We start from the raw sequence: 69591 nt of genomic DNA on the forward strand, positions 1-69591 counted from the left end.
TTATATATATTGAAATATCGTCCTGGTCTCACTGTTAATATTGATTCTGATTACTCTCATGTAACTGATCATCAAGCTATTATAAACTGATCAGGCATAACATTATGACCTACTATTGTGTTGCTCCCCCTTTTGCTGCCAAAACAGCCGTGACCCATCGAGGCATGGACTCCACTAGACCCCTGAAGGTGTGCTGTGGTATCTGGCACCAATATGTTAGCAGCAGATCCTTTAAGTCCTGTAAGTTGCGAGGTGGGGCCTTCATGAATCAGACTTGTTTGTTCGGCACATCCCACAGATGCTCGATTGGATTGAGATTTGGGGAATTTAGAGGTCAAGTCAACACCTCAAACTCGTGCTCCTCAAACCATTCCTGAACCATTTTTGCTTTGTGGCGGCGCATTATCTGCGGAAAGAGCCACAGCCACCAGGGAATACTGTTTCCATGAAAGGGTGTACATTGTCTGCAACAATGCTTAGGTAGGCGGTACATGTCAAAGTAACATCCACATGGATGGCAGGACCCAAGGTTTCCCAGCAGAACATTGCACAAAGTATCACTGCCTCTGCCGGTTTGCTTTCTTCCCATAGTGCATCCTGGTGCCATGTGTCCCCAAGTAAGCGACGCAAACGCACCCGGCCATCCACATGATGTAAAAGAAAACGTGATTCATCAGGCCAGGCCACCTTCTTACTTCTTACCTTCTTCATAAGTCTGCCTACACCTAGCGTGACCTTTACAATGTGATTTTGCAATCCTTGGCACGTCGCAGAGCAGTGCAAGGTTAAGCAATTTAGGTTAAAAAGTATAGCTTTGAAACCATTGATTTGGACCTTCAACGTTTTGGTTGCTATGAAAAGCTATGATAGGAGAAAAATGCTGGAATGTATTTTTCAAAAAACTTAATTTCTTGTCGAAAGACATGAACATCTTGGAGGAGATGAGGGTGAGTAAAATATCAGGAAGTCTTCATTTTGAAGTAAACTAACTAGGGGTGTAACAATTCACTCGTTTTCTCGATGCATCGATTACAAATCCTGACGATGCATATGCATCGATCTTGAAACGTGCATTTTGAATCGTGAATCGTTTATTTCGGCCGATAATTGATTTTAAAATGCTAAGAATTGAATGAATCGTGATTCAATAGAGTTTCAGTGCTTTAAAATTAACATTAGATTATATCTACTAAATGAGTGAATTAATAGAGACGCTGTGCTGCTGCTGCGTCATCCGCGCCCTCACAGCTCGCCTTCACAGACGCGCTTTACCGCATTCACTGGATTGCTCTCGCGCTCCGTCCGTCGCTCACTGACACATGTTTGAGCTCTCCTCAGGATGGCCACTGCGACCACATGAGCAGATGACCGTTCTCTATCGAGACAGGAATAGTCCCGAGTCAAACCGCGAGCCATTGTCAACTGCCAAGTCACCGCGGTCACTACTGTTGAAATAGGTCAAACGCTTTCATTGCGTGGGAACGTCACCGTTATTTTATATAAAATAAAATATTTAAGTTTTACGGAAATACAGTAGGCCTAAAAAAAACCCTGCTTATTCAAGGATGAACATTTATTGCATGGACGGAGCATTAACATTTGTGCAAGTGTCTAAAATGCATACGCACAGTTCTGATGAATGATACATTACATTTTACTTAATGTCGTTTAACTGAATATACGAAGGAAACTGCTAAAGTAACTACAACATTACCAACTCTGAAATAAAGAGCGTGCGGTTTATATATCAATCAGATGCGCATTAAAGTTTCATCCGTTATACTATAGCAGCAGTAGACACCGGTGCGTTTTCTTTCAGATTCATCATAAGGAAAATGATCAGTATAAAGAGAACAAAGAGGGTTTTTCTTTCTATTCTGTGAAGAAAAGTTAGTTTAGGATTAGTTGGAAAAGTGCATGATATAAGAGTCTCTCCATGCAGCATTGTGTGTTTAATGCCAGGAACACTTTAATAGGTTGTGTAGCCATTAACATTATCCTACGCAATAGTTAGCATTAACTAACAATACTTTTAAAGCCTTTTTAAATTCTGGCTTATGTAAATTTCTATAAATCCATTTTATATAGGAATTATAGTGTGTAATAATAATAAAACAATAAAGTAATATGAACTAACATGAACAATGGACTAAAGTTTTTATTTAGTTTTTTTTTTGGTAGCACTTTACAATAAGGATGTATTAGTTAACATTACTTAATGCATTAGTTAACTTGACCTAACCAACTAACCTGGTATTATGTTTTATTTTGCAACACCTCTGTTCAGCATTAGTTAACATGAACAACACCTCTGTTCAGCATTAGTTAATATTTGTTAAAGTCCCAGTGAACCGGAAGTTGCAACCGACTTTATTTCAGTGATTTGACGTATTTCAGAGAGAAACGGAATACTAAATGAGCAGAACAGAGGGCGTGGTCCCCCCCCCCCCCCATTACCTGATTGGATATAGAAACGTAGGCGTTTCATTCAGAAGTGGAGACAGATCTGAACGCAAGTTTGCAATCAGTTGTTGAGGATTACTCTCCACCTGATACACCGCCAGCTGTGTCGTTTACGCATGATATTAGTTTGGAGCAGGAAGATGGGGAAGAACAGGAGTACACGGTGGATCATTCTGTGGGAATCAGACCGTATATGTATGTGCCAACAGTGTACATTGACGGGACAGCCGTATCTGTTAATGACAGATATCGCACAAATCCCATCTCGTGTTGAGTTTCTGAAGGATTCTCGAGTGAACTGCTTAGAACACAACTGCGACCTATCTGATTTCCCTCCTTCCTCAAAATGCAAAAAATCGAGCCAGGGATTTTTCGGGATTGGAAAAAGCATTTCGGGAGAGCCACAACCTAAAACGCACCTCCTCGCCATCTCTGTTTATTAGCTCGCGGGCAGCAGACTGTCAGTTGGATGGGCGTGTTTAATGATGGCATGTCGAAGCCCAAGCCGTCAAACAGATGTCATCAAAAAAGGCCTACCAATGTAGAGGGGAGGAGCATTTTAAGATTTTGATTGAAGATTACGAAGCCAAATAATTTTTTGATGGGGATTCACTTGCACGGATGGATTGTTCACCACAAAACTAGCAATTTGTGCTAACAAAGTAAATATGTCAATTTTGATTTCATGAGGACTTTAATGTTAGTTAATAAAAAATCCAACTGTTCATGGTTTGTTCATGTTAGTTCACAGTGCATTAACTAATGTTAACAAGATTTTAACAATGCATCAGTAAATGTTGAAATTTACATGAACAAAGGTAAAATAAATGCTTTATAAGTGCAGTTCATTATTAGTTAATTTTAACTAATGTAATTAACAAATGTTAACTAATGAACCTTATTGTAAAGTGTTACTGTTTTTTTTGCCCACTCTCTGACCTCTGAAGGCCGCTGTGTTATTCACACCCTGACTAAGACACATTAGGGGAAGCATTTTAATAATCCTATGAATGCATATAAAACAATGCATAATCAAATCGAATCGCATCGAATTTTAATGTGAATCGGCTCGAATCGAATCGTTCTGAATTGTCAAAAAATCGTTCTTGAATTGAACCGATTCGAAAAACTATAAATCGTGAATAGAATCGATTCGCTTCCTACCCAAAGATTCACAGCCCTAGAACTAACCCTTTAAGAATATGCGGCCCCTTTAAGAAATATGACACCGCGCGCACTGAGCATGCGCAGAAGAGAGAAGCGCGAGAGACGAGACGAGAGCAGACACTCCAGTTGAAGCTGAAAGCGAAGCTGTTAAGGATCGTGAATGAAGGACAAAAGTGGAATATTTCATTCCAATACCGTATATTTCCAGTCTGCAGGTGAGAGATGTTTCTCAGATTTCAGAGTTTAACATTAATCAGCTCCAGAGTTTACATGTTTAAGGACCAATGTAATGAAATGCGTTGTCCTGGTTTATTATTAGAGTGTAATAATATGTTGGCAGAGAGTTTTTCACAGACTCTGACTCTATTACACCAGTAAAATGTGCTTAATGTGCCACTTTACAGAAGATCTCAGACATCAGCATAATGAATGAAGGGAAAACAGGGAACTTTTGGAGACAAAGAGGCTTTTCAGCAGCTCAGTTAAACATGATGGTCCTGTTGTTTCTCTCAGACTTTGGACAGGAGTTGAACAAATCTTGTTTTAATGCAATTAATATCTAAATTGCATCAAAATACTCCATATTCCTGACAGAAAACATGTGTTCACTTACAAGTGTAAGTGTAAATGAAATTAATGTAATCCAGTTTAAATTCAGTAACTTATATTTGATTTTTCCAGATCTGGTCCTTTGGCTGTCTGTACCACGACCACAACTTCCACAACAATTCACCAATAAATACTGGGAATATTCACAGCATCCTACAAGAGAAGGACAAACTCCAGGTGTAGCAGCTGAAATCTGTGTGACTGTTAAAGATGGAGTTTATTAAAGAGGAGATTGAAGACATGAGTTATCCAGAACCATCCAGAATAAAACATGAAGATACTGAGGAACAAATAGGTTGGTGTCCATTCTTGATTCTTCATTATTGACTGCTTTAGTAACTGTGAAATAATAATCAGTATATGGATGATAAATGATAGAGAAATGCATCTAAATGATCATATTCAATCAGTTTTAATTGTAGTGAATGACAAAACTGACCTTTACACATTAAAGATACTTTAACACTTTACAATAAGGTCTCAAAAAAAGAAATGCATCTAAATAATCATAAAGTGCATTCGGAAAGTATTTACAGTGCTTCACATTTTCCACATTTTGTTGTTACAGCCTTATTCCAAAAAGGATTGAATTAATTTGTTTCCTCAAAATTCTACTTTAGTAGCTGTGAAATAATAATCAGTATATGGATGATAAAACCCCCCAGTTTTTTAATTATATTAACAAGTGAGTGACAGAACGGATTTATAGTGTAACTTTCTGTAATTATAGTGTAACTGTACAGTGCCTGCGTGTTGGTATAAGAGAACAATACATAATGTTTGGGGATTAAAGGGGTAACTACCAGGAAAATAAAAAAATTATTTATACTGTTAGTATTTTTTAATTTAGGGGTAATTATTCTACTAACATGATAGGCAAAAATCTTACGTTTGGGAGCAATTTAGTGCGAACATGCACTGTACCTTTTTGTAGTAATAGTGTAAAGGTTTTTTTTTTAAATTACGGGGTACATATCAGTGTATTTATACAGTAATTTGTTTTGATAGCAAAAGTGCATCTTTTAATTTGGGCTTTCATGGTTTTTTTTTTAATACTGGGTATATATAAATGGTATTGCCTCATTCCTTATCGTTTCTAAAAAAAAATATTGATATATCGTACAAACTCGATATATCACTATTTACTGCTATAAAGTTATTAGTTTGTTGACTAGATACTGCATTAGTGGAGAACAGCAGTGTGTTTGCCGTCAAGGCTGAGAGGAATATTAGTAGTACCTCAAGCGGCTAAAAAAACACATGCAAATCTGACCCAACTGTTTAATGTCACGATTGTTACCATCTTTTTGCATGAATTTTTATCCATTTGTTGGATTTTATGTATTCGTTATCCAGCGAAATTGCATATTTAAACTGTATCCTCATGTAGCTTACAGAAACATAACATCAGAAATGCATTCGATTTCATTTTTTTATCGGCACTATAACATATTTTGATTAGATAAAAATTATCAAGTAAATAGAAGCAAATAACGTGTGAAAGTATACATATAATATATATATATATATATGTGTGTACAATTACAATGCTTTGCTTCAATTAATTCGTACTGAATATTTTGATGTCCATAAAAGTGCATCTATTCATCATATAACTGCTCCACACTCCTCTGAGGGGTTAATGAAGGCCTTCTGAAGCGAAGTGTGGCGTTTGTGATAGAAAAATATCCATATTTAAAACTTTATAGACTAAAATAACTAACTTCTGGTGGAACTTTTATGATGGATAGATGCACTTTTATGGACTTCAAAAACGAACCTGTCACTGCCATTATTAAAGGGTTAGTTCACCCAAAAATGAAAATTCTGTCAGTAATTACTCACCCTCATGTTGTTCCAACCATGTAAGACCTTCGTTCATCTTCGGAACATAATTTAGTATATTTTTGATGAAATCTGAGAGCTGTCTCACTCCTCCATAGGCTTTCAGAGGGACTGAAACTTGATGGCCCAGAATAGTAAGTAAAAACGTCATTTAAGGAGTCCAAATGACTACAGTGGCTCTGTATTAAGTCTATCATGCGACGAAAATACTTTTTGAGCGGAAAAACAACAAAAATAACGACTTTATCACACTATTATTGTTGTTCAATTTGAGCCTCTGACGAGAGTTTGCGGGAGTGCCACGACGCATGCGCGAGAACTGAGATTAACCCTACTCCGAAAGAGTGAGCAGCCAGTCAAGGGGTGCGTTCCATTCGACCGTAAGTGGACTGCGAAGTGGACTTCAGAGGGTATTCCGCCATCTTAAGTGAGATTCCAATCCAAAGGGAGCGAACATGTTCAGTCCGAAGGGCACTGCGAACGGCGCAGGGAAGAAGGGAACATCGATACATCACTTCACAGGAAGTAGAGAGTGAAAATCACCCAAATGTCTTTGCACGTCGCGTGCATCACCTGTCTGAACTAATGATGGTGCAGAGCCGTTGGTTGTTTTTAAACAGCTCTGCGATTAAGGAGTTTACATATGCATTTGCATATTCATAGTTATTATAAAAACTAGTATATTTTTGAATGGTTATGGCAATAACTGTTACTTTTGTATATTATATTTTATGAAAATGTAAACAAATTAAAAGTGTTGAGAAGCACCTGAGGGCTGTCATGTTTTATATTTTACTTTATTTACCTCAGGAATGTTTACTGTGCAGCTGCACTTGGGAAAGAAAGCGCACGAGATGAGACCAAGCCTGTAGTGCTCCAGTCAGAAATTGAAGCTTTCGCGCCTCGATCGCCCCCCGGTGGCCGGTCCCAGTATCGCTCCTAAACCCCACCTCTCCATGTATTTGAATGGGCGCGAGACACACTAAACAATTTAATTACACTTAAAATAATTGTTTCCTAAAGATGGTTTCTGTCATTTTAGGCAGTTTTTATTACAATAATTTAATTTCAAGTGTTCGTTTTTTAAATACGTTTAGTTTTAGTGAGTTATTTGATGCTATAAAAACGGGGGGTGTGACGTCATGATTGACAGCTGAGATTGACGGCTTCTCTGAGTGAACTTGTCACTGAGGCACTAACAGACTTTTTTCTGGATTTTTGGGAGGAGATTGGAGCTTTAGCTTTAATTTCTACTCTTCCATAACTGTTTATTTCACACCAACATAATTAATTGTTCTGCATCTGCGAGAGTGTGGGCGGGCTTTTGATAATCGCGCCTCTACTTCCTGTTCTCTACTGCGCAACTCCGGTCCCGAGATCGCTACTGCGCAGTCTCGGTCCCAAGATGTCAGCGCCGTGAGCGGGCCTATGAAAGCTTCAACTTTGGTCAGCGGAAGTCAACGAAGTCGCGTCGTCCATATTTTTTTACGGTCTATGGATGAGACGCTACAAAGACCATTAAGAATAGCCTACATACATAGTTAACCAAATCAAAGTATTTTCATATTGAATGACAGGTGCAGCTTCAAATCTGTTCAATGCAGGTTATAAGTAAACTAATAAAACTAATGGACAATGTTTTGATTATATGTTTTAGATAGCCTATACTGTGTGTTTTTGTAAATGTATATGCTTATTATATGGTTTTCAATTTGAAAGTAAAGTAAATTACACTATTAATTTATGTTAGGCTATATCATAATCTGCACCCATCGTTGCCTTTCTTTGATGACGTTGCAGGGCGTTCCAAATGAGCGATTATTGTCAGCGAAGTCCACTTCAGCTGATATACCGTGCTCAGGGAGTAGGGAGCAGTGAACAGTGCGTAGGGACCCTGTCGAATGGAATGCACCCAAGTAGTAGTAGTAGAAGAAGAACGGCGTAATCTCAGTTCTCGCGCATGCGTCGTGGCACTCCCGCGAACTCTCGTCAGAGGCTCAAATTGAACAACAATAATAGTGATAAAGTCGTTATTTTTGTTGTTTTTCCGCTCTAAAAGTATTTTTGTCGCATGATAGACTTAATACAAAGCCACTGTAGTCATTTGGACTCCTTAAATGACGTTTTTACTTACTATTCTGGGCCATCAAGTTTCAGTCCCTCTGAAAGCCTATGGAGGAGTGAGACAGCTGTAAATCTCCATCCATTAGCCCAAAAACCGAAAACTAATGACGTGGTCAAAAGGAATTCTGCGTGTAAGCCTTTTCAGCCTTTCGGTGAAGTTCTTTTAATTTATTGATATCTCATTTTAAATCTGACTCCATTAATAATTTTATCTGACTCCAATTCTAAGTGACTCCATAAAGTGTGCTACATTTAGAGTTTATCAGCTGATTTTAATATTAGTTGCGATTTAATTTAGATCGTTGATTTTCTTTATATCTTCCTAGTTTTTATATTCGTTCATCGAGAGACCCTAAATCGCACAGAGACATGACGCGTCCGGTTCGCGCGCTCACGGACACAAAACGGTTACTTCTGTGATTAGTCAGAGGATGTAGGGTGAATATTTTACCTTTAAGTGGTTGCACATGCTCACTCAACAAAAAGTGTAATTTTAGTAATATCTACGGACTACAACTTGCTAACCCAGCGATAGTCAGAAATCGGAATATCGCGCACGCTGCGCTCCATGCTTCAGTCGTGGCGTCATCGGTGTGATCTATCATAACCCTAGATTTTGCGGTAATAAAGGACTCTACATCGATCCATACTAGAATAACGATTTCGGAACCATACAAGAGAAATCAAGGTTAACATTTATTTTGGCCAGACAGGAAAAGTAAATACGTAAGCAAGAATCCATGGTACACAACTGATCAGCGTAAAAACATAAAACACAATTGCAAAGCAATATGAAAATAATTTAAAAGAGTCATCATGTCTGGCACATCTACATGCAGTTTGCACGGGGGGTCTGATTGCAGAATATTCCCCCAGAGAGTTAGAACATCCAGCCTTAAATACTCCAACTAGAACAAAAGGGCTGTAAATATTTGCAACACCCCCACCTGGTTTTGGGGGAGTGGATCAGATATCTTTGAAGAGACTACTCAAAGGAGAACTGAATTCTCATTAGTTTTCCAATCTTTCTAATACTACCAGTGACTGCAGTGAAACTGAGACCATTTTACCATTCGCACTGAGACCTTTAAAAAGACATCAAACATGAAAAGGATAAAACAATAAATTTACAAATAACATCATCACTGATATATCTGCATTTGGTGACTTGAAACCAGGACAAGGAGAGGGCAAAATGGGGAGGGGGGAGGAATGTTTGTCAGGGTGTTGTCACAGTTTCTGTGAGATCTTTTCCTCAAGATTAGTGACTTTTATTGTTCAATTGCTGAGGTATGTATCTCAGCTTTTGTCTTAGCACCAAAACCGACTCTTACACAGCTCTCAGATTTCATCAAAAATATACTAAATTATGTTCCGAAGATGAACGAAGGTCTTACATGGTTGGAACAACATGAGGGTGAGTAATTACTGACAGAATTTTCATTTTTGGGTCAACTAACCCTTTAAGCTTGGAAGAGCCAGGGCATTTTTTTTTCATATAACTTTGATTTTATTTTTCTGAAAGAAGAATGTCCTATGCACCTAGGATCATATACACATATACACCTAGGGCCACTTAGACAACACCATTTTAACCAAAACCGAAAACTCTCAGTGCGTTCTGGCCGCTCATCCGCACGGCAGCAGTGCCCGGCAGCTAAAGAAAGCAAACCTTGAAACAGGTTTTGAAATAGTTTTGAAACAATACCATTATAATCTTTGTTTTTGAGTACGTATGTGTGCAGGGGCATAGTTTTCTTTACAAAATTACTTGTCTGCATTGCATAATACAGTGTTTTTAGTGAAAGTGAAGTGAAGGAGGCCTTCACAGGGGAGAGTCTAGTTGACAGGATCTCTACTGACACTTCAGGGAAGCGTTGTGATCGTGTCTAAATGCAGGTCCACCATCTGATCTAGATACGGCCTGGATCCGGAAGACTAATGTAAACCTCGAGATAAACAGAGAGACTAACATTAGCGCCATTCTTTTTATGATATATTGAGTACATCAGGTTTTATGGGAAGTGTTGCCGGTTCAGGCTGACCTAGTTAATGCAGCCTAACAATCATTTAACTGATTTGAGTAATATAAATGGATGATGTTCTATGTGTATGCCACAGTAAAGATATATGTTTTTAGTCTAGATTCAAACTGACAGAGTCTGTCTGCTTCCCGAACAATTCTAGGAAGACTGTTCCAGAGTTTAGGTATTAAATAGGAAAAGGATTGACCGCCTGCAGTTGATTTTGATATTATCAACTGGCCAGAGTTTTAAGATCGCAATAAACGTAAAGGACTATAATGCATTAAGAGCCTGTTCAAGTACTACTGAGCTAAAACATTTAGTGCTTTGTAAATAATTAGCAATATTTTTAAATTGATGCGATGTTTAATAGGGAGCTAGTGCAGTGTTGACAGAACCAGGCTAATATGGTCATACTCCCTGGTTCTAGTAAGAACTCGAGCTGCTGCGTTTTGGACCAGCTGGAGTTTGTTTATTAAGCGTACAGGGCAACCACTGAGTAGAGCATTACAATAATCTAGCCTTGAGGTCATGAACGCATGAACTAACCACACTGCCCTCAGTGGTGGAAATGACAGCATGTGGTGGAAATTAGTGTTGTCACAAAACTGGAATTTCTAACTTCGATACGATACCTAAAAAAGTATTTTCGATACGATACCTAAAAAAGTATTGATACACTTCACATACTGTCCAATAGATATTTTTAATATTATTTCTTTTTTTGTCCGTCCATTGAAAGTCTAGGCAATTAAACATTTCTTCTGAAAAGATTACTTTATATCAGTGGTTCTCAAACTTTTTATAACAAGTACCACCTCAGAAAATATTTTGCTCTCCAAGTACCACCATAAAGACCAACATTAAAATACAGTAGCGTGGTAGGCCTAACTATTCAGCTACATCTTTGCACAGTTCAAAAACGAGGCAGTTTATTTCTAATAAGAATATTTATTGTTGTCAACCACTTTAAAATTGTAAATACACAGTTTGTATAGTAACAATGCACTTTGCTTACATACAGGTAAATGAAATAATTATTAAATTAAAACTGTACCTTACTTAAATGTAGAAATATATATATATATTGTGTTTTAACCATAGACTGTAGGTTTTTTAACATTACTTTATTTAGTAATTCCTCTGCGTACCACTAGAGGCAGCCTGAGTGCCACTAGTGGTACTCGTACCACACTTTGAGAACCACTGCTTTATATGATAAAGCTTTTACGTTTTTTTTTTCATATACAAACATTGATCAATTACCATTACAATGATCTCACAACATTTTCCTAATTGTGTTGCAATAGCTTACATACAGCACAATGAAGCTTGATTTCAAATTGAATTTAAAATGAATAGTAATACAATAAGAACAAATAAACAAATTACAAACAATAGCACAAATAAATACAATATAATAAAGATACAAATTAAATGGACTGCTTTATTTTTTCAGGTAGGTCTAACAGTACAGGTAAGAAACTGAATTAAAAACAAAGTAATCAAATTTAAAATAACATTGGATAATCCTCATTGTAAAAAATTTAATTTAGATTAATCAGATTAATCTATTAAAATTACACATTCTTCCTGAACTGGTTACGACTGTGTTTACATTAATACTCCAAGTAATACACCAATACTACCAAGATGGGCATTGAATATTTTTTGTATTTGTGTATTTGACCATTAATAAGCTGGAAAAAGGAGCTAATTTTTGCACTTGTATGTCAGAGCGGCTTTATTACGTTGTGTGCGCGCTCATTTATTGCTTTTATTTTTGCCAGTTGTGTCAGTTATTTACAGTATGCACGTTAACCGTTCATCTGTGAGAAAAATCAGGTTTATACATCAAACTCAGCACTAAACTAAAAACAGGTGTGGTTGTGTTTTATGACTTTGTGAAATGAGTGTGAGTTTAAGAATTTTTCTAATAAATATCTCTACTGTTTCTCTACATTCACGGTAATTCATTGTCATTTCCACAACACCTTGTCATTGCCATCACCGCACACATTTTTACAAAATATATTAAAAAGTTCTCATCACACATTAAAATGACTGTTACGTGACTTTTGAAAAAAAAAATGTATTGAACTTCTCAAGGCTAAAAGTGTCCCTAGTTTATTGTACTTACTCTGTATCTACATGAAACAATAGGGTAACAAACAGCATTTTAAATTACAGCAGATGTCACACTCTGTAACTACATGTAACGAGTATATTTCCCCAGTATTAAAAAAAAAAGTTGCAATAGTTTTAGTTTTACTTTCCTCTAATAAACTTAGTGGACTTTTGCTATGAAAAGCTTTTATATATTGGTACACTATTATTACAAAAGGTATGCAGTGTATGTTCTCGCTAAATTGCTCCCAAACGTTAGATAGTTGTCACATGGTGCTTGCAGGCACACTGACAAAGACAGATTAATAAAGTTCTTAATGATGTTTAATGTCAAGTAAACTCAAAGGCAGGTTGAGGATCAAGCCTCACATCCTTCGCACTTTCTAGATAGAATAGATAGGCTTGGACTTATGCCAAGAGAGTCTACTGCTGTTCCGCATGAACCATACAGTAAGAGACCACATCCTGCCTGTAGGGAGGTATTTGTGGCAAAATGGGAGGGAGACGACATCTGGCAGGGACGAAAGGGCGGACTCTGTCCAGGGAAAGACACGGGCTCGGCGAAGGGAGCCTTGCCATGGCAGAATATACATAAGGGGCCGCAACATATGGCACCCAGCCAACACAGCAGTATTCAGTGCTGGCCTAGCGACGGACACTCCGCAATGTCTGAAGCCGCAAGGGGTGGCAGAGTAGCTTAACAGTGTTCAACAGTGGGGAATGGCGCAGAAAGCTGACACAAGAAACGGGGCTCCAGGCGTTAATGGTCCCTGGGGGCGAGCACGTGGGAAGCAACCATTTCTACACGGAGGCTATAAAATCTAGCGAACATGTTCGGTGTTGCCCATCTCGCAGTTCTACATATATCTGCCAGCGGGGCGCCATGTGTCAGCGCCCAGGAAGAAGCTGCTACTCTTGTGGAGTGAGCCGTCAACCTTAGCGGGCAAGGCACGCCTTGGGTTTGGTACGCCATGGCAGTGGCATCCACTATCCAGTGGGCCATCCTCTGCTTGGAGACCGCCTTTCCCTTCTGCTGGCCTCCGTAACAGATGAAGAGCAGATCTGAGGTCCTGAAGCTTTGTGTTCTGTCCACGTATACCCGCAGAGCGCGGACGGGACAAAGCAAAGCTAGGGCTGGGTCTGCCTCCTCCAAGGGCAGCGCTTGCAAGTTCACCACCTGGTCCCGGTAGGGAGTGATGGGAACCTTGGGCACTTATCCGGGTGACGTGATCTCAGGATGATGCTAGAGTCAGCCGGCCCGAATTCCAGGCACGCTTCGTCGACCGAAAATGTGTGCAGGTCTCCTACCCTCTTAATGGAAGCCAATGCAACCAGGAGAACTGTTTTCATAGACAGAGTTTTTATGTCAGCTGATTGCAAGGGCTCAATTGTGGTCTCTGTGGTGCAGTAAGCACCAGAGGCAAATCCCAAGAGGGTATAGAGAGGACGAGGTGGATTTAGTCTCCTCGCACACCTCAGGAAACCCAAGGACTTACCATTAACTGCATCGTGATGTGAGGCAATAGCTGCAACATACACTTTAAGGGTGGAGGGAGACAGCCTTCGCTCCAACCCTTCTTGCAGGAAGGAAAGCACCGATCTAACCGAGCAAGTTTGGGGGGTTCTCTTGTTGAGAAGAACACCATTCAACGAATAGGTTCCACTTCAACGCATAGTGGTGCCTTGTAGAGCTCTCGCGGAAGGGATGGTGTCTACCACGTCCTGTGGTAGGTCATCTAGAACCTCCGCGTCCTGTCCAGGGACCAGACATGGAGTTTCCAGAGGTCTGTACACAGGTGCCAGAGGGTGCCCCGTCTCTGGCCTTCCTCAGAGGTATGGGCCAAGGAGGGGCTGTCATCAGTTCCGGGATCTTCAGTGGGGCCGCTGTCCTGCTGCTGAGCGTACTCAGGCAGTTCAACACCGACTGGACGCATTCCTCCGTGAGGCACGCTATCCGGTTGACCGAGTCCAACTGCATACAGAGATAATAGATCCTCTGCACAGGGGCGAGTTTGCCCTTGTCCAAGTTGACTCAAAGACCCAACCGGCTGAGGTGACTGAGCACCATGTACCTGTGTTCGCACAACTGCTCCCTCGACTGAGCAAGGATGAGCCAGTCATTGAGATAATTGAGAATGCGAACACCACACTCTCATGGGAGCAATGGCCACCTCCGCAACTTTCGTTAAGACGCGGGCAATGTCGCCAGCCGGAAGGGTAGGACCTTGTACTGATATGGCCGCCTCTCGAACGCAAACCGAAGAAAAGGTCTGTTTCGACAGAGGATTGAGACATAAAAGTATGCATCCTTCAGGTCGATCACTGCAAACCAATCTTGGAGATGGATGAAGAGCAATCTCCTGATCCTCCGGGTCATCCACCATTGCCACCTGGCTTGGCTGCGGCCTGAGTGGGCTGAGCACCACACCTGGCTCCCTGTTGTCTGCTGGGTGGAGGCTGCTGCTTTGCAGACTTGGCAGGGGTGGAGGACGAGGTGGGCGGGCGACGAGCAGGCAGAGGATCTGCGACCGGTGGCTGGGTGGAGGCAGCAGCAGACCACTTGGGCAGGATGTGCCGGATCACCTCCGTCTGCTTTTGTGCTGCCGAGAATTGTTGGGTGAAGTTCTCAACTGCGTCGCTGAATAGGCCCACCTGCGACACGGGGAAGTCCAGGAACCAATACAGGTTGGCCAGGTTGAGCCATAGGTGGTGCTCCTGGACCACAAGCGTGGCTGTGGCAAGCAGCGAGGCGAGGGACCGTTAAAACGGGCCGGTGGCGAGTGATAATGAGCGCCAGCTGCGTGCCACACCGATCTCGTCTCATGGTGGAGTGACGGGAGCATAAAAGGAGGAGCGACGACAGTGCAAGACAAGAGAGGACCAGGCCTGTACTTTAAGTTGTGTTTTGTTTATGTTTGTTTATATATGTGCGCGGCAGTAGTCCGAGAGTGGCTGCTGCTTTTACTAATTTGGGAGCTGCTTTTTTATACTTTTTCATTTTGTGTTTATTTTGGATTAAAGTTGTTAAACGTTCGCTGGTTCCCGCCTCCTTCTTCCCACACAAACAAACTTTACTACAGTGGCCATCGCCTGACCAACCGAGCGTGCCGTCACCTTAGTCGGCTGGTGGGCGAGGTCAGTGGCAGTGTGCAGCACGTCCATGAGCGGCAGATCAGGACCACCCTGGGCCATGTCCATGAGTGCCTTGGCCTGGTAGACCTGCAGCAACGGCATGGCATGGAGTGGGAAAGCGGCCTGTCCACAGGCTATGTAAGCCTTATCAGTTAAGTTGAACGAGAACTTACAGGCCTTTGATGGGTTACGCGGATTACCCCTCCAATTGGCGGTCGACGGACACCGCTGCATCGCGACGGCGCACTCAACCGGTGAGATACCCGTGTACCCCTTGGCCTCCCCGCCATCCAGGGATGTGAAGGCGGAGGAGGAACCGGGTTACCTCGTCATGCACTTCCGGGTAAGTGCAGGCTGCCCCTATAAACCAATCGTCCAACCGAGAGGGCTCTGGACACGTTGGAGGGTTCCATTCGAGCCCGGCCACTCGGCGGAAAGCATAGCTTCCAATTCGAGATCTGGCTTAGGCAATGATACTCTCCCAGAAGGAGGCAACGCAGCCGAGTCGTCATCTCCCAATGACAGCTCACCCTCAGATGCCACTATCGACATCTGATCATTGGCAGGTGCGCCGAAAGAGATGACTGGTCGCAAAGCCGAGGGACCACCACGCTCTGACTTCACCCTTGCTGATTCAGTGGTTAAGAGCGGACATTTTGGGTTGACATCATTGTTGTCCTTAGTTTGCAACACTTAAGTGCCACTTTAGTCAGCATTTAAGAATCAGTCTTAGACTTTGCTGAAAGTTGCTTTTAGCTTTTTTATAAAAGTATCCTACTCTTAGACAAGTCCTACTTTTTACCAAGAATTTTTTAACACTTAAAGGGTTAGTTCACCCAAACATGAAAATTCTGTCATTAATTACTCACCCTCATGTCGTTCGACACCCATAAGACCTCCGTTCATCTTCAGAACACAAATGAAGATATTTTAGTTGAAATCTGATGGCTCTGAAAGGCCTATATTGGCACAATGCACGGTACACTCTCAAGACCCTTAAAAGGTACTAAAGACGTCGTTACAAAGTCCATCTCACTACAGTGGTTCTACAATAACTTTATGGAGTGACGAGAATAGTTTTTGTGCGCAAAAAACCCTAAATAACGACTTATATAGTGATGACGATTTCAAAACACGGCATCATGAAGCTTCGAAGCGTTATGAATCAGTGAGATAAACACGTTTTTCACCATGTCTAATTACAAATTTTAAACTGGTGTGCTGTTAACTGACCTGCCTATATAGCCTAGATTTTATGATTATAATCTGCCACCATGGATTCCAAAAGAAAACCAAACTGGCAGGAGGAAGAAGCACTGACAAAGATGATGCCTGCTCTGTCCAAACGATAGTTTGATGTAACTTCTCATCGTCAAACATTTCAAAAACTTTCTTCTCCTGAAAGATTTGCGCACGTCTCTATCTCCTCAGTGCCATCACAAGCCCCTACTGGCAACTCCTAACCACTTGAGACCTCTCGAGCTGTCTTAAATAACTGGGAGAGTAAGAGTGATTCTTAGCATTAAGAAATTTGGAAGTAGGAGTGAATTTCACAAATTCTCCGCACTTAAGACTAAAATGGCACTTTGAGAAGCTTGATAAATATGGGCCCAAATGTCTTTTTTTGCTAAGTGTTTTTAGTTTTCACATTTAACCTCATTGAACTAATTCTAACTACTTTATATGTTTATTTTAGACCAGATGGAAGTGACGGAGCAGCTAAACAAACAAAATGACGTCAAGAAACTCTGTGACTTCAAAATTCAAGAAACTAAAGCCAAAAAGCTGCACACCTGCTCTCAGTGTGGAAAGAGTTTCACAAAAAAAGGAAACCTTAACACACACATGAAAATTCACACTGGAGAGAAACCGTATACATGCACTCAATGTGGAAAGAGTTTTTCTCAAGCATCAGGTCTCTGGAATCATCTGCGCATTCACTCTGGAGAAAAGCCATTTAACTGTGATCAGTGTGGTAAAGATTTTAATTCGTCATCAAATCTAAAACAACACCTGAAACTTCATTCAGGTGAGAAACCTTATTTGTGTTCTCTCTGTGGAAAGAGTTTTTCATGGCTGAACAGTTTTCAACAGCACCAGAAATCACATGATGGAGTGAGAGATCATTTGTGTTGTGACTGTGGGAAGAGCTTTACTACATCTAGTCATCTGAAACTGCACAAAAGAATTCATACTGGAGAAAGACCTCACAAGTGCTCATATTGTGAAAAGAGATTCAATCGGTCTGGACACCTGAAATTACATGAGCGACTTCATACTGGAGAGAAGCCGTACCACTGTACTCTGTGTCGGAAGAGTTTCAGAGAAGCATCAGGTTTAAAAAATCATCTGCTCCATCACTCTGGAGAAAAGCCATTTAAATGTGTTCAGTGTGGTAAAGATTTTATTTCATCATCAAATCTAAAAAAACACTTGAAAGTTCATTCAGAAGAGAGACCTCATGTGTGTTCTCTCTGTGGAAAGCGTTTTTTATGGCTGAAGAGTTTTAAACAGCACCAGAAAACACATGATGAAGTGAGAGATCATGTGTGTTCTGACTGTGGGAAGAGCTTTACTACATCTAGTCATCTGAAACTGCACAAAAGAATTCACACTGGAGAAAAACCTTTCAAGTGCTCATATTGTAACAAGAGTTTCAATCGGTCTGGAAACCTGAAAGTACATGAGCGAGTTCATACTGGAGAGAAGCCGTACCACTGCACTCAGTGTGAGAAGAGTTTCAGAGATGCAACCGGTTTAAAAAATCATCTGTTCATTCACTCTGAAAAAAATATCCCTTCAAATTCATAATGAAATATGTCACAAGTGAGCAACTTCTTTTGTTTTATTATGTCAAATAGTAAATACTCTGAGGAGGTTTTCCACTCAACAGTCAACAACTATTACAATGTAAATAAAGTCGTGTTTTTGTTTTCTTGTCACTTGATTGTGTGACTTAGACTTGGATGTATTCATGTCATTTTCATAATACTAACTGAAAAAGTAATTTAGACATTTGCAATTATTATTATTTTTACACAAAGGCTGGTTTTACGCAGGCAATTTGTTTTGCAGTTCCTGACTCTGTTGTTTTCATTTGCAAATCGATGTTCAGTCTTGCAATACTTCTGGCTGTATTTTGGCTTGAAAAAAACTTGTCAAAAGTGTAAGTGTGGAAAAATGGGAGTCAAAAGAAAATTTGTTTTGCATCAAAGGTAGGGTAGGTAAGAATGATCTAAAACACTTTTGTCCAAATTTGTTTAAACTTTCTTTATATGTCAATACATAATTAAAATGTAAGTACTCTGAAAAAGAGAGTATAAAAATCGAGTGACTCTAGACTTTTTAATCTGCAATAAACACCGCTCATTATTTTCGTCTGGGACGAAACAAGTGATTGGCTTGGGCGACTGTCACTCTCTCTCGCTACCATGGCTACCACCCCTTTTGCTACAGGATCTGCCCACATGCGTGCAGGCGCACACCCGTTTGATTTGAGGAGTTCTCTAGGCTGTATTTCTGCTGGACAGGTAATCTTTCATTTTGATTATAATTTTTTTTTTTAATGTTTTCATGAAGCACGTATCACTAGCACACGTAGCTGCCTAATATAGCTAACATAACATTTACTTAGCATAAAGTTACAATGTTATACACTTAGCGAGCCATTAGTAGAGATGATAAATACTCAATATGCTTAGCTCAAGTTGATCGCTGTCGTGTTGAATTTCGCAAAATGTAACTTTAGATAACAAAATGCATGTGTAAAAGCTAGTACACCGCATCCAGGAACTGTTTTTAGAACTAGGTTAGCTTTAGCTACTACCCTCTGTCTAAACTATTTTACCATGTTCACCGGGAACTTTACCTGCATGTTTATTTCAGCCTTTGGTGTGTTTTTATATTCTCTACCTATGTTTACTGATGTTTTTATCTTGTATCTGTGTGTCGTAGACACTGTGTTGTGTGTGTATTTTAAACTTTACCAGTATCGGTATTCTAGCTTGATAGTGAGAACTAAAAGACATCTTATTTGTTTATATTCATAATGATAAAGTTCAAATTTTTATTACATGTGATTCTGACATGATGTCACTACATGTACTTCTTCTCCGCTCGTCTCAGGTAAATAATGCGTCTTCCAGCTGAGCTGATCGCGGTCGGCGTAGCGCGTTCATGTGTTTTAGGGGCGTGAAAGAGCCCAGAAGGGAGAAGGTGAAGTGAATGGAAATAATGAGCTGTCTTTAAAACAGTCGTGAGAGGTCTACAGATGCTAAATTTTTATACTTTCTTTTTCAGAGTACTTACATTTTAATTATGTATTGATATCAGTGATGCGCGGGTCAATGTATAAACAACCCGCACCCGACCGACGTTTTCAATCAACCCGCCCGCAACTCGGACCGCAAAAAAAAAGAAGAAAATATTGTACCCGACCCGCTTCCTGACCGCATTTTTTAATAGTAATGCTCATCGTAGTGTCATTGGGCCATTGAGAAAATGTTTCAGGCCCTGACGTGGTCAGACTGCAGCAGCGAGAGCAGGCAGTTCTTGAGGCGGCCCATCATTTTCCATTTCAGCTTAGATGCATATTATTGATGAACGCGATGTTTATGTTTCGACCCTGCTTGAAGAATTCATCAGCAGGTCAACTGAGGGAAGGCAAACTGTTCTTTTTCTGAATGCTGTATGATATAGGCTAGCCTGGTGTTATGTAATACAGGCTTGATTTATTCATTTATTTTGTTTCATTTTCTTAACAATTAAGATGCTGCATGCATGTGTTTATCCAGTCTAATCGAAGTGTGCGTCTCTCCCCCGACTTTACCAACAAAAATCCCGCCCTCTCCCAGAAAATACATAAAACTGACTTTACTGAGCTATATGCGTTTAAAATTAGGCTAGCCTATTAAAATGGTACAATGGCAATGGCATTGCTCAGTTCAACGTGATGGGAAATCGGGCATTTTGTCCCGCGTCAGCATTTATTCAACAGTTAATAACGCTCAACATTCAAAAGGTAAATAAGGATTTATTGACGACCCGACTGACCGCGACCCGAATATCATTAAAAATATTTTTGGATGACTCGTAACCGCGGGTGACCGCAGGTACCCGCTCATTTTGGATCAACCCACGCGCATCACTGATTGATATATAAAGAAAGTTTAAACAAATTTGGAAAAAAAGTTTTTTAACCAATTCTTACCTACCCTACCTTTTAAGCTGCAGTTTCACAATACATGAATTACACTTACAAATAACAGTAAAATGCTGCAAAATATTTTTTTCATACAGTTGAAAGGCGATGTACAATTTTACAAATATTACCATGCACATGCGATTCTTTATGGCATCATTTTACATATGGGCGCTTTAAGAATATGCGGCCCCTTTAAGAAAAATGACGCGCACTGAGCATGCGCTGAAGAGAGAACCGCGAGACGAGACGAGAGCAGACACTTCAGTTGAAGATGAAAGCGACGCTGTTAACGATCATGAATGAAGGACAAAAGTGGAATATTTCTCTCGGATGCCTTATATTTCCAGTCTGCAGGTGAGAGATGTTTCTCAGATTACAGAGTTTAACATTAATCAGCTCCAGAGTTTACATGTTTAAGGACCAATGTAATGAAATGCGTTGTGTGTCCTGGTTTATTATTAGAGTATAATAATATGTTGGCAGAGAGTTTTTCACACACTCTGACTCTATTACACCAATAAAATGTGCCAATTTACAGAAGATCTCAGACATCAGCATAATGAATGAGGTGAAAACAGGGAACTTTTGGAGACAAAGAGGCTTTTCAGCAGCTCAGTTAAACATGATGGTCCTGTTGTTTCTCTCAGACTTTGGACAGGAGTTGAACAAACCTTGTTTTAAATGCAATTAATATCTAACTTGTACCAAACTACTCCATATTCCTGACAGAAAACGTGTTCACTGAATTTAAGTTGAAATGTAAATGTAATTAAAGTAATCCAACGTAAATTCAGTAACTTCTCTTTGATTTCTCCAGGTCTGGTCCTGTGGGCGTCAGTATCTCACAGTGATCACAGTTCACACCTGCAGTGAAGCCCCTCCCACAACAATTCACCAATAAATACTGGGAATATTCACATCATCCTACAAGAGAAGGACAAACTCCAGGTGTAGCAGCTGAAATCTGTGTGACTGTTAAAGATGGAGTTTATTAAAGAGGAGATTGAAGACATGAGTTATCCAGAACCATCCAGAATAAAACATGAAGATACTGAGGAACAAATAGGTTGGTGTCCATTCTTGATTCTTCATTTCTGACTGCTTTGGTGGCTGTAAAATAATAAGTAAATAATATCAGCAAAAGTGCATTTTTTTTTTGTTTCAAGTCATATACTGGGGAAATATACTCTTGTTACAGGGTAAGTGTGGCATCTGCTATTATGAAATGCTAATGAAAACTAATTTTGTTGAAGCATCAAACCACACATACAGCAATAACTACAGTAATCCACACAACCCCAGTGGATGAATCAATGTATTCTGAAGTGAAACGATACGTGTTTGTAAGAAAAATACCAATATTTTAAACTGTAGACTATCGTCTCTGACCCACAGTCACCAGCACGAACATGAGAGGGTTGCGTTCACGCTTGACGTAACTTGAAGCGTGACTTCAGCGCACTGAGAAACTCTGTGGATGTCGGAGGCTGTCAGTTTTAATTTTCTTTTCTTTTTAAACTATTGCTCACAACAATATACAAACAATGAAAGATAATCGCAATGAGAAACGCGTTACGTATTCAGAATACAAATTAGGATTAACTGTATTCCGCTACAGATAATACAATTTAAATAGTTGGTGTTTAGAATACAGTTACATTGTTGAAATCAGGGCTGCACGATTCGGGGAAAATATCTAATTACGATTATTCTGGTTAAAATTGCGATTGCGACTAAAAATGCGATTATTATTTTATTTTTTTTACAAAAAAGTAGAGTGTGTATATAACATTTTGTGTTTATATATTAAAGGGCATATTGTAGGTTACATTTTTTTTCGAGATTAATATATAACCTTGTATGAAAATACCATATGAAAAGGTAATGCAGGATTTAAAATGTATTAAAAAGACATAAGGGCACTAATTTAGTAGATAAAGTGGCCGTTTCGTTGGCCGCTTGTAAAAAGCTTTTTTTTTTTTCAACATCTTGTCATATTACGTCACGAGAGGGAGTGGTTCGCCGAGCTCTGCGTTGGCTCAGTGCAGAACAGGTCGGTATTTAGTACGAGTCTGTGATTTTCGGTAGTTTTTCTATTTCAATTTATCATTGTCATGGTAAATTATTGTGTCCAGCCTGTCAGGACATCGAGTCCACAGGTTTCCTAAAAAGAAACAGTTAGGAATTCTGCATGGTGGCGTTTTGTGGAGGTGAAGAAACAGGACTTCACTTCTGCATGTGCTTCGAAACACATCCCGGCGATATGATGGAGTCAAACATTGTTATACTCATGTAAGGCCGGCTACACACTGGCTGCGTGGCGTGAGCATGGCGTTTTCTATGTCTTTACACACCAGAAGCGTGTCTGACGCAACGCGACACTGCTGCTGCTAGGTGACGTACAGGGAGGGCTACACTTCATGTTAAACATAAATATATAGCCTACTGATACAGCAAAGACCACGGGTCTATACCTGTCTATACAGAACAAAATATTCTGTAGCCTATTTTGCCGTCAATACTGCCGACATTGGGTGCGTCTTAATCAGCTCCCTAGTTCAGTAGTCAGGGTACTGATCAGGGAGTCAGCCCATTGACTTATGTCCTTATCAGTGCCCTGACTACTGAACTAGGGAGCTGATTAAGACGCACCCAATGTCGGCAGTATTGACGGCAAAATAGGCTACAGAATATTTCGTTCTGTATAGACAGGTGCGCTATTTGAAAATCGAGAACATTTATGTCAAAACCTAGAGGCTTTCAAACATCAAAATGTCATTTATTAATATGCATTTGTGTCAAAATGACAAACAGCTTTTCCTATAGTATTCTATTCTGCCTGGAAACGCTTCCAACACGATTGCGTGTCGTGAAAAATATGCGTCGGTTCTATTTCTAGCATAGGCTTTTGGCGCGGCTCGAGCTGCGCGTGTCACGCAGGCAGTGTGTAGCTTGCCTATGATATTAAATTAATAAACATCCACATGCGATGCTTCTTTGCCGTCGTGTTTACATTGATGAATACAAAGTATGTACATTAACACAATTAAATACGGTCTCACACTTTTTCGAAAACATTTTTGGAATTATGTGCTGGTAATGTAAATATTTTATTCATGCCATGTATGTACATTCAAGTTCACTCATATACACCAAAAACCCCACCCAAATCCCTTGGTTTTTTATGATTCCAAATGTACTTTGAAATTGGAGAGTTAATCCTTTTTTTTAAAAATCTGTACTTAAGTAACATTGAATTTTTTGTTTCAAAATTTGCCATCTCGGAAGAATGTTCATTCTTATAACATTAATCCTGCCAAAAAAAGAATTTGGAAGAATCGACCAATCTGATAGGTCCTGATTAATTTTCGTAATTAACTGGGGATAGTTGGCTTTATATAAATCGGCCAAATTAGGCATGACATTGATTCCCAAATATTTAAATCCAGAAATTGCTAGATTAAAAGGCGATTTAATAATGGCTTCAGAGGGAACGTGCAAATACAGAGCTTGAGATTTGTCCAAGTTAATCTTATATCCTGAGAAATTACTATATTTTTCAATTACAGCAAGAATTGCATCAGTAGAGGTCTTGGGATATTTAAGATAGAGCAGAACATTGTCTGCATAAAGGGATATACGATGTTCCTCTAGGCCTATTTTAATACCATGTATATTAATGTTAGTTCTCACAGCAACAGCCAGTGGCTCGATAACCAAAGAGAATAACAATGGCGAGAGTGGGCAGCCTTGACGACAGCCTCTACATATTGAAAATCTGTAAGACAACACTCTGTTAGTGTTAACTTGAGCTATAGGGTTAGAATATAAAAGCTTAACCAAACCGATAAAGTTAGATCCTAGTTCAATTTTTTCTAATACCGCAAAAAGAAACGGCCATTCCACCCTATCAAACGCCTTTTCAGCATCGAGAGATACAATGAAGGCAGGTTCCTTAGTAGTATTTAAATGGTCAATAATATTCAACACTCTGCTAGAGTAAAGAGTTCTGTGTAAAAATCATAGAAAGCAGCGTTTATGTCCAAGGGGTCAAAAATCATTCTGCCTTCAGGCGTCTTAATTGCTTTTATGGTTCTATCGTTCTGCTCTTTTTTTAAATGATATGCCAAAAGGTGACTTGGTTTGTTGCCAAACTCGTAATAACGCTGTTTACTGAAAAATAATAATTTTTTAACATGTTCTGTGTGATCTAGATTGAGCTTGGCTCTGTCATTATTTAACAAAATCCAATTATCTTGATTTGGTAATCTTTTATGTTGTTTATCCCTAAAATTTACTTCAGCTTCTAATTCTTTCCTTTTTTGGGCTCTAAGTTTCTTCATCAGAGAAGCATAAGCAATAAGGTGGCCCCGCAGCGTGGCTTTGGCAGCGTCCCACTTCAATGCAGGGGAAACAGGCGATTATGATTGTCCTCCCAATATTGAATTATTTTCTGTTTAAAAAAAGAGTGAAAGTAATTAATGTTTAAAAATGAAGTATTAAATTTCCAGTAGGATGACTTCGGTATTGATATACTAATATCAATCTCTAAATAGACAGGACCATGATCAGATAACACAATAGGGCCAACATGACAAGAACTCACACGATGTATACATTCAGAAGGTATGAAAAAATAATTCAGTCTTGAGTACGAGTTGTGAGGGTGGGAGAAGAAAGTATAATCTCTGTCTCTAGGATGCAGCTCCCTCCAAATATCCACCAGGCCAAGGTTCTTACATGTATTGCGCAAAATATGTGAGGATTTACAACCAATTGAAACATGGGGTGAGGATTTATCTAAATTTCCATCGAGTACACAATTGAAGTCACCTCCCAAAAAAACAATGTTCTTGCAATGCTGATTAAATTTTAAGACAGCAAAAGACATAAAATTAGGACAGTCTATATTTGGAGCGTATACACTTCCAACAGTGATATGTCTTCCGAGAATGGAACCTGAAATCAACACAAATCTTCTTTCATTATCATATTCTGCATGCTCGAGAATTAATGGGATATTTTTATGAATAAGAATTGCAGTGCCCCTACTATTTGACGTGAATGAGGAAAAATAAATCTGACCAACCCAATCTCTTTTTAAGTTCATATGTTCTGTATCAGATAAATGAGTTTCCTGTAGTAGAGCAATAGATATATGTTCTTTTTTAAGGAATGTTAAAATTTTCTTCCTTTTATTTACATGACCTATGCCCTTCACGTTCCAAGTTACTAATTTAAGAACGTCCTGCACACAGAAAAGTGTAGAGTTATGAGTAACATGCAAATGATATTGTCAGTATGAGATTCCAAATACGAACAAATGAGTACCACATATAGAACGTGAAACAAACCTGAGAACCCCTCCCCCCAAGACCCCATCCCCAAACGATGAGGCACAGATGATATCAAAAAATCACAAAGTAACACAAGAAGCCTTGAAACAGCTAATAGCATAATACCACTAAGTTATACGGCCCCGTCACGGCTCGCTCCACAAATGAGTAATGTTATAATTCAAAACATAAAACAGTACTAGATGAAACCATTGGGATAATAACTATTAAATTAAACAAATAACTATTTGAAAATAGATAAATAAAATAAAAGATTACCCTTTCATACCAGCCGCGTACATATTTGAACCCTTACATGCCTACGTTGCGGACAGTAACAACATTTTGGGTTATCTTAAAGGGTATATCATATATGTCCAATGGAATCGACAGTTTTTCCTCCGACAAGTGCAGATCTCAAACTAAAGGCAATTTTAATCACCCAGAGAGTCCAGGAAATCCTTGGCTGACTTTTTTGTCGTTGAACAGTTTAATCTTTCCGTTGTGCAGACACCTGAGTCTGGCTGGATAAGCGAATCCCCGATAAAGACCGCGGGCGGCCAGAGCTTTACCCACGGTCGTGAACTCGCGGCGCTTCTGCAGCTGGTCAGCTGACAAATCAGAGTAGAATCGAAGCTCCGAACCATTGTAAGTAACGGTCTTCTTCAGCGCCACTTTCAGTATTTCTTCTTTATCAGTGAACCATAGAAACCAAACTAAAATACTTCTCGGAGCTGAACTCGGATTGTTGGATGCGAAGGTGGGAGATCTGTGGGCCCTCGCGATGTCCAGTGCAGGGAAGTCCGCAGGTAGATCTAACCACTTAGGGATCATATCTCGTAGAAACAGCGCTACAGGATTTTAATCCATGAAGGCGTAGTTAATGGTTTTCTTTGAGACTGTGGTCCCAGCTCTCTTCAGGTCAATGACCAGGTCCTGTCGTGTAGTTCTGGGCTGATCCCTCACCTTCCTCATGATCATTGATGCCCCACGAGGTGAGATCTTGCATGGTGCCCCTGACTGAGGGAGATTGACCGTCATCTTGAACTTCTTCCATTTTCTAATAATTGCGCCAACAGTTGTTGCCTTCTAACCAAGCTGCTTGCCTATTGTCCTGTAGCCCATCCCAGCCTTGTGCAGGTCTACAATTTTATCCCTGATGTACCTCTGATTTTACCCCAGCTCTCCGGTCTTGGCCATTGTGGAGAGGTTGGAATCTGTTTGATTGTGTGTGTGGACAGGTGTCCTTTATACAGGTAACGAGTTCAAACCGGGGCAGTTAATACAGGTAATGAGTGGAGAACAGGAGGGCTTCTTAAAGTAAGTTCTGTGAGAGCCGGAATTCTTACTGGTTGGTAGGTGATCAAATACTTATGTCATGCAATAAAATGCTAATTAGTTATTTAAAAATCATACAATGTGATTTTCTGGATTTTTAGATTCCGTCTGTCACAGTTGAAGTGTACCTCTGATAAATATTATAGATTTGTACATGCTTTGTAAGTAGGAAAATCTGCAAAATTGGCAGTTGGAAGAGAACTTGCAGGCCTTTGATGGGTTCCGCGAATTACTTGGCAGCCGTCGGACACAGCTGCATCGTGATGGCCCACTTAAGTGTTGCAAATTAAGGACAACAATGATGTCAAACCAAAATGGCCATCCTTAACCACTGAATCAGCAAGGGTGAAGTCACAGGGTGGTGGACCCTCGGCTGAGGGACCAGTCGTTTCTTTGGGTGCACCTGCCGACGATCAGATGTCAATCGCAGCATCGGAGGGTGAACTGTCATCAGGAGGTGAAGGCGGAGGAGGAACCGGTTACTTCGTCAAGGCAACGCAGCCAAGTCGTCATCTCCCGATGATAGCTCACCCTCTGATGCCACGATCGACATCTGATCATCGGCAGGTGCACCGAAAGAGACGACTGGTCGCTCCGCTGAGGGACCACCACGGTGTGACTTCACCTTTGCTGATTCAGTGGTTAAGGGCGGCCATTTCAGGTTGACATCATTGTTGTCCTTAGTTTTCAGCACTTGCCACTTTAGTCAGCATTTAAGAATCAGTCTTAGACTTTGCTGAAACTTGCTTTTAGCTTCTTTATAAAAGTCTCCTACTCTTAGACAAGCCCTACTTTTTTTACCAAGAATTTTTTAACACTTAAGTTAAAGCTTAAGAATATTCTTAAAAGCATTTCTGAAAGGTTTTATACATTGATATACACATTAGAAAATGAAAGATAAACACGTTTTTCACCATGTCTTAATTACAAATTTTAAACTGGTTGTCTGTTAACTGATCTGCCTATATATAGCCTAGATTTTATGAAATAATCTGCCACCATGGATTCCAAAAGAAAACCAAACTGGCAGGAGGAAGAAGCACTGACAAAGATGATGCCTGCTCTGTCCAAACGATACCATTTGATTAACTTCTCATCGTCAAACATTTCAAAAACGTTCTTCCTTTTCTGAAAGCTTTGCGCATGTCTCTGTCTCCTCAGTGCCATCACAAGCCCCTACTGGCAACTCCTAACCACTTGAGACCTCTCGAGCTGTCTTGGGAGAGTTAGAGTGATTTTTAGCTTTAAGAAATGTTATACTTAAGTTTGGAAGTAGGAGTGAATTTCACGAATTCTCAGCACTTAAGACTAAAATGGCATCTTGAGAAGCTTGATAAATATGGGCCCAAATGTGTTTTTTGCATAGAACCTCATTGAACTGATTCTGACTACTTTATATGTTTATTTTAGACCAGACGGAAGTGACGGAGCAACTACACAAACTAAATGACGTAAAGAAACTCTGTGACTTCAAAACTCAAGAAACAAAAGCCAAAAAGCTGCACACCTGCTCTCAGTGTGGAAAGAGTTTCACAAAAAAAGGAAACCTTAACACACACATGAAAATTCACACTGGAGAGAAACCGTATACATGCTCTCAGTGTGGAAAGAGTTTTTCTCAAGCATCAGGTCTCTGGAATCATCTGCGCATTCACTCTGGAGAAAAGCCATTTAACTGTGATCAGTGTGGTAAAGATTTTAATTCGTCATCAAATCTAAAACAACACCTGAAACTTCATTCAGGTGAGAAACCTTATTTGTGTTCTCTCTGTGGAAAGAGTTTTTCATGGCTGAACAGTTTTCAACAGCACCAGAAATCACATGATGGAGTGAGAGATCATTTGTGTTGTGACTGTGGGAAGAGCTTTACTACATCTAGTCATCTGAAAGAGCACCAAAGAATTCATACTGGAGAAAGACCTCACAAGTGCTCATATTGTGACAAGAGTTTCTATCAGCCTGGAAACCTGAAATCACATGAGCGACTTCATACTGGAGAGAAGCCGTACCACTGTACTCTCTGTCGGAAGAGTTTCAAAGAAGCATCCAGTTTAAAAAATCATCTGCTCCATCACTCTGGAGAAAAGCCATTTAAATGTGTTCAGTGTGGTAAAGATTTTATTTCATCATCAAATCTAAAAAAACACTTGAAAGTTCATTCAGATGAGAGACCTCATGTGTGTTCTCTCTGTGGAAGGAGATTTTTATGGCTGAAGATTTTTAATCAGCACCAGAGAACACATGAAGTGAGCGATCATGTGTGTTGTGACTGTGGGAAGAGCTTTACTACATCTAGTCATCTGAAACGGCACCAAAGAATTCACACTGGAGAAAAACCTCACAAGTGCTCATATTGTGACAAGAGATTCTATCGGTCTGGACACCTGAAACTACATGAGCGAGTTCATACTGGAGAGAAGCCGTACCACTGCACTCAGTGTGAGAAGAGATTCAGAGATGCAACCGGTTTAAAAAATCATCTGTTTATTCACTCTGAAGAAATAACCGTTCAAATTCATAATGAAATATGTCACAAGTGAGCAACATTTTTTAATGTCAAATGGTAAATAGTTTGAGGAGTTTTTCCACTCAACAGTCAACAACTATTACAATGTAAATAAAGTCGTGCTTTTTGTTTTCTTGTGACTTGATTGTGTGACTTAGACTTGGATATATTCATGTAATTTTCATATTTACTACATGTAAGTGTTTTCTGAAAGATCAAACAGTTATGATCACATTGTGTTTATTTTTTTTAAATCAATCTACATTAGTGGTCAGAATGATTGCCCCCCCCCCCCCCCTGGTAAATATGAACAAAGAAACCTGTAAAAATAAATATGCATTGTTAATCCTTTTGATATTTTATTCACTACTGCTGTCTTATGTTTCTGATTCTGATCACTGTATAAGTTATTTCAAACACTTGCTGCTGTCTGAAAGTGAGTTTTGCCAATAAACATGGCTATAGGTGGTCAAATAACTAAAATCTCTATTAATTATTAAAATAAATATGATCTGTATTATTCTGACTTCCATTTTTCCACACTTACACTTTTGAAAAGTTTTTTTTTTCCTGCCAAAGTACGGCCAAAAGTATTGCAGGTAATGCCTAAATGTACAAATATTACCCTGCCCATGCAATTCTTTATGGCATCATTTTACCTTCATAACAAACCAAACTCTTCCAGTCTCAGCTACAGCTAGGGTGACCAGACGTCCTGAAATCTTAACTGTTGTCCCGAATCCCGAATTTGGCCCTAATTGTCCGGAAATTTATACTAAAGTAAAATCTTGTTATCTTGTTATTGTCTGATAAACATTAAAAACTGTCTGTGGAGGTTGAGTCGTCCTGCAACCAGCCCCCGCTGGCTGCAGCATCTTTTTTCTAAATAAAAAAAAAAATACTGGCTAGGCGCGAATTTAGATTTTGATAAGCTAATTTTCATTCGTTCTGTTGGCATGGTTGGTGTAGCTTACCGGAACCCCAACACGCTGCTAAAAAGCAAAAATGCCTCTGCAGGTTCTGGGAGGAGTGGGTGGGGAAGTATCCATGGATTGCCACAGGCTTAAGCGATGAAACTAGTAAAGACAATACGACCTTTTAGTCCCCTTTTTGTTTTAAGCCTTGATGAAGAGAGCGCAAGTTTCTGCAGCCGCGAGGAGGACAGTGATGCACGCGTAAAGAAGTGATTGATTGTTCGTGGCACAGTGTACAAAAAAATACTTCAGTACACAATTATTCCGTTATTTTCGTTTAAGCTTATTAGCGTTAGGCTATACAGAAAGGTCTGATTTATGCACTTTTACTTACAACAGTCATTGTTTTTTTTTGTTATTTTTCACAATGACATTTGAGTTCATGATTTTAATGTTGTTTTTTTGTGGCAGACTAAAGACTAATGACAGACTGTTGATCATTGAATAAAAATATGTTTGGTTCAGGAAATTCATTATCTTTTATTATAGGTTACGCAGTCTAATATCATTGAAGCCCCCCGTCCCGTCCCGAATTTCAGCCAATCTCATCTGGTCTTCGAGTCTCAGCTACAACTCCAGTGTTTGAGGGCAGGTCAAAGTACACATTGTTCACAGACAGCCAATAAAGACAATGTTCCCGTCGATCTTTAAAACTTTGCAGACCTACTAGATTCACAACTATAACACATTGCCTGAAAGGTAATATTCGAAAAAGCATAACAGGGGCGCTTTAAGAATATGCGGCCCCTTTAAGAAAAATGACGCGCACTGAGCATGCGCAGAAGAGAGAAGCACGAGACGAGAGCAGACATTCCAGTTGAAGCTGAAAGCGACTCTGTTAACGATCGTGAATGAAGGACAAAATTTGTATATTTTCTCCGGATGCCTTATATTTCCAGTCTGCAGGTGAGAGATGTTTCTCAGATTACAGAGTTTAACATTAATCAGCTCCAGAGTTTACATGTTTAAGGACCAATGTAATGAAATGTGTGTCCTGGTTTATTATTAGAGTGTATAGAGAGTTTTTCACAGACTCTGAGTCTATTACACCAATAAAATGTGCTTAATGTGCCACTTTACAGAAGATCTCAGACATCAGCATAATGAATGAGGTGAAAACAGGGAACTTTTGGAGACAAAGAGGCTTTTCAGCAGCTCAGTTAAACACGATGGTCCTGTTGTTTCTCTCAGACTTTGGACAGGAAACTTATTTTAAATGCAATGAATATCTAACTTGTATCAAAATACTCCATATTCCTGACAGCAAAAACACAAGTTCACTTAATTTAAGTGTAAATGTAATTAAAGTACTCCCGTTTAAATTCAGTAACTTATCTTTGATTTTTCCAGGTCTGGTCCTGTGGGCGTCAGTATCTCACAGTGATCACAGTTCACACCTGCAGTGAAGCCCCTCCCACAACAATTCACCAATAAATACTGGGAATATCCACATCATCCTACAAGAGAAGGACAAACTCCAGGTGTAGCAGCTGAAATCTGTGTGACTGTTAAAGATGGAGTTTATTAAAGAGGAGATTGAAGACATGAGTTATCCAGAACCATCCAGAATAAAACATGAAGATACTGAGCAACAAATAGGTTGGTGTCCATTCTTGATTTTTTAAATATTTTAAATGACAATTTCAAATAAGAGGGCAAGTGACAAATATCGGTATCGGCCAATAATTGTTTGTTAAAATCGGTATCGGTATCGGCCCCAAAAAATCATATCGGTGCATCCCTAAAAAATACCAATATTTTAAACTGTAGACTATCGTTTCTGACCAACAGTCACCAGCACGAACATGAGAGGGTTGAGTACACGCTTATCGTAACTTGAAGCATGACTTCAGCGCGCTGAGAAACTCTGTGGATGTCGGAGGCTGTCAGTTTTAATTCTTTAAATATTTTAATTAATGCTCACAACAATATATAAACAATAAAAGATAATAGCAATGTGAAACAAACAAGACAGGAAGACAGAGACGCCAGTTCTCGCGTGAAATTGGCACGAGGACATCAAGAAAGCTTGAGGCTTCCGCATGTGGAATTTGCGGATTGGATTAAAATATCTGGATTAAATCATCCAAGATTACTGCGCGTTCTTGTTCCCTGAAGAGGGCAGATGCATCCATACTCAGCAATGCAGCAATTGGCTGGCGGCAAGACAACGTAATGACATCATATAATTAAAAAAGCCACCTGGCAAAAAACGTGACAAATTACACCAAAAAAACCTCCCCCACGAGTTTCTGGACCTTTTATAGGGAAACAGCTAGACGACCATACCAACATAAAAGTTATAATAAATAAATTTTATATATATAAAAAAATGTAAAGGGTGTACAAATACTGTATAAAATTGTGAATATAAATAATTGGCAATCATGTAAAAAAAAAAAAAAAAAAAAAAAAAAAAAATATATATATATATATATATATATATATATATATATATATATATATATATATATATATATATATATATATATATATATATATATTTTTTTTTTTTACATGATTACCAATTATTTATATTCACAATTTTATACAGTATTTGTACACCCTTTACATTTTTATTTCAAAGTTGTAATTTAATTTTTAATTAAATTTGAAGCAGATTTGTAACGTGACAGTAATAAAGTTTCTTAAGGGTCAAGATCAAATTATCTGCATCTAGCCATCCCATAATATCCGTGATCACTTAAATTATCACAAGTTAATGCACGGCTCAGATTAACTGTACAACATGTGTGTAAATCTCCAATAAAATGATAAAGTAATTATTCCATCACAAATCACTCAATCAAGTGGCTGTGTCTATAGTATTATACACAACATTATAATATTATATATACATTCTCATATACAATATAACATTTTTATATTATTATTATTTAAAATGATTAATATTGCCCCTGGTTCAGTAATGAACTCTTGTAATAAAGTAGCAGTGGCTGGGACAGATTTTAAGTATCACCTCAAGATGCAATCGAATCCTGTTTACATGAAATGAGCTGCTCGCGAGCAGGTGTAAGTTTACGGACCTGTAGCTATGACAGCAAGTCCAGGATGAGCGTCGAAGAACCAAACAATCCAAGATCATGCCAAATCAACAACAATCAAATCCAGCTAACAGAGTTCGTGACTTACGAAGAACGGACCCCATGTATCGGAATAGTATCGGTATCAGCCGATATCCAAATTCAGGTATTGAATCGGAAGTGAAAAAATGTGGATCAGTGCATCCTTAAATGCAATTTATATTATAATCTAATCTCATAATTTTAATCTTTTCAGTGTTCCTAACGTAATTGAGTTTGTGTGTAAATTGTCAAGGTTTTTGTCCAGGTGGCTTTTTTAATTATTTGATGTCATTACGTTGCTGTCTTGCCGCCAGCCAATCGCTGCATTGCTGATCGTGGTTTCGAGTATTGATGCATCTGCCCTCTTCAGGGAACACAAGAACGCGCAGTAATCTTAGATAATTTAATCCAGATATTTTAATCCAATCCGCAAATTCGTTTGTAGAACCAAATTAGCCAGACATCAATTATCAAGATTAACAGATCTGGGAGCTGTCAAACCATCTCCGATGTATTAAGAACAGACAGACCCCAGGTTTAAAATTCTTGGTTCTATTTGTTGACATGTTAGATGAGAGGGCTTTCACCGAGGGGATTCTGGATATCTTATTTTGTGCATTAGTACATTAGCGAATACTGACAATAGCCTTAAAAAAAACAATTTTCGCCATGTTTTTTGGAGTAAAAGGACCTATAACTCAGGATAAGAATGATATATCAACAAATCCCTCTGTAAAAGCCTTCAGAATATAGTTCAGGATAAGACTGGAAAAAAACTAATTTCGAGAAAACGGCCTTTAAAGTTTTATATTGTATAATTGCATACATTTCTATGACACCCCCAACCTAGAAACAAAATATATATTCAGTTCATTAATATTAGTAGTGTATAATTTTTATAACTCATGGAAATTGATAAATTAATAAATTATTAATAGCAAAAGCCTTAAGCTGAAGAGAACTACCTTAACAAATACACAACAACAGTAACAAAAACTGCAAACGAACTGTCCCTGTTTGTTGTATCCATCTATAACTATTTGAATCTATTTCTGATGAGGTGTCGTTGTCTAATCTGTTGTTGTTTACTTTCTTTTTACTAGCTCTTGCTACTTGGTCTTTTCTGTGAACGTTTATGTGCTGTTTTCGGCGTTGTCTGCACTTTCTCTCAGGCAGAGAATACACAAGCCACAATTCACAGACCAATCAGATGGGGTTTTTGGGTGCAAACGTTTCCGGTTGGTTAGTTCTTCAAAGGAAATGCCCATTTTTGGATTAGACAGCGCTGTGTATGAGACCTGAGAGCTTTATAATGATTCCAGGCATGGCATGTTTCTGTGAATGGAGACGGCATGGGAGCTCGCGTTAGAATAACTTTTGATGATTTCGGGTAGAAATCTAAAGGCGCAAGTTGACAAAATATAATGAAATAACCACCTTAATGTGTAATGTTGAAATTTTTTTAATGTATTTTTTTACATGAAAGCTTACTTGTCAATAAGGGAGCAAACTGGCCCAAAATATCAAAATTGACCACTGCATGAAAAAACGATGTTCTCACCTGCCGTGTCTCGCTTTAAGTGCCACTTTAGGCAGCATTTAAGAATCAGTCTTAAGGCCTGTTCACACCGGGACGATTTTCGCGCGCGTTTTTCGCCGACGTTTAACGCCTCGTGACTAAACAATGGGCGCCAATGTGAGTGTTCACACCAACGCGTAAAACGCCATGCGTAAAAGCGTCTTTTAAAAAAAAAACGCCTCGGGTTCGTTTTTTTATTTTGACGCGACGCGTTAAAAAACTTGCCGACCAATGAGATCAGCGCTTTTGTTCACGTGCCTGGAGCTGCTGAAGTGACAGTAAAACACGACTTGGTGGCGCTCAAGCACAAAATCGGTCTTGCCGAGCATACATTGATACGACGAAGAAGTACTAAGTAGACAAAGAAGAAGATGGGCTGCTAATGCTGCCTGCCAGTTAGCAAAAAGTGTGTGAATGGTTTTTCCATAGACATAATATATCTGTGGTTTTGGTGAGCACGTAAATACTGTCTCTCCTTTTCTTCTGTGTGACAAGCGAGTGTCAGAAGCGTAAGTGCCGCAGCACCACCTTGTGTACCGGGAGCGCATCTACTGAATGTGCACGTTCACTCGGCGCATTGCCAGTGGAAATCGCTTGGGTGTGAACACTCAAGACGCGCCGAAAAACGTCACAAAAAACACTGGCGATAAGCGCGTGCGATATTCGTCCCGGTGTGTACAGGCCTTTAAGGTGTGTTCACACCGGACTCGAATGATTTACATGTTAAGTCAATGCAATGATGCGAATAGACATTCTGCGATGCGATTCGTGCGAATGAGGCGCCGCGAATTGAGCGTTTCACGCAAATTAAAAAATCTGAACTTTGGCGGATATTCGCGTCTCGTTAACCAATCAGGAGCTTGCTCTAGTAGTGACAACAATGAGGACAAAATCTGTATATTAATATCTGGTTCAGACAATATGATTATCACTGTGATAACATTAAATGACATGAAACACAACCTAGTCTCTTTTTGTTAAATGCAAGTTTATGTATGATCATTAATAAGGGTTGGGCGATGTCTCCTAAATTGGCAGTTGACGATGTTTACTGTAAAACATCTTTTTTTATTTTTTATTAATACAAATATATAATTAACTATATCTGTATTTTATTATCTCTTTACATAAATACTGTTTTGTACTTAAAAACTATATCATTTCGTTATTTTATTAACCCAAATAATGACTTATTCGCGCTAGGTTGCATGTGAGGGAAAAAGTAGCTTCCTTCTACTAGTGAAGAGTTGTGCACTTTTTAATATATCTCTTTACATAAATACTATCCCAGTGTTTTGAATGTTAATGCTGTTTTACGTAAATAATACCGAGTGAAGCACAAAGCTTTGTTTACAAAGGAAATAAATTTGCAGCCATGAATGGATTCATGATGAATGAGAGCCTAATGTTAGTCAATTTTATCCCACATGGACATCTCGTTTCTTTTCTCACATCTTCACTCGCGTCGCACCCATTTTCGCAGAGAATTATAAACGTTTCTTCCTTTCGTTTGTTTATAATTAAGTCTATTATACCCATTCACGTCCTTTACTGTGGGGAAGTAGAAAAACACTGTAGGACGAATAGGCTACCTTTTTACTTAATTTTATTTAACACATTTTGTGCTTGTTATTAGACTTGGTAAGGCGCGTCAAGTTTATTTGAATAGCGCATTTCACACACAGGCCATTTTACTTTCGTTTTCTCTGGCAGTGAATAATCAAGCATAGCTTAAATGTCTTGACCCTGTGGAAAATAAAATTCGTTCTTCAGAACTTTTACAACAACTGTTGCTTTGCAACATCTGGAGAAAACATGAAGACAAAGATATTCGAGAAGGTGTCTACAGCTTGTGTTTCATCTTGCGCAGAGCGGTATATGACACATCTTTGAGGGGAAATGAAACAATTTTTTTAAACTAATATTTAATTTTCTTATATTCTTTAGGTTACCATTATTTACTGATAATTGTTTAAATGTTTTACAGGCTGTGGTGTGTTGTCTCACTGACGGAAGTGCTGAAATAAACACGCATGCTTATGAAATGGATGTTTGAGCCTCGTTTATTATTTCAAAATGTAGGCTATATCTGGCATAGACTACAGTATTTAAAATAGAATATATGCATTAGTTATATTTTCAATTTAATTTACAGAGCAATCCCTGCAAAGTTTTTAGTTCAACTATAGAAGATGATTTAGTGTGCGAAGCACTCACAAGACTCGCAATGGAGGGTGTGGCATCACGATGGACGATGATATCGTCCATTGGCACAACCCTATCATCAATACAAAAGTATAAGTATAAGGTATAATAAGCTATACATGAAATAAAGCAAACAAGTCAGTCAAACAATCAAAGTCAGTGCTAGTCGGCTACAACTGCAATGTAAAGTTATAGCCTAAAAATTAAAAAGTAGTGAAACTTCACTTTGCCCTCTGCCTAAACGATTTGCCAGGGAACAAATTATAGATCCATGAGACCAAAGATCGGCCATTACATATACACACGACGAATTATAGCTTGAGACACCACAGAGACATCAGAGCCAGCGGCAGAAGGACTAGCCGAGGAAAGGCTGCTCTCACCGGGGTTGACGAGCGCTGAGCGCCGCTGATCCACTGGAGCTCAAAACTCCACACACACCAGAAAAAATGTTCAAATAGGCACTCTTTTTATAAATAAACCACAGATTTGGGCTTTAAACAACTACATTATCGTCTGAAAAAGTCTTAAAACTATGCTTTGTCACACATTAACAGTAGAATTTTAACAAAAAAGACGCGTAAACACAGCCCATGTCAGCCATTTCTCAACGAGACGAGCCGGCCGGCAGAAGCCCCTCCAATGACGCAAATTTGCGTCTGTTGTGAAGCGAATTTCACGCACGAATGAAGCTAGTAAACTCGAAATGTTCAAGCGTCCAACTTTGCGCGAATTGCATGAATTATTCGCGTCCGGTGTAAACGCTACATTAGACTTTGCTGAAGGTTGCTTTTAGCTTCTTTATAAAAGTCTCCTGCTCTTAGACAACTTTTACTAAGAATCTTTTGACACTTAAATTAAAGCTTAAGACTATTCTTAAGAGCTTTTCTGAAAGGTTTTATAAATACAGGCCCAGATGTCTTTTTTTCTGCTGAGTGTTTTTAATTTTCACATTTATCCTCATTGAACTGATTCTGACTACTTTATTTGTTTATTTTAGACCAGATGGAAGAGACGGAGCAACAACACAAACTAAATGACATAAAGGAACTCTGTGACTTCAAAACTCAAGAAACAGAAGCCAAAAAGCTGCACACCTGCTCTCAGTGTGGAAAAAGCTTCTCAAAAAAACGAGACCTTAACAGACATATAAGAATTCACACTGGAGAGAAACCGTATACATGCACTCAGTGTGGAAAGAGTTTTAATCAAACATCAAGTCTCAGTCTTCATCTGCTCCATCACTCTGGAGAAAAACCATTCAAGTGTGATCAGTGTGGGAAAGACTTTATTTCATCCTCAAATCTTAAAAAACATCTGATGGTTCATTCAGGTGAGAGACCTCTTGTGTGTTCTCTCTGTGGAAAGAGTTATTCACGGCTGTACAGTTTTAAACTGCATCAGAAAACACACACAGGTGTGAAAGATCATGTGTGTTGTTACTGTGGGATGAGCTTTACTACATCTAGTCATCTGAAAGAGCACCAAAGAATTCACACTGGTGAGAGACCTTACAAGTGCTCATATTGTGACAAGAGTTTCACTCGGTCTGGACACCTGAAATTACATGAGCAAGTTCATACTGGAGAGAAGCCGTACCACTGCACTCAGTGTGAGAAGAGTTTCAGGGATGCAACAGTTTTCAGAAATCATCTGCGCATTCACTCTGGAGAAAAGTTGTTTAACTGTGATCAGTGTGGGAAAGATTTTATTTCATCATCAAATCTAAAAGAACACATGATGGTTCATTCAGAAGAGAAGCCTCATGTGTGTTCTCTCTGTGGAAAGAGTTTTTCATGGCTGAAGAGTTTTAAACAGCACCAAAAAACACATGATGGAGTGAGAGATCATGTGTGTTCTGACTGTGGGAAAAGCTTTACTAGACCTAGTCATCTGAAACTGCACCAAAGAATTCACACTGGAGAAAAACCTCACAAGTGCTCATATTGTGGCAAGAGTTTCAATCGGTCTGGAAACCTGAAAGCACATGAGCGACTTCATACTTGAGAGAAGCCGTACCACTGCACTCAGTGTGAGAAGAGTTTCAGAGATGCAACAGGTTTTAAAAGTCATCTGTTTATTCACTCTAAAGAAATAATCACCAATCAGGCATAACATTATGAATATTCTGTTGGCCCCCTTTTGACCTGTAGAGGCATGGACTCCACTTGACCCCTGAAGGTGTGCTGTGGTATCTGGCACCAAGATGTTTGCAGCAGATCCTTTAAGCCCTGTATGTAGCGAGGTGGGGCCTCCATGGATTGGATTTGTTTGTTCCACCTTCTTCAATTGCTCTGTGCTCCAGTTCTAATGCTTACATGCCCACAGGACCATTATTTAGCCCCTTACGCATCAAACTGTGATGCACTGTGTATTCTGACACCTTTCTATCAGAACCAGCATTAACTTCTTGAGCAATCTGAGCTACAGTAGCTTGTCTGTTTGATCGGACCACACGTGCCAGCCTTCGCTCCCCACATCCATTAATGAGCCTTGGCCGTCCATGACCCTGTCTCCGGTTCACCTCTGTTCCTTCCTTGGATCACTTTTGATAGATACTGACCACTGCTGACCGGGAACACCCCACAAGAGCTGCAGTTTTGCAGATGCTCTGACCCAGTCGTCTAGCCATCACAATTTGTCCCTTGACAAACTCACTCAAATCCTTACACTTGCCCATTTTTCCTGCTTCTAACACATAATTTTTGAGGACAAAATGTTCACTTGCAGCCTAATATATCCCACCCACTAACAGGTTCCGCGATAAAGAGATAATCAGTGTTATTCACTTTACCTCTCAGTGGTCATACTTTTATGCCTGATCTGTGTATGTAGCTAGTGTGAATAACAAAATGCTTTCTGTGTCCAGATTTGACTGTAATGCAAAACTGATGCTTCAAATAAAAATAAACTTTGACTAAAAGTATTCTTTAATAATGTGTAAATTTACATATTCAAATCAAATGCAGTTACTAATTATGTCCGAATCAAAACACCACGTTGATATGTTTATATACAGTGAAGAGAAGAAGTATTTAATACACTGTCGGTTTTGCAGGTTTGCCCAATTACAAATGATGTAGAAGTCTGTCATTTTTATCATAGGTGCACCTCAACTGTGTGAGACGGAATCTAAAACAAAAATCCATAAAATCACATTGTATGAATTTTAAGTAATTAATTTGCATTTTATTGCATGACATAAGTATTTGATACAGCAGAAAAGCATAACTTAATATTTGGTACAGAAACCTTTGTTTGCAATTACAGAGATCATACGTTTCCTGTAGTTCTGGACCAGGTTTGCTCTCACTGCAGCAGGGATTTTAGCCCACTCCATACAGACCTTCTCCAGATCCTTCAGGTTTCGGGGCTGTCGCTGGGCAATACAGATTTTCAGCTCCCTCCAAAGATTTTCTATTGGGTTCAGGTCTCGAGACTGGCTAGGCCACTCCAGGACCTTGAGATGTTTCTTAGGGAGCCACTCCTTAGTTACCCTGGCTGTGTGTTTTGGGTCGTTTTCATGCTGGAAGACCCAGCCATGACCCATCTTCAATGCTCTTACTGAGGGAAGGAGGTTGTTGGCCAAGATCTCACGATACATGGCCTCATCCATCCTCCCCTCAATACGGTGCAGTTGTCCTGTCCCCTTTGCAGAAAAGCATCCCCAAAGAATGATGTTTCCACCTCCATGAGCTGGAAACCTTCCACCTTCACGGTTGGGATGGTGTTCTTGGGGTTGTACTCATCCTTCTTCTTCCTCCAAACACAGCGAGTGGAGTTTTTTGTCTCATCAGACCATATGACCGTCTCCCATTCCTCCTGTACGATTAATCGGAAAAACCGAAACCGACATTCAGAACCTCTAACCGACGTATTTTTCCCATGTTGGTTATTTCGGTTTTCACGTGACTCCGCCCCGTCAGTCACATCAAGTGCAGTTTGCAGGCACACAAGAGATGCAGGAGCGGTTATCTGTGTTTATAGATGCCCAGAATCACTATAGTAACTGCATGTTTTACACCGTTTATATACAGGTCAGTTAATCGCCCAGCTTCTTTCTGGGACACAGAGAGCCGAGCTGTGTCGCGTCTCAACGCGCGTGCCCTGAAGGCAGACCTCTTTCACCTGCGTCCTCACAAAAAGCTTTGTCATTTGTACGTGTTTTAAGCCCTGCCAGTTTGAACATTAAAGCGAGTTTAGACCATCAGATGTGTATTATGTTGAACTAATGCCTGATATATTGTGACAAACGAACAGTCATAGCTCTCATTAATGCATTCAAATTAATGTAATGTAGTTCTACTGTGTTAATTTATCTGTATCTGATATAAAACAAGCTGAAATCTGCCCCATAGACAATAACTGCTGAAAGAGAACTGTTTCCTTCAAGTGTTTTAAAATCACAAAGAAATGCACTTTTTCATTAGAAAAAAAAAATTCCACCTTTTAATAGTAGAACATATTTACAGTACAAACCTTATCAGGAACTTACTCAAAAACCTTACGAGGGCAAAAAAATAAATAAATAAAGCTAAATAATCGTTCATTAATCGTAATCGAGGTAAAATGTTCAATTAATCGAGGTTTTTATTTTTGGTCAAATCGTTACAGCCCTAGTAAAGAATATGTAAAAATGCACGTCCTGGTGATTATTCGGGTTAACGCAGTCGGAACTGCAGGGGAGGCACATGCTGGCCAAGTGAGTTTTTCATTTTGATAAAACAATGAATAGTAAGTTCTGTCATATTTAATACTTTTACTGTTTTTTGCTATGGTATCAATTCAGTCTGGTATCGTACTGAAGTCATAATTTTGGTATAGTGACAACACTATACTATATAAAAAGTATTTGCTGATATTTCTCTTTTTTTGTTATGTTGGTTTACAAATTTGTACCTTTTTACACTTAGTTTTACATTTTGTCGAGGGCTTGTTTACATTTATATTAATCGATATAAAAATAGTCGTTAGTGGCAGCCCTAGTTTTTTTTTTTATACAGGTAACGAGTTCAAACGGGTGCAGTTAATACATGTAATGAGTGGAGAACAGGAGGGCTTCTTAAAGGGGGGGGGGTGAAATGCTGTTTCATGCATACTGATCTTTTTGCACTGTTAAAGACTTGGATTCCCATGCTAAACATGGACACAGTTTCAAAAGCTAAGGTGGACGTTTGATGGGAGTATTTCTTTGCCAAAATTAGTACTTCCTGTTAGTCATAAGTTTCGGAAAGTTTTTTTCGATCATGGGTCCGCTTGACGTCAACAGGGCGGAATTTCCTTGAGAGAGAGAGAGAGAGAGAGAGAGAGAGAGAGAGAGAGAGAGAGAGAGAGAGAGAGAGAGAGAATTTTTAACAAACCTTTATTACAAATAACCTAAACTAATACATTCAGTTCCTACCTACCAGAGTACAAAAATACACACATTCAATATATCAAATACCCAAATAAATACCAATAAAAATCATTCCAAAACATGTGCAAACTGTAAACTCTCATCAATAATTTCACACAGATCCCCCTTGTAACACCAAATCAATTCAAAAGACAGAAGATCTCCCATAGCCTTATAATACCGAAAGTCAATTAAAACTCTAGATTTTACTAGGTTAATAAACACCAGTTGCAAATTAACACTTGAATTGCGTTCAATTATTATTTTTCTAGTGTCATATATCGCCTTCTTCGCTTGACCCAGTAAAAAATTCAGTAATTGACAACAAAATCGACGTCTCCGGATGTATTTAAATCCACAAATAAATATTTCCAGAGAAAAAATCTCATCAAAACGACCAAATAACCTCTTTAAAACCTGAAACAATGGTAAAAGTCTGTTACAATACATAAAAGCATGAAATATATTCTCCTTCTGAAAGCAAAAAGGACATTCATCGTTAATATCATGGTTTATGACTGAAACAAGTGCATTCACAGCAATCGCACCATGGAGGATCCTCCATTGTAAGTCACCCACTTTTTTTTGCAGCGGTGACTTATGTAATGCTCGCCATCCTGGCTTGACGTCCTCCCCTAAATGGAGGGCAGAACGCCAAGGAGTGTCAACTCTTTTATGTAAAGCCATCTTATTCAGTGTTTTAACACAGTTTTTGTACAACATCTTTCCAGACACAGGATTAGGACCCATTAATGTCACCAAATTGGGCTGTAAAAAAACACCTTCACACTCTTTAAAATCAGTCAATAAAAACAAATCAGGAAAAGGGTCATTACAATCTGGAGTAATTAACCCTTGAGTGTAATCTTCCAGCAATTTGACTTCTTCCGACGTAAGTGCTGACTTCCATTTTTGAAGTAGTTTGGCTGTTATGCGTTTCGAATTTAACCCCAAATGTCTGGCGACCGCATCAACATTCTCAAAGTCCAGTCCAGCCAGTTTAAATAATTGTCCAAGCGTTAATACTCCAGCATTCAGAAGAAGATCACAAATAGCAGGGAGTGTTTTTTCCTTCGATAGGTCCAAACGCGATCCATAAACCAGAGGTTCTTGTAGCAACCAATGCAGAGAGGTCATAGAGCTGGGTCTCTGCACCTTGAACAATGACCAAACTTTAAATAAGTTCTGATAAAAAGTGGGCAGCTTAGACAAGTCCATCTTTTGCGGATTCAACCAAAACAAAGATCTCTCAAAGTCTAGACCTCTGAAATCTCGCAAAATAATACAAGCAGCATATTTCCAGCTTGAATCCACTGGTCCAGTCAACAGCCTTTGAGCAAACTGAAGCCTAAAGGCTGCTATTCTGCTCTGTATATGCATTAAGCCATGCCCTCCTTCTTCTTTGGGTAAATACAGAACAGCTTTCAACACCCAATGCATCCTATCCCAAAAAAAGTCAACTAAAATAGATTGTAACCTTGGCAGTAAATCTCGTGGAGGATCCACACAATTAAGTCGATGCCATAAAGCAGATGAAACTAAATTGTTTATGATCAATACTCGACCTTTATACGACATTTTAGGGAGCAAAAACTTCCATTTATTAAGGCGACCTTTAAACTTCTCCACAATCCCTTCAAAATTCTTTTTCATAAACATTTCATCCCCTAAAAACACTCCCAAATAGTGTATGCCTTCCTTGGTCCAGGATAAACCTTCTGGAAGTTTTGGTTCCATATTGGCCCAGCTTCCAACCAATATTGCTTCACTCTTGGACCAGTTTACTTTTGTGGCAGATATTTTTTTGAAATTTTCCAGGATCTCCAACAGGATATTTACATCTCTCTGTCCATTAATTAAAATAACAACGTCGTCAGCATATGCTGATAACTTAAAAACATTCGTACAACATGGGACATGTAATCCAGACACTTGTGCTCTTAATTTATGTAAGAGGGGCTCTATAGCCAAAGTATACAGCATTCCAGACAAAGCACAGCCTTGTCTGATACCTCTAAAAACTTTAAAAGGGGCACACAAATTTCCATTAATTTTTAAAATACTTTCGACATCATTGTACAACACTTTTATCAAGGAAATAAAATCATTGCAAAAACCAAAAGCTGTTAAAACATTCCATAAATACACGTGTTCCACTCTGTCGAAAGCTTTTTCTTGGTCGATGGACATAAGGCCAAAGTCCAGTTTTAAGTTTTTACCTATATCTAAAATATCCCTAATAAAGGAAATATTATGAAAAATGTGTCTCCCTGGAACACAATACGTCTGATCGGGATGAATAATTTGACTTATAACTTCACTCAATCTACTAGCCAAAACTTTAGAGAGTAATTTGTAATCCGTACACAGCAAGCTCACAGGTCTCCAATTTTTTATCTCATTTAGATCACCTTTCTTTGGCAATAATGTGAGAATGCTCCTTCTACAACTTAGAGGTAGTTGCCCATCGACCAAACTTTCATTTATTACCTGCAATAAATCTGGGCTCACTTCCGCCCAAAACGTCTTTATAGAATTCAACTGGTAGCCCGTCTATTCCAGGTGCTTTACTACCTTCCATACTTTGAAGTGCCTTTTCTAATTCCTCTAAAGTGACAGCTGTACTAAGTTCAACATTTACTTCTTCAGGTACTTGAGGCAGATTTTCAAAAAAACTCTCATCCTGCATATCATCATGTATTAATTCACTCTCATATAATTTTCCATAAAAACTAACTGCCCTGTTTCTAATTTCAGAAGGATCTGACAACACATCTCCAGTCTCAGAACGTAAAGTGTGTATAAGTCTTTTTTGCCCATTCTTCTTCTCTAAATTAAAGAAGAATTTAGAAGGTGCATCCATCAACTCTATGTTCTGAAATCTTGACCTGACGAGAGCTCCTTGTGCAGTTACATCTAACAAGTCATTTAAAAAATTATTTTTCTCTTTAAAACTCTTGATAGCAGTCAAGTCTCCAGCGACATCAGCAATTTCTTGCAATTCTTTTAATTCTTTTTCTAACATTTCAATTGCACCTTTTCTTTCTCGTGTAGCATTAAAGGTATAATGTTGGCACAGCTGTCTAACTTGTGCCTTTGCAAAGTCCCACCACTGCTGTACAGACTGAAAGGAAGATTTTTTAGATCTAAAATCAATCCAAAACTCTTTAAAAATACCTTTAAAAGAAAGATCACATAACAAATTGTTATTCAAGTGCCAATAAGCACTTTTCGGCTTAATTGAACCCACGGTCACATTACATTTTACTAGACGAGAGAGAGAGAGAGAGAGAGAGAGAGAGAGAGAGAGAGAGAGAGAGAGAGAGAGACAGACAGACAGACAGACAGACAGACCCAGAAGCGATTTGTTTACGAGCAGAGGAAGACGCGCGTGTCTAAGCTGTTGAATTCTACATTGATCATGCTTTAGGTCTCGGCGTAGTTCTCAAAATGGGGCTTAAGTGTGCATTTCATGGATTCCCGAACCCCGGCGCTACGTCATATTCTCGCGCATGCGTCGTGGAGGCACACATGGAAGAAAATAACAAGTTGGATAAAGGTGTTATTTTGATTTTTTTTTCGCACAAAAACTATTTTCGTCGCATCGTAAAATTATTGTAGAGCCACTGTGTTGAGATGGACTTTGTAACGATGTTTTAAGTGCCTTTCATTTCCTTGGAAGTGTGAATGTACTGAATGCCAATGGAGGCCTATCTGAAGCCTTTCTCTGCCATCAGCTTTCAACAAAAATATCTTCATTTGTGTTCCGAATATGAACGGAGGTCTTACGGGTGTCGAACGACATGAGGGTGAGTAATTAATGACAGAATTTTCATTTTTGGGTGAACTAACCCTTTAATATTGTAGTGATGGGCCAATTTCAAATGTGATTCGGATCTCCAGTCAAGCGGCTTAACTGCTGAAATCACGTGACTTTGGCGGTCTGATTTACTGATTCGATTTGTAAGGCTTCAAGAAGCAGTGTTTTAAAGGTCCCATGGCATGGCATTTTTCTGTTATTTTATAATGTTTCCTGAGGTGTACTTATATTGTTAGTATAATTTTTACATCATAAAATGTCATAATTTAGAAATAAAAGGCATTTTTTTCTATATTGATGTTTCCCCTGTGGCTGAATGCCCTGTTTCAAGGGGCGTGTCTGCTGCGAGACTTCAGGGAAAAACACCCACTGTTGTGATTGGCTGACGTCTTTGCATTTGAAATGAGTATCAGATCTTGTAGCGGAGGGGGCGTGGTTTAACGAGGTCTACGAGCAGGCACGAGCCTGCTGCCAGAGAGACGGATGGACCGGAGTTCACTTCTCATCAGTTCTCAGCACATCTCAGTTCATTGAACTGTTGTAGTTACTAGCATATACTTCAGGTTATTAGTTTATTTCTAGTCGGAGGGACTGTCACTCATGTCAGAAAGTTAGTAACTTTAGTAAATTATGGATCTGTAACACTAATGGCGTTGGCAGTTCTGTCGAATGACCAAAGCCTGAACCCCTCACACATCCCGTAATGCCAGAGATTGCAAGCGTTGAATTTTATGGCTCCCCAAGATCTGCGCGTGACTTTACACCCGCACCCAAACTACCCTTTTCCGACCTCTGACACACACACATAGCAGCCATATATGGACCATAGCTGTCAACCCTCCCGTTTTTTCCGGGTTTCTCACGTATTTTAGCTCTTTTCCCGTTGTCTTCCCGGTTTAGTATTTCCCCGTAAAATATCCCGTATTTTTACGTTCTGATTGTGTTAACTCAGAACACGCAACTATCTGGTTTAGTGCCAGAAGACGCGAATGAGAAGTGGTGCGCGCTGTGAGAAAATTTGTCTGTGCCCTCATCCGAGAGCGCGCACACGTCTCTCAGCGCGCAAATATTGAGTTCTCTTTCAAGTCTTGCTCTTGAACGGACAAACTCACGCAAAAAGTATGTCAACATGTCCATATTGATGAGTATTCTAGCAGACATAGTCTGTATATGGCTTAAGTAAACTTTATACAGTCCAGAAAAGACGACGCATATCCGAGGTCTTAAAGGGGCAGGAGCCTTTACAGCTGTCTGTTTAATGTCAAACAAAAGACAAGGGCATCACTCACTGCTCTTGATTGAATAGCTTTTGTAAGTTTAATAGGATTAATCTTTAATTTATACAGTCAAATATGCAATGCTATTTTACATTTGATAAATTTCTGTACCTGAAAACTAATGTTAGACGTACCTGAAAAACCTGAAAAGCATAGTTTATTTTATTAGTATCTTTGCTCGATAGTATTTATTTGAGCTGCTGCCTGTATTTAAATGATTTGTTCTTATTATTTTCTTTTTTTTAATTTGACAGTAGTCCTTTTTTCCCTGAACATAGCAAATACTGAACAGTACCGAAACCGTGAACCTAAAACCGTGATACAAACCGAACTGTGAGCAATCTGTACCGTTATACCCCTAGCGTAACGTATGATAAAATGACTGAAAAAAGGTTGGGAATCACTGGCTTAGGCTACTATCGAAGAAGAAGACAGTTGCAGCCGCGGGTGGGAGGAAGAGGGAAAAAGTAGCGGGAAGTAAACTTCAAGGAGAGTAGAGTAGATGAGTGTGATGTGCGATGATGGATCAGGATGCTGACGGCCAAAATCGAAATATTTTGTGTAGTTATAAACTCTTTAGACTTTTTTTTAAGTTTGTGGGTAAGAATCATGTAAAAAAAATCCCTTATTTTGTGGATGGATTCCGGGAAATCTCCCTTATTTTCAATGTTCAATGTTGACAGCTATGATATGGACCGATTGGAAAAAACTACCTCTACAACATATTAAATATATATATTTTGTTGATTTAATGTCTTTATACGATGTATTAAAATAGCTAGGATGTTTACTGTATGTTAAATCAAACTCTGAATGCTAGTAACTGTGGAAATCCTGTATCTCTGTACTCTCAACTCTCAGAATTATAGTTAATGGTATCTCTCCAATCGCAGAAACCCGACTGTACCGAATCTTGTTTACAAATTACAACAAGATACATTATTACAAAAGTACCAGCTTTCTGAGAATAGATGCTTAAACATATCACCCCTTTTTGATTAGCCAAGAGGGGGAAGTTCAACAGACAAAGGAAGGTTCGCGCCTCAGGTCTCCCGTACGTGATTGGGTCATCTCAAGATAGGGCGTCAGCCCATCTCATCTATAAGAACAAAGGATGACCGTTAACTCTTCGCATTCCGCCAGAGAAAAAGATCACCGGCATTCCGCCAGAGAGAAAGACCACCGACATTCCGCCAGAGAGAAAGATAACCGGCATTCCGCCAGAGAGAAAGACCGCCAGCTTCCTGAAACAACTATTCCAGCTCCAGAAAACTCTTCCAAGAACCGAGATCCGCGCCTCACTGCCCTGTAAAGACTCAGAGGACAATTGAACTCAGACACACACACACGAGAAGCCAGATCAAAAGCAAGTATTTTATTTCACAATCAAACTGCGGTTAAAAGGTTGTCTAAATTATTCCTGTTTACGGGATTATTAATTACTTGAGGTCTCTTGCAAAGGACTGCGTGATAAAGTTGCCTCTCTCTCTCTCTCTCTTTCCTTCATTATCTCCACCTTTATATTATTCGATAAGTTTGATTTTCCCTGTTTGTACCATATTGTTTGTTTTACTACCTACATATATGCATATTTACCTTGTGCGAATCGTAGTTCTGTATACTTTAGTTGTTTTATTAAAACCCAATAATTTCCTTGAATTGAATCCGTATTATTTTGCTCACAAAGATCGAAGTCAATGAGACGTAATATCTTAGCTACCAATCAAGCTTGATTTTCTTGTTACTATTTCCGAAATACAAATTGTACAAACACAGGAAATATTATGTCCTGATCAGCAGATTAATGTTTCTTAAAGTTTGTAAGATTGATATGTGGTGAAGAAATCTAATTTTCAACTCGCAGGACGAAAAGAAATTATGGATAACTGAAATCAATTTGGTTAAAGGTTACTTTTACATGATTAAAGGTTCCGTTATAAGTTAATATTTTTGTGTACAACAAGCAAATCATATTCATAGACTCATGAATATTCACCCCATTTAAATTAATTATTACCCGAAACTCATTGTTGCTACAGATCAGCGCTGACTTGAGACGTGAACCATTTAGAATGATTCAGTCCGATTTGGTGAAAAGGTACAACCGGTTCACTAAAAAGAACCGGTTCAAAAGAAAGATTTGTTCGCGAACGGGACATCACGGACCAGAGAGTAACTGCTGAGTTATGAGAGCGCTGTCAGTGCAAGTTTATTTTGTTTGTATCTGAGAGTTCTGAAGAGCCCGTCTCCTCAACTCGCCCATATCCCAGGCTGCGCCCAACAGTTCTCTATTGCCCAGAAGCAGACTGAGGCTGTAACACATATTGCCCCGCCAGCCAGCTGCTGCCCCCAGACGCCGACTCAGTCGCCTCAGCCTGGTCACTGCCGAGGGCGCCCTCCCCCCTCCCGCCAGGCCCCAGCAGCCTTCACCTGGGCCAGGCGGAGGTGGTTGCAGGATGACGCCCAGTCCGCTCCGCAGCCTGCCTAAATGCCAGGCTGGATGTGGACAACTCAAAGATGGGTTCCAGTTCTTTCCAGGGGATGGTAGCAGGGTCTCTCCTTCCCCTGGGGGAAAATCCTTCCGCTGCTGGCCCCCGGGCTAGCAGCGCCAGGGAAGAACTCATGTCCCCATCTCTGAGCCCCCAGAGACCGCGCCGCTCTCGTCCCTCTCTCTCGCCAGCCTTCTCTCAGAGCAGACCTCAGTGGAATGCACGTCCTTCCCTGGTCTCCTCTGTCAGAACGCAGCTGCTGACTGTGCCCCCACACCGGGACGCTATGCCTCCCACGTCTGGGCCAGTCTGATACCTTCTCAGGCTTCCGTTCAGGATGTTGACAGCGAAATGCCTTTTCGAATGCGTTCGTCCAGCCAATTGGTTTGCAGCGATTGACCTGAAGGACGCCTACTTCCATGTCTCCATCCTACCTCGACACAGACCGTTCCTACAGTTTGCTTTCAAGAGGCGGGCATATCAGTACGCGGTCTTCCCATTCGGGCTAGCTCTGTCCCCTCGCGTCTTGACAAAGATTGTCGAGGAAGCCCTTGTGCCACTCAGGCAGGACAGGGTTTGCATCCTGAACTACATCAACGACTGGCTCATACTCAGTCACTCTCGAGAGTAGGTGTGTAAGCACAGAGACCTAGTGCTCCAGCACTTAGCCCGTCTGGGCCTTCGGGTCAACTGGGAGAAGAGCAAACTCTGCCCTGTGCAGAGGATCTCTTTTCCCGGTATAGATATCGATTCTGTCGCCATGTGACTGCTGACTTGCCTCCGTCAACTCGAGAACAAGAGTGCGGTTCCACAGAAATTATTTCAGAGGCATCTGCAGCCGCGGTAACGCCGCTCAGATTGTTTCATAATTATGAGACCGCTTCAGCACTGGCTTCGCGATCGAGTCCCGAGATGGGCATGGCAGTTGGGTACGCTCCGGGTCCCAGTGACTCGGGCCTGCCTCCAGACTCTCACCCTGTGTTCGAACCTCAGCTTTCTACGGACAGGTGTGCCCTGAGAACAAGTTTCCAGGCATGTTGTTGTATCAACAGATGCCTCCACCATGGGCTGGGGTGCCATGTGCAATGGACATGCTGCCGTGGGCTCCTGGACAGGACCCCAGTGCCTCCTGCATGTCAATTGCCTCGAGTTGGTGGCAGTACGGTTCGCTCTGCACCACTTCCGAGCATTGCTGAAGGGTCAACATGAACTAGTCCGGTGAACTAACCCTAACCCACAGATAGATCTGTTTGCCTCCCACGACTCTTCCCACTACAGCCTGTTCTTTTTCCTGACCGAGGGCACGCTTGGCACTGATGCACTGGCGCATAGCTGGCCGTGGGGCCTACGCAAGTATGCGTCTCCCCCAGTGAGCCTTCATCTCATCGCTTCTGTGCAAGATCAGGGAGGACAAGGAGCAGGTCATTTTGTTCGCCCCGTACTGGCACGGGCGGACCTGGTTTTCAGAACTCCTACTCCTTGTGACAGCCCCTCCCTGGCCGATTCCTCTGAGGAAGAACCTTCTCTCTCACAGACGGGGCACCCTTTGGCGCCCGCGTCCCGAGCTCTGGAACCTCGACGTGTGGCTCCTGGATGGGACGCAGTAGGTTTGAGTACCCTACCACCTCCGGTGGTGGCTACCATCACTTCCGCTAGGGCAGAGTCTACACGACACGCCTATGCGTTGAAGTGGAACCTCCTCGTCACCTGGTGTTCTTCTCACCAAGAAGACCCCTGGAAATGCCCGGTCAGGTCTGTGCTCGGGTCGGTTGAATCGAAGGCTGTCTCCTTCCACCCTCATGTTTACGTGGCTGCTATATCAGCCTCCTCTTGGGCTTCAGCGCATGGCGCTTCGCTGACAGACATTTGCAGAGCTGCAGGCTTGGCGACACCTAACACATTTACAAGATTCTATAATCTCCGAGTGGAGCCTGTGTCCAACTATGTACTCGCCTCTACTAGTGGCCGGTAATGGACTAGGCTCAGGTGTCTTCGCTCGATTTCCATTCCACTCCACGGACTGTATACGTGCAATATTTTCCTCAGGTGAGCTTCCCGGAAGCCCTGAGCTCCTCCAGCACTGTCGACGCCGACACCTGTAAGTCTGCCCTATCTAGCCCAGACCCTTGTGTCAGGCCAGGTGCCTCCGTGTGCATGGTTCCCCTCCGGGCGACCCTCACACGTGTATCTCCACCGTAAGCCTCCTTGAGCAGGTGTCTTTCCCTTGGCAAGCCTTTGCCACCCTGGGGTTAAAAATCCACCTTCGGCTGGTTCCCCAGAGTTTTCCATATGCAGCCCTCAGCAGGTCATATGTGTACTCCCTAAGTCCTCCCTACGGGTAGGCATTTTTGTGCATATTTTCCACCTGGAATATGCTTCCCAGTGTACCTTGGTATTCCTGTGATAAGTGGGAGTCCTTCGTCCATACTAGTCTTACGACAGGGCACTCGCACTTACGCAGGGCACTGGATGACAGCTGAGTGGCGTGATTATATTGGGACCCCCATTCGTCAGTCACTGACGTTGCTCGGAGTGACTGAACGAAAGGGAACGTCTCGGTTACGTATGTAACCCTCGTTCCCTGACCTCTGCCACATCCGCTGTACCGCTGGAATGGCCGGGAGTTCAGACTTGCCTCCTCAGCAGGTAAACATAATGCGATGTTGCCAGTGTACTACCTCATATACCCACACGGTGGGGCGGAGTTACACATGCAATTTCTGCATGCCCATGGCATTGGCACTGCCATTGGGCGTTTTCTAAGATCTCGAAGATGATTGGCTTCTAAGCGAAATCCCCATCCCTCTTTGCATTGGAATTCTCTATTTTAACCTTAATTACTACACTAATTGTAAAATAAATAAGAAAAATATTAGAGAAAAAATATTTTGATTCATTAAATGGTCATTAATGGACCATAATTATTGAACAAATAGTAGGCCTATTTAGTACCAAATGATCTCCTCAACATTTTTAATAAATGTAATTAAACTAAAATATAGAACATTTACTTAATTGAAAAATAGTTGAGGTGTATGGTCAGTGTGAGTGGCGCAACAAAAATAAACGGCGCCAAAACGATCGCAAGCACTTTGAACAATCCACCTTGCATAACTTTAACAGCTGTAGCATATTTCACTCAGAATTACGGAATACACATTATTTGACAGTGAGGTAAATTCTTAACAACAAAAACAAAACAAAAAACGAATACTTACCAATAAGAATACGCCGTAACAGTCCTCGAAGCACCAGATGAGAAAATGGTGGCCACACCGTGAGCTTGATCTGTTCTGTTCTTTGAGCTTGTTATGCGCATGCTCAAATGGCGTGCTCCAAAGCCCAAATTAATTTAATCGAGTTAATCAAATTAAAATAAATCTCATAGATGAAGCTGTTTATATATTTTATGTTAGGCTTATTAAATATATATAAGTATTCATCCTAATTAGATATGCAGTATGTATATAAAGTGAACACAATATAAATGTGTCATATCTAAGAAGGGCTTGAATAATTGTTTTGAGTGTAGGGCTATACAGCCATCTAGAGGTTACACAATGGCTTTATATTTGATAAATGGTGTATCATTTAGAGATGCCTTTAAAATACATGTTAAAGGGGTAAACAAAAAACATTATTATAAATAATTTTAGTAAAATAATAAATCTAATAATTTAGGAATCACCCCTGATCAGGTGAAATTATGCATGCATAGTTCACATACAAGGCCTACTCTCAGCAGAATCAAGATTACAAACTAATATAATGGCCTGCTGAGGAGGATAATGTTGAGCAGGAGACATGCACTGAATACACAGACATTTTCTTTCTTAACACACCAGCTCGAAATTCAGTATGAACACATATAGTCCATGCTTTATTTATTTATTTGTTTATTTATTAACATGTCTGGAGTGTTTATTTAACCAATCAGATAAGAGTATATCGAGAGTCAGCAAGAAGCTCATTTGATTGGCTACAGAAGAAGTTGGAACCGCCTTCCTCTTTGTGCTTGCAAAACTCAGTGAGTGAGAGAATCGTACCAAAACTATAATGCTGCGTTCACACCAAACACGAATAGAGCGTCAAATTCGCGTCTATCACGTCTAGTTGGACACTTGAAAATGTTTTATCCACTTGCGCATCCACAGCGAATTGGACGCGCGTATAAATCGGGCGTTTGAAGCGAAATGTCATAAAACACCACTCTGCCTCTTCATTTTCTTTAAAAAAAATTAACCATTAATAGCCACACAAATGTGGTTCAGGCAACCCACTACCTACATTATGTTCACTGCATGTACATTAAATTGACGCCAAAGTTTTGATTTTTAAACTCGGGCATCAGACGCAAATTCGCGTCAAACGCGTGAATGCACAAAAAGCACCACTTGCGCGTTTTGCGCAAAACCCTCAATTCGCGAACTGGAGCGTGAATCAAGGTTATTATAGTTTTGCATTTTTAAATTAGTTTTTATTTTATTATCGTTTTCAATTTTGCTACAAATTTCGGTTTAGTTTTAGTTAGTTTTATAAATTGTTTTGCTAGTTTTAGTTTAGTTTTTATTTTGTAAACACATTTCTATTTAGTTTTTATATATTTCGTTTCAGTTTTAGTAATTATAGTTTAGCAGAGTTACCAGAACGAAGTGTAGAGACCAAATCAAGATTTTTAATTTCAACAAGTTTATTATTTGCACAGATTAGAGTTTACTCTTATGTAGACATCTTAAAGGGGCACTTCAGCGCTGGTAAGATGAATGTGTATTTAAACTGGGTCATTTATGTTGTAGAAATGTACAATTATTTTTGAATTTGGTGCCTTCTAGACGGAGAAAAGACAGAAAATGTATTTTTGACTCATGTGGATGTAAGACAACAACTCCCAGAATGCACTTGCTTCGCTGCCCAACGAAGCCACTCCTAAAGCCATGGCCACTGGTTTATAACTTGCCCACCATGACACCGCCCCCACCGTCGTTTTGATATTCATAGTAATAAAATAATTTCGTTCAGTTAGAGAATAGACACTACAGTTAAAAAACTGAAGTGTCTTTTCAATAAAGTGGGAGTGAGCCGAACGAGTCAAGGCACAAACCATTCATCACGAGAGCAAAGAGCTGAGCAGAGCTGAGGTAAGGTAAGAGCTCCTGCCGAACTAGCTCCTACTACTGGCTGTAGTCTCTAGCCTCTGGCCAAAAAATCCTCAGATGATGCAAATATCGTAATTTTTTCCAGAAATAAAATGCATAATTCTCTCGTCTCAGGGGGATATGAGGGGGGAAAGTACCATAATTTGAATATACTACCGGGTAAGCTTAATGCTAAATCAACCCTTTAATAATAAAAATTTTTAATACAGATTGTTTTATTTAATGCCATGTCAGCATCTATTGCCGCGTTTCCACCGTAGGAACTTTCCCCAGGAACTAGGAACTTTGGGATGGTACTCGGTGTGTGTTTCGACCGCAGGAACCAGGGTCTAAATGAAGTTCCGGGTAAATATTTCCCCCTCCGATCCATAGATATCCATAATAAAGGCTAGATGTCTCGTCCGTGCTGCTGGCCAATGGAGGTCGACGTCCGCACCTGGCAGAGGCATCTTGTCACAGGCAGCTCGCTCACTCGTAACATTGTTTTCATGGGTGATTGCACTTTTTGAATAACCATAACCAGGGGCGGATCTACAGGAGGGCAGGTGGGGGCAGGTGCCCCCCCACTCTAGAGCCTTGCCCCCCCCAGCTGCCCCCATATCTTTGATGATCCAAAAACTGTACTTGTAAAAACAACCCGCCAGTATGTCCAATACATTTACCAAAAGTAAACCATTTAATTTTTATTTTAAATGTATTAAAATTAAAATGCATAAAATACCCCTCCCCCGCCCCTCTAATACTTAGCTACGTCCCTTATTCAACTGTGCAGAGCGGCGTTCGCTCAGTCTGGCTCACACACAGCGAGTCTGATGCGGTGCGGTGGCCCTACAAACCGCCCGGAGAGACTGAGCTGCCCCAGAGCCCCTGAAGGTGAAGTGAGTTTCCCCAGGTGTAGTTTAAACACACGTTTAACTTAAAATTACATTTGTAGTGAATGTATTGTATGCTAAAGACGATTCAGCATCAGCAAAAACAGCGAGTCTATTACGTTAGCCAAAATCAGCGGTTGTGATTTGTAAGAGCACTCTTCCCTTTGATTAGCCTAATTTTGATTTTAGTAAAGACAAGAACAGTTTAATAAAAAATATAAAAATATTGTATCCATAACTGCCAAATCTCACGCATTCACCGTGAGACACACGCAATTGACACTTTTCACGCTCACACGCCACACATACATTTTCTCACGCACAGAAAAATTGCGAAGCAAAGAGGACACGGAGACCGACAGACTAGACAGAGCAGGTTACTTATGATATAAAAAAAATCTCAGCTCTCAGATTCTGTCACTTTTATTACGATATTCAAACAATAAATGCCGTTTTGGCGCTTGTAAATGTTACGTGACAGATTCCTAGCTGCACGTGGACAGATCATCTCTAGCTAATAGTAAATAAACACGAATGGACAATGTTGAAAGAAACAGTAGCCTACAACTTACCTAAATGTATATTCCTCATACATAATATCGACCAATCAGTCTAACAAAGGGGTCAATAAAACAACTGGAGAACAATTATGTCACATAACATTTACCTCAGGAAAGCCATTTAATGACCATAATAGGCTATAGCACATAGTTGGCTAGAAAAAAAGAGCTAGAGAGTATTTTGCTAAATATGTGTAGTGTACCATATTACATATTTATTATATTTTATTGATAACATTAAATAAAGTTGTTATTGTAATAAAAAAACGCATTATATGTAATTTGAGTTATTTAAAACCTTAAATAACACTGCCAGCTGATAGGGCTCTCTGTATGTTTACAGCATTAGGTGAGTTGTTTTTTCTTGAGATTAGGTACATCTTGTGTGCCTAATATTTATCCAAATTAGTCAATATTAAATCAAATCACAATCATTTAATTGAATTGAAATAACAAAAAAGCGTAGCTTACCAGAAATTGTACCATGTGTAAACACTGTAACATGTTTAGAAACACATAACACTGTTTGTGAAACATTTTGCTGCAAAGCACAACAACAGTCGCCTTAAGCTTTCCTAAAAAAGATGGGTGATCATGGGTCATTTCATTTGTGGACTGTAATTATAAGTTTTTAATTATAATAAGAACTTGAGTATTGTCCACTGTTGTATATTTGTAGTCCACTGCATCTTGGACACAATTATTGTACTTTTTTATATTTTCATTTTGCTTTTTATACTGTTTTGTTTTGTTTGAACACTGGGCTTATTCCTGTTGTGAATTAAAAACCTTTGTAGTGTGTAAGGGCATGATTAAGCAATAAGTACTGTAGTTTAAAAGTGGTTTTGTGTTTGTTTTGTTAAAGCAATTCACATATAGGGATTTCCATGTACCATCTACCCCTGCCACCCTGCCAAGACCTCTTGCCACCCCTTTGCCCCCCCCATGTAAAATTTTCTAAATCCGCCACTGACTATAACGTGCTCAATTTTCTACCGATTTTCAAACTGTTTGGTTTGTTATAAACGTCAGAGATGTAGTTATGACACTGCATGCTTATGAAAAATTATTCATAATTTGTTCAAGCATCCATAATCATAGCCACGTTAATAACGTTTGTAAGAAACCAAACCATTTGTAAATCCGTCTAGATTTCAGCGAGATAAGAGCATTTGTGTTCATGCAGATCACTCACCTTACATCAGGAGCCACAGAGCCCTGCCTGTGACAAGAAGGCCGCCGGTGATGACGTTAGAGACTCCGCCGTAAGACATCTAGCCTTTATTATGCTCCGAACGACCCTGCTCCCGAGGTAGTACTTTTTCAAAGTTCAGGAACTTTCGGTGGTGAGACTTGAGCCGCGTTTCCACCGCAGGAACTTTACCCCGGAACCAGGAACTTTGGGGGGGAACTCGGTGCGTTTCGACCGCAGGAACCAGGGTCTAAATGAAGTTCCGGGTAAATATTTCCCCCTCCAAACGGCCCTGCTTGCGAGGTGGGACTTTTCAAAAGTTCGCGAACTTTCGGGGGTGGGACTTGGGCGCTGAACATGCTGATTGGTTGAGCTTTCGCAGCTATTTTTTTTTTTCCACCGACATATTTACAAGTCTTTTGCGAGGTGGGTTCCGTGGGTTTTGCGTTCAGTAAATATTTTTTTTGCAACAATGGAGTTCAACAAAAAATTCGACCGATGGACCGACAACGAGGTTCAGGCTTTATTGAGCACATACGGAGCGGAGGAGGACATCCAGCGGGAACTGGAAACGGCAACCCGTAATGAAAAGGTATACCTGAAGATATCGACTCGGTTCCAGTCACACTGGAAAACAGTGCAGAGAGAAGTTGAAGAAATTAAGACAAGATTACAAGAAATTAAAGGATCATAACAACCGGAGCGGTTCCGACCGGCGTATCAACAAGTGTTATGACCGCCTGGACGCGTTGCTGGGACACAGACCGTCCTTTTCTAGGGCAGCGGTAACGAAAGACTCGGCTAGTGCGTTGTTGGAAACCATCCAGGAATCCGAGTGGGTTGAAGGTAAATATATCATCTTGGTATCATCTATTAAACTCGTTGCAGTGTTTAAACACGTTGCAGTAACTTTTTTCAACGTGCTTTTCCAGACGTAACGAGTGGCCCTGATGAATCGCAGGCAACGGAGACCAGCGTGATTTCCCCCGCGGTCACCAGTACATTATAAAGCTGACAAAAATGTGTATATATTTAAAAACTTATGTGTAATCCTTAATGGTTTTGTTGTTTTTAATTGTAAACTTAAATTGCCCATGATAAAAATTGCACACTGGGCATTGTTCAAGCTGGGCAAACAATTGTTCATTATTTGTAGTGAAAACACTTTAAATAATTAATTGATGGTTTCTATTGTTTCATGGTTGCCTTGTGTATTAATTTCCATGTGTTTCTGTGCAATTTTTCTACTTAGAGAAAAGGAAAAGGGACTGTGACTTTTCTTGATGCACTGAGGGACATGGAGGATGCTAACCGGGCCGTCCTGCAGCATGGACAAGAACAGACCAATATATTCAGCTGTTACTGGATAGCCAGGCCGAGGAGAGATGAGGAGGCAAGAGCTGGCATTCCACCAGTCAGAAGCGGAAGAAAGCTGACGGCAGCAGAGGGACTTTCAGACCGGGTTTCTGTCTGTTCTTGGACAGTTTGTCCAGTCGTTCAAGAAGTAGCCACAATGACCAGCCGCTTGAATTAAGCATTTGCTCTACCACATTTGTACTTTATATATTGTACGTGTTGGCACAGCTCTTGGAAAGGTTACTGAAAAATACACTTTTTTTATATTGTTGTTTTCACATTTTATATTTTCATTTTATTGTTCTAGTAATTTATTTGTCTTTGCACACTTTTATTTTAATTTTGTAAGAACTAATCTGTCTAAAATAAAGTAAAATGTGTAAAATGTCACTGTGTCTTTAATTTCCACATTCTAACTATATAACCACATTCTAATTGTATTCATATAGTGTAGGAAGCAAATAAAAGGGCTGCTGCTCGCAAGCAGGGGCGGAGCGGGGGGGTGGCTAATTGGGCTTAAGCCCCGAATGTTTTGTCAAAAGCCCCGAATCTTTTAGTTTAAAAAATAATAATAATAATACTTAAACGTTGTTTAATTTCCTCCCAGTCTTTCAGACTGGAGCGGCAAAAAATGAAACAAAAGCTCTATAACCGTTTGTGGTGGCGGTCGGCAATGCATCGCACATCACTCAGCTTTTTTGCCAATCAATGCCAAATGCCAATAAAAACCAACGAAGATGAATATACATCTTCTTCTTCGTCGTTGTCCTCAGGGATTGGCGGGCTTTTGTATTTCACCGGCATCGTAGTTAACCGGCTAACATGGACATAATGAAATTTTTTAAAAGGAACACTAAACCTCACCGGCCAGAGAGAGATTTAGCGTCAGACGAAACGCGGACAAGTGTTACAGGTTTGTGAATCCGCTGTTGTAACACTTGAGTTACATGACTGTATTGCTGGCCAGCTAGCGAGTTAACATTAGGTGTTGCTTATTAAGGCGAGACACGACAGGTGAAAACAGTCAATTTTGAGAATTTGGGCCAGTTTGCTCCCTAAACATTTAAGCTTTCATGTCAAAATAAAAGAAATGTCAACATTACACATTAAGGTGGTTATTTCATTATATTTTGTCACCGTGCGCCTTTAGATTTCTACCTGAAATCATCCAAAGTTATTCTAACGCAAGCTCTCGTGCCGTCTCCATTCACAGAAACATGTCATACCTGGTATCATTATAAAGCTCTCAGTCTCAGTAGTAATCAAGTAGCAAGAGCTAATAAAAATAAAAGTAAACAACAACAGATTAGACGACGAAACCCCGTCAGAATTAGATTCAAATAGTTATAGATGGACATATACAAGTTACAACAAACAGGGGCAGTTCGTCTGCAGTGTGTGTGACTGGTGTTATGTGTGTTTGTTAAGGTAGTTCTCTTAAGGTAGTTCTCTAATAGCTATTGCTATTAATAATTTATTCATTTATCAATTTCCACGTGTTTTAAATATTATACACTACTGATATTAATTAACTGAATATATATATTTTGTTTGTAGGTTGGGGGTTTTATAGAAATGCAGTTATACAGTATAAAACTTTAAAGGCCGTTTTCTCAAAATTAGTTTTTTCCTCACACTCAGAGTCAGATATATCCACTTCAGTAGCACCTACAAGCACCATCTTTTGCAGACTTTTACTGAACTATCTATCTATCTATCTATCTATCTATCTATCTATCTATCTATCTATCTATCTATCTATCTATCTATCTATCTATCTATCTATCTATCTATCTATCTATCTATCTATCTATTGGGCTAAGCCCCGAATGTTTACATCGTCTGGCTCCGCCCCTGCTCGCAAGTCTTTCTGAATATGCACATAAACATATCTAGAAAACCCAAATATTATATTTTTAAATGTATAACTATGTGAATGTAGTATAATAACTTATAACCACAACTTAAGTGAAGCCATAAGTGTGGTCCTGCTTCATTTCAAATTTGAGGAAGAAGTCTCTAAAATTATGCATTTAATGAAGCATATTGTAATACTAGTCATGTGATTTTTTTTTTTTTTTGTGAATGTTAAGAGATGTTATTGTGATAAAAAATAAAATATTTGCAGTCTAGTACCTAATCTTTCAACCGCTTAATTCAGTCTATTGTTTTCATTCAATTAACTTTTCACACATCTGTCATGACTGACTGACCTCATTATCCTTTTATAGAAAATGTTTTGTTTTGGAATTGAGCTATTACAACACATTCAGATTTTGGATTGCCCATCATCCCATTTTGCATTAAAATGGTCAAACCAGGTGAAAGTGCACGTTTAAATAAACAGTGTTGGTAATGTGTGTACATAATCAGCAAAAGCAGCGCTGCTTGCATCACCTACACTTGTTATTGTTGCAGACAGTATCGCGCAAAAGTGATTACTGTCCGTCGGTAACTGGGAGAAGCAGTCGCGCGCATTCTCACGTCACCGGACTAATTTGCCTAATCTCCCCGGTACTTTAGACCGCGGTGGAAACGCAGATTGTAGCAGGTCTGGGGGAGAAAAAGTTCCAGGGAAAAAAGTTCCTGGTACAAATAGTCCTGGGTAATTTCGGTGGAAACGCGGCTTTGGGCGCTGAACATGCTGATTGGTTGAGCTCACGCAGCATTTTATTTCAATCGGCATTTTTAAAAGTCTTTTGCAAGGTTTACTTCCTTATAATGGCCGTCGTCAATAGCAACGCATAAATAATAATAGTTTGGTGTAAATATAATCTCTAAAATTATCTCTGTAAATATATTCTCAAGCAATATTCTCATCAGTGTTCAGCTATGATGGATTTAAATATAGCATATTTTGTGTATGAGCCCAAACAGTATCCTAGTGAAATAATGCATATCCATATTTTCATGATTTGACTGTTTATTTTATTAAATATCAAAAGGTGTGCATCATACCTGACACCTAGATGAACACTTTACAGTCAGTTTTATGACTGTCATTCACTTTTAACTTGAGCGCACTGCTTTTAGAATGAGGTTTCATGCGCGCCGATGAGAGACGCAGGTGCAACAGCAACTACTACTACTGCACATACCACTGTATGTTTGAGATTTCATGTTTGCATAAAATTGCCAGTCTGAAAGGTGTTATTATAAATGTTTTTACAAATCATTTACTACTACTAATATTATTATCCATGTAGGGACATTTCCCAACAAAGTAGGGAATACCAGGACACACACATACACACACACACTGGATATACACTTCATTATTTAATCACACTGGCTTCACAGCAGGTTGTGTTGGCTAGTCACATGACTTTAGCTGTATTTTTTACAGTGGTCACACTGCTAGCCTTTATTGTACTGCTGAAAAAAATAGGAATGTTTAACAAGATTTCCTCTTCAATTAATGAGTTTGTCTGGAATTTTCATAATTTTTACTTTAATTATTAAGATGTCTGCATCAGAGTGAAACTTTAATCTGTGCAAACATTAAACTTTATTGAAATGAAAAATCTTGCTTTGGTCTTCGTTCTGGTAACTCTGCTAAACTGTAATTACTAAAACTGAAACTTGTGTATAAAGACCAAGTAAATGTATAAAAACTAAATAGAAATGTGTTCACAAAATAAAAACTAAAACTAGCAAAAAAATTTATGAAACCAACTAAAACTAATTTAAAAACGCAAAACTATAATAACCTTGCTCCAGACGCTCTTTTCGCGTTTGGTGTGAACGCAGCATTAGAGCAGCTAAAAGAAAGACGGGACTGTATGAATCGGTTTATTTTGGGAGCTTTTTTTTCCAACACAAGTAATTTAGACATTTGCAATATTTTTTTAAACAAAGGCTGGTTTTACACGGCCAATCTGTTTTGCGGTGGAAAAATGGAAGTCGGAAGAATAGATCATATTTGTTTTACAATGGCATTAATCTGCAGTTTCACAATACATGAATTACACTTACAAATAACAGTAAAATGCTACAAATATATTTTTTTCTTCTTACACCTGAAAGGTGATTTACACCTTTACAAAGAATACGCTTTAAGAATGTGCGGCCCCTTTAAGAAATATGACACCGCGCGCCCTGAGCATGCGCAGAAGAGAGAAGCGCGAGACGAGAGCAGACTCTCCAGATGAAGCTGAAAGCGACGCTGTTAACGATCGTGAATGAAGGACAAAAGTGGAATATTTTCTCCGGATGCCTTATATTTCCATTATGCAGGTGAGAGATGTTTCTCAGATTACAGAGTTTAACATTAATCAGCTCCAGTGTTTACATGTTTAAGGACCAATGTCATGAAATGCGTTGTGTGTCCTGGTTTATTATTAGAGTGTAATAATATGTTGGCAGAGAGTTTTTCACAGACTCTGACTCTATTACACCAATAAAATGTGCTTAATGTGCCACTTTACAGAAGATCTCAGACATCAGCATAATGAATGAGGTGAAAACAGGGAACTTTTGGAGACAAAGAGGCTTTTCAGCAGCTCAGTTAAACATGATGGTCCTGTTGTTTCTCTCAGACTTTGGACAGGAGTTGAACAATTCTTGTTTTGGAAGCAATTAATATCTAACTTGTACCAAACTACTCCATATTCCTGACAGAAATAATATGTAATTAAAGTAATCCAGTATTAATTCAGTAACTTATCTTTGATTTCTCCAGATCTGGTCCTGTGGGCGTCAGTATCTCACAGTGATCACAGTTCACACCTGCAGTGAAGCCCCTCCCACAACAATTCACCAATAAATACTGGGAATATTCACATCATCCTACAAGAGAAGGACAAACTCCAGGTGTAGCAGCTGAAATCTGTGTGACTGTTAAAGATGGAGTTTATTAAAGAGGAGATTGAAGACATGAGTTATCCAGAACCATCCAGAATAAAACATGAAGATACTGAGGAACAAATAGGTTGGTGTCCATTCTTGATTCTTCATTATTGACTGCTTTAGTAGCTGTGAAATTACGGAAGCCTTAAATGGCCATGGATAATATATTTTTTTCTATCTTGTTTTCTCGTCATCACAACTTATTTTCTCGATCACAACTTATTTTTCTCGTGACCTTCAGAAGGATGGCAGATTATTCTGTAACTGCTATTCTAAAAATCGTTTAGGATTCAACCCACTTTATTTTCCTCATTCGTTTGAAATAAAATTGCATTACATATTTTGTTTGTTAGGATATGCTGTGAATGGTATCATGTGCATGTATATGCTAGGCTTCCATTAAAAAGAGGTGCTCTGGTATTGGAATAGTATCGGTATCGGCCAATATCCAAATTCAGGTATCGGGATCGGATCGGAAGTGAAAAAATGTGGATCGGTGCATCCTTAAATGCAATTTATATTGTAAACTAATCTCATAATTTTAATCTTCTCAGTGTTCCTAATGTAATTGAGGGAACTCATGTTCGTATCTTTGTAATTTTAAAGGTGATGATACACGGGGCAACTCTTTGAGCAATGTTGCTTGTGCACTTTTCCCGTTTAGAATGGGCAACAAATTTCTATCTGGATACTTTAGATCGGTCGTGGGCCAGTGCGACATTGCTCAAAAAATTGCCCCGTGTATCATCATCTTAACTCCAACTGTAAATAAGGAAAATTATATGAATATGAAAATAATAAATCAATCGAAAATGATTCCACTGCATCAATACTAATTTGTGATAAATTTAAATATTAAAGTTTCAATCTTAAATCAATTATTTTATTATAATTGCATTAAATGATTGGTGTCCTGCTGCTGTGACTCACTATTGGCTGATTCTGTGCCTAAGGGCGGCCATTTTGTGTTGACATCATTGTAGTCCTGAGTTTGTAAAACTTAAAGGTCCTGTTCTTCGTGATCCCATTTTTCAAACTTTAGTTAGTGTGTAATGTTGCTGTTAGAGCATTTATAATACCTGTAAAATTATAAAGCTCAAAGTTCAATGCCAAGCGAGATATTTTATTTAACAGAAGTTCCCTTTCAAAGCCTACAGCGAACGGCTGGTTAGGACTACATCCTGGTATTTCCTGCTTTAATTACGTCAGTAGAGCAGTATGTCGACTAACCTCCGCCCACAAGAATGCGCGAAAAAGGGGGCGTGGTCTTGTTGCTCCCGCCTGGAGTAGAGAAAGTGTTGCGTTCGGTTGCATTCGTATAGTTTGTTTGTTGCCATGTCGTCGAGACGCTGTTATTTTCATCCCGGAGTCAAGTCACCTTTGTTTGGCTTTCCCAGGGACGCTGTACTTAGAGATCATTGAGCGCATGCATCCCCGTTATGGTCAGAGGCGTGACCTTTCCGGTAACGTGCGCTCTGCGTGCCCTAAGCTGCTGTCGAATCACAACACGGGAACCGCTGGCACAATCAGAACTCGTTACGTATTTCTGAAGGAGGGACTTCATAGAACAGGGAAATCTTTCAAGCCGTTTTGAGGACAGTGAAAACAGCAGTATACAGATAAGTAAATTGTGTGAAAAATACTGTGTTTTTTTACACGCGAAACATGAACACATGTTATGTTGCACACTGTAAACACAATCAAAGCTTAAAAAAAACACGAAAAACGGGACCTTTAAGTGCCACTTTAGTCAGTCTTAGACTTTGCTGAAGGTTGCTTTTAGCTTCTTTATAAAAGTCTCCTGCTCTTAGACAACTTTTACTAAGAATCTTTTGACACTTAAGTTAAAGGGATAGTTAACCCAAAAATGAAAATTCTGTCATCATTTACTCTCCCTCAAGTTGTTCCAAACCTGTATGAGTTTCTTTGTTCTGCTGAACACAAAAGAAGATACTTAGAAGAATGTTTGTAGCCAAGCAGAGAGAGAAACCATTGACTACCATACTATTTTTATCCCTTTAAAGCTTAAGACTAAGAGCATTTCTCAAAGGTTTTATAAATACAGACCCAGATTTCTTGTTTTCTGCTAAGTGTTTTTAATTTTCACATTTAACCTCATTGAACTGATTCTGGCTACTTTATTTGTTTATTTTAGACCAGATGGAAGTGACGGAGCAACAACACAAACTAAATGACGTAAAGAAACTCTGTGACTTCAAAACTCAAGGAAAAGAAGCCAATAAGCTGCACACCTGCTCTCAGTGTGGAAAGAGTTTCACACAAAAACGAGACCTTAAAACACATATGAGAATTCACACTGGAGAGAAACCGTATACATGCACTCAGTGTGGAAAGAGTTTTACTCAAACATCAGCTCTCAGTAGACATCTTCTCCATCACTCTGGAGAAAAACCATTTAACTGTGATCAGTGTGGAAAAGATTTTATTTCATCCTCAAATCTTAAAAAACACCTGATGGTTCATTCAGGTGAGAGACCTCATGTGTGTTCTCACTGTGGAAAGAGTTTTTCAAGACTGGACAGTTTTAAACAGCACCAGAAAACACACACAGGTGTGAGAGATCATGTGTGCTGTGACTGTGGGAAGAGCTTTACTACATCTAGTCATCTGAAAGTGCACCAAAGAATTCACACTGGAGAAAAACCTTACAAGTGCTCATATTGTGACAAGAGTTTCAATCGGTCTGGAAACCTGAAAACACATGAGCGACTTCATACTGGAGAGAAGCCGTACAACTGCACTCAGTGTGAGAAGAGTTTCAGCGATCCAACAGGTTTCAGAAATCATCTGCAAATTCACTCTGGAGAAAAGCCGTTTAACTGTGATCAGTGTGGTAAAGATTTTAATTCGCCAATAAATCTAAAAATTCACCTAAAAGTTCATTCAGAAGAGAAGCCTCATGTGTTTTCTCTCTGTGGAAGGAGATTTTCATGGCTGAAGAGTTTTAAACAGCACCAAAAAACACACGATGGAGTGAGAGATCATGTGTGTTGTTACTGTGGGAAGAGCTTTACTACATCTAGTCATCTGAAAGAACACCAAAGAATTCACACTGGAGAAAAACCTTACAAGTGCTCATATTGTGACAAGAGTTTCGCTCGGTCTGGAGCCCTGAAATCACATGAGCGAGTTCATACTGGAGAGAAGCCGTACTACTGCACTCAGTGTGAGAAGAGTTTCAGAGATGCATCAGGTTTCAGAAATCATCTGCGCATTCACTCTGAAGAAATAATCCTTCAAATTCATAATGAAATGCACCAATCAGGCATAACATTATGAATATTTTGTTGGCCCCCCTTTTGACCCGTCGATGCATGGACTCCACTTGACCCCTGAAGGTGTGCTGTGGTATCTGGCACCAAGATGTTAGCAGCAGATCCTTTAAGCCCTGTATGTTGCGAGGTGGGGCCTCCATGGATCAGATTTTTTTGTTCCACCTTCTTCAATTGCTCTCTGGTCCAGTTCTGATGCTTACGTGCCCACTGTTGGACAGGACCATGATAACTGCTAACTGGTCTGTAGCTATGCAGGCCCATACGCAACAAACTGTGATGCACTGTGTATTCTGACACCTTTCTTTCAGAACCAGCATTAACTTCTTGAGCAATTTGAGCTACAGTAGCTCATCTGTTTGATCGGACCACAAGGCCAAGCCTTCGCTCCCCACATCCATTAATGAGCCTTGGCCGCCCATGACCCTGTCGCCGGTTCACCACTGTTCCTTCCTTGGATCACTTTTGATAGATACTGACCACTGCAGACCGGGAACACCCCACAAGAGCTGCAGTTTTGGAGATGCTCTAACCCAGTCGTCTAGCCATCACAATTTGGCCCTTGTCAAACTCGCTCAAATCCTTACGCTTGCCCATTTTTCCTGCATCTAACACATCAACTTTGAGGACAAAATGTTCACTTGCAGCCTAATATATCCCACCCACTAACAGGTTCTGTGATGAAGATAATCAGTGTTATTCACTTTACCTCTCAATGGTCATAATATTATGCCTGATCTGTGTATGTAGCTAGTGTGAATAACTAAATGCTTTCTCTGTGTCCAGATTTGACTGTAAAGCAAAACTGATACTTCAAATCAAAATAAAAACTCAACTTTGACTAAAAGTATTCTTTAATATTGTGTAAATATACATATTCAAATCAAATGCAGTTACTAATTATGTCCGAATCAAAACATATATATACAGTCACCTAAAGGATTATTAGGAACCCCATACTAATACTGTGTTTGACCCCCTTTCACCTTCAGAACTGCCTTAATTCTACGTGGCATTGATTCAACAAGGTGCTGAAAGCATTCTTTAGAAATGTTGGCCCATATTGATAGGATAGCATCTTGCAGTTGATGGAGATTTGTGGGATGAACATCCAGGGCACGAAGCTCCCGTTCCACCACATCCCAAAGATGCTCTACTGGGTTGAGATCTGGTGACTGTGGGGGCCATTTTAGTTCAGTGAACTCATTGTCATGTTCAAGAAACCAATTTGAAATGATTCGAGCTTTGTGACATGGTGCATTATCCTGCTGGAAGTAGCCATCAGAGGATGGGTACATGGTGGTCATAAAGGGATGGACATGGTCAGAAACAATGCTCAGGTAGGCCGTGGCATTTAAACAATGCCCAATTGGCACTAAGGGGCCTAAAGTGTGCCAAGAAAACATCCCCTACACCATTACACCACCACCACCAGCCTGCACAGTGGTAACAAGGCATGAATGATCCATGTTCTCATTCCGTTTACACCAAATTCTGAACAGAAATCGAGACTCATCAGACCAGGCAACATTTTTCCAGTCTTCAACTGTCCAATTTTGGTCAGCTCGTGCAAATTGTAGCCTCTTTTTCCTATTTGTAGTGGAGATGAGTGGTA

At 39.7% G+C, this 69591-nt stretch overlaps 2 protein-coding genes and 1 long non-coding RNA gene across 3 annotated transcripts; all 3 read left to right on the top strand.

Annotated features, from left to right (window-relative positions):
• The first annotated feature begins 3713 nt into the window (after positions 1–3713).
• Positions 3714–19898, top strand: LOC307130853. Its single transcript, XR_013817097.1, has 3 exons — positions 3714–3845; positions 4312–4534; positions 17188–19898. It is a non-coding gene; the product is annotated as an uncharacterized lncRNA (long non-coding RNA).
• Positions 19899–32317: 12419 nt separating this feature from the next.
• On the top strand, positions 32318–40650 carry LOC307129964 (uncharacterized protein). Its single transcript, XM_079822787.1, has 2 exons — positions 32318–32447; positions 38719–40650. Exons 1-2 carry the CDS (start codon positions 32363–32365, stop codon positions 39723–39725), a joined length of 1092 nt encoding a protein of 363 aa, XP_079678913.1. The 5' UTR covers positions 32318–32362; the 3' UTR covers positions 39726–40650.
• Positions 40651–64516: 23866 nt separating this feature from the next.
• Positions 64517–68813, top strand: LOC307129938 (uncharacterized protein). Its single transcript, XM_079822743.1, has 2 exons — positions 64517–64765; positions 66839–68813. The coding sequence occupies exons 1-2, from the start codon at positions 64681–64683 to the stop codon at positions 67981–67983; spliced, it is 1230 nt and encodes a 409-aa protein (XP_079678869.1). The 5' UTR covers positions 64517–64680; the 3' UTR covers positions 67984–68813.
• Positions 68814–69591: the final 778 nt, after the last annotated feature.

The sequence above is a fragment of the Gobio gobio genome (genome assembly GCF_949357685.1).
Source record: "Gobio gobio genome assembly, chromosome: 8".
NCBI classification, from domain to species: domain Eukaryota; kingdom Metazoa; phylum Chordata; class Actinopteri; order Cypriniformes; family Gobionidae; genus Gobio; species Gobio gobio.

Excerpts from the sequence above, each read along its gene's own strand:
- LOC307129964 (XM_079822787.1), top strand. The coding sequence starts at position 32,363 with ATGGAGTTTATTAAAGAGGAGATTGAAGACATGAGTTATCCAGAACCA. Across the intron at positions 32,448-38,718 it reads AGATACTGAGCAACAAATAG|ACCAGATGGAAGAGACGGAG; the intron begins GTTGGTGTCCAT and ends TGTTTATTTTAG.
- LOC307129938 (XM_079822743.1), top strand. The coding sequence starts at position 64,681 with ATGGAGTTTATTAAAGAGGAGATTGAAGACATGAGTTATCCAGAACCA. Across the intron at positions 64,766-66,838 it reads AGATACTGAGGAACAAATAG|ACCAGATGGAAGTGACGGAG; the intron begins GTTGGTGTCCAT and ends TGTTTATTTTAG.